Below are 60,682 nucleotides of genomic sequence, written 5' to 3'. Positions count from 1 at the left end.
AAATACGACCTGCCGTCCTCATGGCGGCCCCCGTGAGCCCCGGGGGCGCTCACCCAGCTGCCCTGGGTCAGAGGAAATGGCCAGTGCAGCCGGAAGGTGCAGCGACCTCCGACCAGGACGGCTTCCTTGGCTCAACTTCTGTGAGCCCCAAGGGCAGGTGGCCAGCGCCTCCGGAGGCGTGACCAGAGCTCAGGAAGGGGTGGGCTCCCCACCACGCCAGCTGGCACCAGGGACAGAACCCTGGGTTCGCCAGATGGCACGTGGAGAGGACCAGAGCATGTCCACAAGATGGCGGAGTCGGGATGAAGGAGAGGTCGGTGGTCAAGGGCAGGAGTTCGTGTGGCATCGGCCCTGACCGTCCTGCCCAGCCCTATGATGGCAGTGAGGTGAGGGGCGCACCAGAAACCCAGCGCGGGCCCAGGTGGGGCCGCAGGCGGGACCCCAGGCCTCTGCTCTCCAGAGGCCTGGCACAGGCTGGGGGTGGGTAGGAGACTCCCTGGTGAAGATACCTCGGAGGTGGGGCCGCCTGGCCAAAGCGACCTGTCACACATCCCCTCAGCCACCTGGGCCCCGTAGCCAGCACTTCTTAACACTGCCTTCTGCACCTGCAGGGAAATGCCTTCTGCACCTGCAGGGACATGCCTTCTGCACCTGCAGGGACATGCCTTCTACACCTGCAGGGACATGCCTTCTGCACCTGCAGGGAAATGCCTTCTACACCTGCAGGGACATGCCTTCTACACCTGCAGGGAACTGCCTTCTACACCTGCAGGGACATGCCTTCTACACCTGCAGGGACATGCCTTCTACACCAGCAGGGACATGCCTTCTACACCTGCAGGGAAATGCCTTCTACACCTGCAGGGAAATGCCTTCTACACCTGCAGGGAAATGCCTTCTACACCTGCAGGGACATGCCTTCTACACCTGCAGGGACATGCCTTCTACACCTGCAGGGAAATGCCTTCTACACCTGCAGGGAAATGCCTTCTACACCTGCAGGGACATGCCTTCTGCACCTGCAGGGACATGCCTTCTACACCTGCAGGGACATGCCTTCTACACCTGCAGGGACATGCCTTCTACACCTGCAGGGACATGCCTTCTACACCTGCAGGGACATGCCTTCTACACCTGCAGGGACATGCCTTCTACACCTGCAGGGACATGCCTTCTACACCTGCAGGGACATGCCTTCTGCACCTGCAGGGAAATGCCTTCTGCACCTGCAGGGACATGCCTTCTGCACCTGCAGGGACATGCCTTCTACACCAGCAGGGAAATGCCTTCTACACCTGCAGGGAAATGCCTTCTACACCTGCAGGGACATGCCTTCTACACCTGCAGGGACATGCCTTCTACACCTGCAGGGAAATGCCTTCTGCACCTGCAGGGACATGCCTTCTACACCTGCAGGGACATGCCTTCTACACCTGCAAGGACATGCCTTCTACACCAGCAGGGAAATGCCTTCTACACCTGCAGGGACATGCCTTCTACACCTGCAGGGACATGCCTTCTACACCTGCAGGGACATGCCTTCTACTCCTGCAGGGAAATGCCTTCTACACCTGCAGGGAAATGCCTTCTACACCTGCAGGGAAATGCCTTCTACACCTGCAGGGACATGCCTTCTACACCTGCAGGGACATGCCTTCTACACCTGCAGGGAAATGCCTTCTACACCTGCAGGGAACTGCCTTCTACACCTGCAGGGAAATGCCTTCTACACCTGCAGGGACATGCCTTCTACACCTGCAGGGAAATGCCTTCTACACCTGCAGGGAAATAATGCCTCGGACCAGGAGGCCCAGGGGCAGGAGCCGGGTGGGGCCTGGAGGAGCGTGTGTGTCACACACGTGCTGCGTCCGTGCGTGGGCACAGCTACTGAGAGGTGGGCTCTCCCAACAGTGCCCGCGTCTGTGCTGACGGCACCTGGACGACGACGGGTGAGCCGCTCAACCCTCTCTCCTTCCCTGCGGACGGAGGGGCCTATGGCATGAACACCAGGACGGGCACAGGACAGCACTCGGGCCGCACTGAGGGACCGCTCCTCCCAGTGGTGAGTGCTTCATCACAGTATTATTCTTGTGGAGTGATGATGGGCGCGGGGCTGGACACAGCCACCCTGGTCGGTGTCCCCGCGCCTGAGGGAGTCCAGGTCCCACCCTGCCCCTGTGTGAGTGTTTGGGGATGGGCCGCTGGCCACGCGTAGATTTGGGGTCACCAGGGGTCAACCATCCGTCACCTGGGCTAGCTGCCCCGGTTTCCGCGTTTTAAACCAGCCTCTAGCCTCAGTGACGGCACCTGTTCCGCTGACTCCTGCCCTCTAGATGGCGCTTCTGTGCGCTTCGGAGAGGGCGCCCCCTGCCAGGGGCACGCCTGCCTCCCCTGGTGGCCCGCGCCGCCCTCGGGTGCCCTGGGGTGCTCGGCCTGCACCGAGCTGAGCAAAGACAGCAGAGGTCCCGGTGGGGCTGGGGGTGCTGGCCCAGGAGGGGCGCGCAAAGGTGTGAGGATCCGTGTCAGCTGCGCTCCCAGCTGGAAGTGGACGGTACCGATGAGAAACTCAGTTTTGCAAAGTGAAATGTCACGGATTTTGAGGCCGAGCCCACCCCTGGCCTTTGGTATTTCCTCTCTTCAGCCTTGGCAGTGTGTGATCCCCATGTTTCAAAGACAGGGCTTTAAAGCTCCGAAGATTTCAAACAGCTCTTTTCAAAGCGCTTCGATGGTTTAAATGCAGACACATGAATTACATATCTCTTAAGTTACACAGGGTTTTAAATCTAAGGGACGATGTCTTTGGCAAGGAGGACTGGGGCTTTGTCTTGTGTGGGGAGTGTTTTAAAAAGCCCGTGTCACATATTCCGGTCGGTGGTGGGAAGAGAGAAAAAAGGGGGCCTTGGTGACTGACGGACTTCCTGGCCCGGCCCCAGGGCAGCTCTCGAGCAGAGAAGCCATCCTCCCAGGCCAGGCCAGGCCCCCCCACACGTCCATGTCCTGAGGGCCTCAGGCGAGCTCCTTCCGGGAGGCCCGCCTCCGCCTCTTCCTGCATCTCTCCCCAGATCAGCGGTAGGTGAGTGAATGAACGACACAGGACAAATGGATGTAGCTATGGCGGCACCACTCTTGCCGTCCCTGCAGCTCGCCCACCGCCCACAGCGATAGACACCTTCAGTTTCCCAGGTCAAGCCTTCCCGACCCCCAGGAGGGAAGGGAGCTCCGGATGTGAGAGCTCAGGCTCGGGGCGGGGCTCACAGGCTTGGCTTCCTGCGCTGTCGCTTATATTCTGGGTGACCTTTCCTTCCTTTACCTTCCAGTGCTCTCCCCTGTAGAACGGGGTCATGTGGCCACTCCGGCACTGGGTGGTGAGGGTTAAGCTCGATACATGTCAGAGAGTTAGCAAAGGCCCTGGCCCACAGGTGCCTTCAAAATGGTGATGGTGGTGATGATGGTAGTAGTGATGGAGGTGATGATGGTGCTGGTGATTGTGGTGATGGTGGTGATGATGGTAATGGTGATGGGGTGATGATGGTATGATAGTAGTGACGATGGTGATGGTAGTAGTGATGGAGGTGATGATGGTGCTGGTGATTGTGGTGATGGTGGTGATGATGGTAATAGTGATGGGGTGATGATGGTATGATAGAAGTGATGGAGGTGATGGAGGTGATGATGGTGCTGGTGCTGGTGGTGGTGATGATGGTGGTGATGATGGTAATAGTGATGGAGGTGGTGATAGTGCCGGTGATGGTGATGGAGCTGGTGGTGATGATGGTAATGGTAGTGATGGTGTTGATAGTGATGGTGATGGCAGTAGTGATGGAAGTGATGGTGGTGATAGTGATGGTGCTGGTGATTGTGGTGATGGTGGTGATGGTGGTGGTGGTGATGGTAATAGTGATGGGGGTGGTGATTGTGGTGATGGTGGTGGTGATGGTGGTGATGATGGTGGTGATGATGGTAATAGTGATGGTGCTGGTGATTGTGGTGCTGGTGGTGGTGATGGTGGTGATGATAGTAATAGTGATGGTAGTGACGATGGTGATGATAGTAGTGATGGAGGTGATGATGGTGCTGGTGCTGGTGGCGATGATGATGGTGGTGATGATGGTAATAGTGATGGAGGTGGTGATAGTGCCGGTGATGGTGATGGAGATGGTGGTGATGATGGTAATGGTAGTGATGATGTTGATAGTGATGGTGATGGCAGTAGTGATGGAAGTGATGGTGGTGATAGTGATGGTGCTGATGGTAGTGATAGCATATATTGGGCATGATGATGGTGCTGGTGATGGTGGTAATGATGGTGATGGTGATGATAATGGTCACCCCCTCAAGATCTTTCAGCAATTGGGTTTCAGTGTTATCACCCAACATTTGTGGTGATTGTGCCTACACCACAGTCTACAACCATGAGTTTTGGTGCACAGCACATCTCATCTCATAGTCCTAACGTTCGTGATCCCCAAGAGCAGGCATCCTGTCCCTCTCCCGGGGTCAGCTCTATGGCAGGAACCAGCCCTCATCCCCACAGCTATGGCCGCTGGGAGTCTTGCAGGACGGTGGGATCACGCCCCTCCCCAGCCCCCGAGCGCCTCCCCTCCCGGCTGAGTCCCTGTGGTGAGCGGGTGTGCAGGCCGCAGGCTCTCCTGGTCTGCTGGGCACAGGCAACTCGCAGGAGAGTTGCCACAGCCCCCAAGGAGGCTTTGGACCAGAGGTGGGCAAGCTTTTTGACTCGAGGGCCACAATGGGCTCTTAAACTGGACCGGAGGGCCGGAACAAAAGCATGGATGGAGTGTTTGTGTGAACTAATATAAATTCAAAGTAAACATCATTACATAAAAGGGTACGGTCTTTTTTTTCGGATCCGGCCCGCGGGCCGTAGTTTGCCCACGGCTGCTTTGGACAGTCTTGGCCGTGGGCGTGTGCAAAGCTAGAAGAAAGGATGAGGGTTATCTCAGCGGGTTCTTAGAACTAAAATCTAGGGGATGAGATTTCCCTAGTAGCGGGGCAGGGGGGGTTGGAAGACAGCTCTTAGGGGTACGGTTCTTCCAGAGGCAGAAAATACTGCTGAGCCGGCCCTGTGGCCGGGCCATGTCCACTCAGCCAACTTCCCAGCCCAGAGCTTCCCTGGCGCCCTTGGTGCAGACAGACAGTCCCCGAGCTCCCTCGCCCACTCCCGGAGTCCCGGGTCTCCTCCCACCGCCCCCGGGGTCCTGGGTCTCCCCACGCCGCCCCCACTCGGCAGGCGCCAGTGCTTGTTTGTTCACTGCGTGCACTCGCTCCATCTTCCCGTCCCTGGGTCCCTGGTGGCGGCCCGGCCCCTGAGACTGTGAGGCCCGCGTTGAGTTGTTTCCTCCGCTGCCACCCAAAGCCCTGAGGAGGCCGCAATGGGCACCCACGTCTGGTGTCTCCCACGTGCCCAGCGCCGTGCTGTGCCCTTGTTGGGTTTTGGCTGCTGCCCGCCGGACAGACAGATGGCCAGCAGCGAGGGGAGGGCCCCTGTCGTGTCCTCAAGGCAGACTCCGGCCTCGTCCTTCCTGGCTCCGGGGGCCCAGTGCCATGGGTGGGGGGGGGCAGCGCCCACGTGAGGAGTCTCTGAGGGGGGCCCCTGCTGCTCCATGCGCCTCGGGTGTTAAATCCATCCCAGGGCTCCTGGGGCACCTCCCCTCTCTCCCTAGAAACCGGGATTGTACGCAATCAATAGTGTTCGATTTTTTGAAACAAATTCCTCATCCAGTCAGGTTTCATTCCCAACCCTGAAATGCTTCAAACCTCCAAGCCCTCCGCATCGGGAGTCTGGCTGAAAGTGCTAACTCTGGCTTTCGCTGCGTGATTCATGGTGGGTTTGGGGGCCGCTGGAGGTGGGGTCAGGGCTGGAAAATCCCAGCACAGCGCCACCATCACCCTAATCTCGCTCTGTTTCGGAAATGGATGGCGAGGTGGGGATGGCCGTGCCATAAATCACCTGGTGTTCCGGGTAATCTAATGCATTTTTCAAGTGTTGTTCTCGCCGGTTGGCACGCACGGAACTGCTCGGCTGGCACAAAGTTTGCCATCAATCTTCCTTCCCCCGCCCGCCCCCCCCCCAGCCCCGGCCTCACCACCTCCTCCCAAACATCCTAATATTTTATACATAAACCAGTTTGGATTCACGGGGCATTGCAGCTAGTAAATGCTCTGAAGATTCATCTTTATGGACCAGCAGCCCAGCCCTGGCGCGTCCCAGCTCCTCCAGATGAAAAGGGCTTTTATTTGGTGTTGGGGCCGCGGGGAGCGGCGGCTGGCGGCTTGCTGGGGCCATTATCACCGCGTGTGCTCGTGTCCAGGGAGGAGAGACGGGGCGACAGGAGCCTCAAGGGGAGGGAGCTCAGAAAATGGCCCTCTCCACCCCCCTCTTGTTCCCAGGCCCTCCCAGCAGTGCGCCCCCACCCCCCAGACTTCCCCCGACATCCAGGGAGCGAGGGTGGGCCCCTGGCTGCACCCTGCACCAGGGCAAGAGGGATCCGGACCAAACAGGTTCCAACAACTGTCGGGGAGGGGCCTGGCCCCAGCAAAGGGGATGAAAACAGCGGCGGCAGCTCCATTTGCTGTAGCGCAGCCTGCAGCCTCCGAACAAATGCTCCCAGGAAATGTGCTGAGCAAACGCCTCGCGGTCATCCATATGCGGCTGTTTATTGCCTCGTAAACTTGGGAGCCAGTGATATTGTCTCCTAAATCAATGGCTGTGCGGACACCGGCGCTGCAGGAGAGAGGACGCCGGCCCAGGGGGACTGGGAGGTGCTTAGTCACTGTCGGGGGCAGAGGGCGCCCTTCCAGAGGCAGCTCCTCACAGTGTGTCCCGTCAGGGGGCTGGGCCTGCACTGGGATGCAGGGGGCACCGTCTGCCCAGGAAGGGGGGGTGGGGGGAGGCGGGGTCTGCTGTCACCCTCCGCCAGGGTGGTCCTGGCCCACCTCTCCAGGTCCCCGGCACCTTGCCTCGGGTCCTTGCGGGGTCACCGCTGGAGGGAGAGGGCGGAGGGGAGGCAGCCGACACCAGGTTTCTAAGGGGAACAAGGCCAGCTCTGGGCGGCACTGCTCCCGTGGGGGATGGACAGACGCCTGTCCGGGTTTATGAAGCCCCACGCCCACTGCGGGACCTTCCTGGGGACGGGAATGAAGGGCCGGCAGGAGGCACTTGCAGGAGCCAGGCTGCTCCCCAGCTCCCTGAGGCGCACTGAACAGGGGACCCCAAAAGATCTGGGCATGTGACCTTCTTTGGAAACAGGGCCTTTGCAGATGTCAGGGAGGACCTTGACATGAGGAGCTCGCCCTCAATGAGCTGGGTGGGCCCTGCATCCAGTGACAAGTGTCCTTGTCAGTGACAGGCAGAGCGAGATTGAGACCCAGACACAGCGGGGAGGCGGCAAGGGGCCCGCACGGAGGGCAGAGGCGGCGATGGGCCCGCACAGAGGGCAGAGGAGGAGAGGGGCCCACAGGGAGGGGTGCAGCAGCCACTGGAGATGGAGATCAGAGAGAGGCACAGGCAGATTGCTCGCCCTGACCCCCATCTCAGCTTTGGACCTCTGGCCTCCGAACCATGAGAACGTCCATTTCTGTTGTCGGGCCCCCAAGGTCCTGGTCGTTAGTGGCCCCAAACGTGGGCTCAGAAAGGGGTCTTCCAGCAGTCGCCCCAACATTCCTGGGGACAACCGTTCTGGCCAGAAGTGCCCAAACCAGGTGGACCGCCCAGCCTGGCAGAGGCTGCAAACTCCGGTCCTGCTTCCCTTCTCGGCCTCAGAAGGCGCAGGTGGCTCTGACACCTGAGTTTGTTAACCCGTTCGGGCGCCCCATGACTCCCTCCAGGGGCAGGGGAAAGTGTCCGTTCCAGCAGCAGTCGCCACTGGAGTTCACTGAGGTCACAGTCGGCTTGGGGACGAGTCACAGAACCCACGATGCCCCGTGTGCATGGTGTCTGGGCAGCATACGTGGCCCAGCCACTTCCTAGTTACATGCTTATTCTCAACTCCCTGCCCCCGCTGGCTGTCTTGACTTTTCCTCTCGTGCGCCTGCCCGGGACCCAATCCCTCCAGTTGGCGCGCCCGGGCCAGGCTGAGCCACAGTTCTGTCATTCTGAAAGTTGGAGGTAGGTTCCCTGATAAATGGAGGGAGATGCCGTGACAAACCCCTGGTGTTCTCGCCAAGCCTCGTGTGGCCTTGATCAGTTTGAGTGTGGGTTTAAGGTGAGACTCTCTGCCTTGAAGGGTCAGAAACCCCAAGTCCTTCACACCCCACACCCAGAGACCGCCTGTCCTCTCTCAGCGGGCTCCAGGGGCAGGTGTGGGCTCCAGGTTTGCTAACCTAGGCTCAACCGTGCGAAACTGCTTTTGACCCAGAATAGTGGCAGTTTCATACGGTTCAACGTGAACCTCACCGCGGGGACCTGGAATACGCAGATCCCTCTGCCCACAGCTGGCCCCGCAGCCCCGCGGGGGAAGCCAAGCTACCAGCAAAGGGCTTGGGGCTGGATGGTGAGAAACAGGAAGGCGGCCTGGCAGCTGGCAGCTGGCGCCGCCCGCACTCACAGCTGGGCCGGGCGGTGCTTTTGTTGAACAAACACCATCTCGCTGAGCACCAACATCAAACAAGGTCACTCTGTGACCAGATGGAGAGAGACAAAAACAAGGCCACTCGTAATCATGGCTGAACACAGACAAAAACACAAGCACTGCGTTTAAATCACAAAATGACCGAACGTCCCTCCCTCCTCCTCAGTATGAATGGCAGCCACTTCTTTCTGATGACAGCCTTGGCCTCGGCCACGTTCCTCCCACAGGGAAATTAGTGATGCCCAGACATATGCAGGTTCAGCGTTCTCACACCCAACATCAAGCCCCAGTCCTATAACCGGTCCCCCCGTCACACCCTCACAGAGATACCCCAACTTTCCCCATTATGTTCAGTCTTCCTTGTGATTACAAGTACCAAAAGCCCAACTCTGTTCAAATACCCACGTGTTCCTGGTATCTTTGGCTGGTGGGCATTGTTAATGGCATCAGGTTCTGCCAACCCAAACTGGCCATCAATGCATTGAGGATAGGACCACTGTTACTACCATCTCCACCACCACCATAATCACACCCACCATTTCCATGACAGCCACCACCACCATAATCACACCCACCATTTCCATGACAACCACCACCACCATAATCACACCCACCATTTCCATGACAACCACCACCATATAATCACTCCCACCATTTCCATGACAACCACCACCACCATAATCACTCCCACCATTTCCGTGACAACCACCACCACCATAATCACTCCCATTTCCATTACAGCCACCACCATATAATCACTCCCACCATTTCCATGACAACCACCACCACCATAATCACTCCCATTTCCATTACAGCCACCACCACCATAATCACTCCCACCATTTCCATGACAGCCACCACCACCATAATCACTCCCATTTCCATTACAGCCACCACCATATAATCACTCCCACCATTTCCATGACAACCACCACCACCATAATCACTCCCACCATTTCCATGACAACCACCACCACCATAATCACTCCCATTTCCATTACAGCCACCACCATATAATCACTCCCACCATTTCCATGACAGCCACCACCACCATAATCACTCCCATCATTTCCATGACAGCCACCACCATATAATCACATCCACCATTTCCATGACAGCCACCACCACCATAATCACTCCCATCATTTCCATGACAGCCACCACCATATAATCACATCCACCATTTCCATGACAGCCACCACCACCATATAATCACTCCCATTTCCATTACAGCCACCACCACCATATAATCACTCCCACCATTTCCATGACAGCCACCACCACCATATAATCACTCCCACCATTTCCATGACAGCCACCACCACCATAATCACTCCCACCATTTCCATGACAGCCACCACCACCATAATCACTCCCACCATTTCCATAACACCACCACCATAATCACTCCCACCATTTCCATGACAGCCACCACCATATAATCACACCCACCATTTCCATGACAGCCACCACCACCATAATCACTCCCACCATTTCCATGACAACCACCACCATAATCACACCCACCATTTCCATGACAACCACCACCATAATCACACCCACCATTTCCATGACAACCACCACCATATAATCACATCCACCATTAGTACCACAGTCACCATCACCCCAGTGCTCACTACCAACACCCTGCTGAATGATTTATATAAATCTTATTATTTTACCCTTTTGCACCTCTGTGGGGTAAGTACAGTCATCTCCACTTTCCCACATAAGGCCATATGACTCAGAGAGGTTAAGTAACTAGCTCCAGACCACTCAGCTAGGAAATGGCAGAGCAGGGGTTTGAAATCCCAGTCGACAGAGACACTCCACTGCTTCCCACAGGCAGAGTGCTCTGGAGCTTGGCCCAGACACCTCGCTGCCCCCTCTCCCATCCCCCTGGCCCTTCCCCTTTCCTGGGGGTTGGAGGTGAGCTTCCAGCAGCTGCCTCTGTGACTCTCCCCAGCAACCCTGCCTCACCCCCCCGCCCACCCCGACTTGCAAATTGCTGTGTTTCTTTCAAGTGGTTTTGCACATGTGTGCCCTGGTCTCTGATGTGTGGAGTTCATAATTTAGCTTCTACAGGAAGCTCTTATTTCATTCACATCCAAGTTCTTGAGTCTGCCTCCCGGCTGCCTCCATGTGCCAAATGCAGCACACACACATTCCTCCCAGAGCCAACCACAGAAGCTGGGATTTATGAGCCTCCATCTATTACTGCAACCAGCAGGTCGCTTACTCCCAGATCCTTTATTTCACGACCATATTTTTCTTCATAAATGGCACCTTTTTTAGATGCTACATAAAGAGGCCCAATTCCGAGCTTTAAATTGGCATTATTGGAGCTATCGGAGGACATACAAAGCGTCTGAACTATGGGTGGGAAATGCCCTTGTTACATGCTTGACTAAGTCCAAAACAGCTTAGCGGATTTTCTTCCGTTAAAAAAATTGCACTTCTGGACTGAGGAGGCAAATCTGATCCAGTCCGCAGGCGCCATGCCTGGGAGCGCGATTGCGGCTGGGAAGGCAGGGCTGCGTGGGAAGTGCAGCCCCCGGGGTCCTCCCGAGAACCCGGCCCGGGAGGGTTCCGGGGTGTCCGCACTCTGAGATTTCTTCTTCAGGGGTGTGTGCGTGTGCCTGTGTGTGTGTGCATGCGTGTGTGTGTTAAACACCCACCCAGGACTAAGGTCAGGACCTGTAATTAGGCTCATCACAAAGTTTTTTAAAATATATATTTTTATTGATTTCAGAGAAGAAGGGAGAGGGAGAGAGAAATGGAAACATCAATGACCTCCCTGACCTCCTGGTTCATAGAGCAACGCTCGCCACTGAGCCACGCGGCCGGGCTGATCGCAGTGTTCCGCAGGATTTTTGGTGGTGGTGAGTGTGAACGGCACCTTTCTGGGTTCGGGAATGTAGAGCTCGGCACAGCTCACAGGGATGGCGGCGGCCCCGGGCGCTGCAGACTACCCTACCCTGTCTTCCCGGTCAGGCGTACTGCGGTGCACACGGCTCCCGGAGACCCTCAGAACCATGTCACCACGGGGCGGCGGCTGGCCCGTGTGCCGAGCACGTCCCACCGCAGCGTGCACACCGGCCCCAGGCCTGCCTGCTGCTGCGCCAGCCCTGGACCCGCTCCCGAGAGGGGTCCCCTCCAGGCCCAGCCCCCGGACACCACGCCATTGTCTTTCTTGAGAAAAACCTCTAAACCCGGCTCAGGGCTCTCTAACAGTGTGAGCTCCCATGCTTGTCTCTTCCCTCAAAGCATGGTCTTGGATGAGAGAAAAGCTTTAAAGGCTCCACAGAGCAGCCGTCTAGTCGTCTTTGTTCACAGACAGTCTCCCTGCCCAGCAGCAAGGAAAACACAAAACAAATGAGAGCCAGCCAACAAGGCTGCCTCCCCACGGCCCTGGGCGCCAGCAGGGGCGGGGCTCCGTGCCCTCCAGGAGGCGCCTTCTGTTGCTTTGGTTTCCACGTCTCACAGGGGTGACTCCGCCAGACACACCACGTCACGAGAAGCCCCCCGTCTCGCCACCCCCGGCTCACCTTCTGCCTGGGATCCGTGTCGCCCCTGCTGTGGGTCTGGGCCCGCAGATTCTCAGCCGGGGTCTGCATGCCACTAACATCTCAGATCCCCCATGCACAGAGCCTCTGCCCTCTGCCATGCACCCGTGCCCACCTGCACCCCGCATGCCCGGCCCCAGCCCCACCCTCCCCCCAACACACACCGGAGCCCCCCGCCCCATCCCTTGCTGGCCCTGGTCTACAGAGGGACTTGTGGGGCCCAGGGCATCTGCTTCGCAGGCCCAACCATGGGAGTGTGGGGTTTGTGGGGGGTTGGGGTGTGAAGGGAAAGGCAGGGCCAAGACAGATCAGCGCTTCTGCAGCCCCATCGGAAATGCATTAATTTCTCTTACAGCCACAAGGCCCATCCAATTAAAAATCATCACCAATGCGTTCCAAGTCTTTATTCTTGCCAAGTGTGCTGACTGCCGCTTGTACAGAGCAATGCTGCTTGTCAAACGCGGCCTCGTCTTCACAGCTGACACACCCCAATACCCGGAGGTCTAAGGGCTTTGTAGGTGACATGAAGCCACAGTTGTGGGGGCTGAGGCCGGGGCCACTCTCCTTGTCTGGGGCTGGCGTTGTCACCGAGCCTGTTTCAGGTTCCTCCCTCGGGCTAGAGACAGGCCAAGCGGCTGACGAAGAGGAGGAGGGGGCTGACTCTGCGCGTAATCCCGGCCGGGAAAGTATTCATGAACCTTTCGCAAGACAGGCAGCCACTAGAAATCACCGAGCAAACCGTAAGCACATCTCTTACCATTGCGTAAACGTGAAGGGTGACAGGACACACACCTGCCCGAGGAGGACTGAGTGCGTGCACCTCCACGGGACCACGCCGATGGCGGCGGCGGGCAGGGGATGGGAAGGCAGGCAGGTAGGGGACACACCTGGGCTCGGGTCCTGACTCTGCTGCTTCCGAGCTGTGTGGCCGCAGGCGGATGCTTCACCTCTCTGTCCGCCCCGTTGAATCGTCTCTGAAATCTGGCTGGTAAGATCTTCCTTCAGCGAACGAACGGCATTATCCCATATAAAACCTCTGTAAAGACTTGGCAATACTAAGTGATCAATGAACAACGTGTTAATTATGCTTCAAGGTTTTCTGCAACTTTTGAGAATCTTCCTAGTGTCTATTTGCACAAGTCTGGAAGTATCCCTAGAGTCTGCATTTAACTTTTTCCTTTCTGGTTGAGGGTAGCAAAGAAAGCACGCTCACGGCCAAATCCCACTTTTCTTCCCAGAGAAACTTTTTCTAACATTGCCAACCTTCTCGAGGTTGTCTTTTAACCCAAAGGTCTGTACAGCCTCTGCTGATACAGCCGTGCACCCGGGAGTGGGAAGCAATCTTCTTCTCCATCCACCCGTGTTGTGGCGTGTCCTCTAGTGTGGTCTTTATGGCGCTGTGGCTAACTGACGTGAGGCAGTGTGGTGCAGTGGTTAGGCAGTGGGCCGGGACTTGGCCGACCTGCTGTGAGTCTTGAACACGAACTCATTTTGTGACCTGTTTTCTCCAGGTCTCAGGTACGTGTCTGTTAAGTGGGGATGCTAAGAATCGTACCTTCTTTTGGGATTGTTGGCCCAGGACACTGAGCGTTAGGATCCTGACATCAAATGAATCATTATTTGTAAGGCAGCACTCCTCCAAAATAACTTCTTCTACAAAGTAACCAGATTCCGTCTAACTCAGATCTGAGATCTCAATGCCCGTCCTCCACGCCAGGACTGGGTGGGGTCAGTCTCTTCACCTGTGGCTTTAGTGTGCGTGTCCCTAGTGGTGAACTGTTTGAGGACTTTTCATGGGATTATCTGCCATCCATATATCCTCTGTCATTATCTGACAATTAGACAAACTGTCTAATTTTTAATTGTATTTATTTTTTATTGAGTTTTGAGGTTTTAAAATAGATGTTCTGGGTAAAAAACCTTCACGTATAGGTATTTTACAAATATTTTCTCCCAGTCTATGGTGTTTAAGTCTCTTAACATCTTCTTTCAAAAAGCAGAAATTTTTAACCTTTTTTTAAAATCTTGATGAAGATCAATGTATCGCATTTTTGTTGTTGTATGAGTCATGTCTGGTGTTGTAGCTAAAAAACTCTGGCTAAACCAAGGTCACAAATTTTATGTGCTCTTCTAGAAGTTTTATAACTGTAGGCTCTCCAAAGAGGCCCATGGTGCATTGGGAGTTGATTTTTGTCTATGGTGTGAGGTGTGGATGGAGGTTCATTTTTCGGCACATGGCTGTCCGTTGTCCCGGCATCATTTATCGGAAAGGTTGTTCTCTCCCGCGTTGAATTGCCATTGCACCCTTTGCTGACAGTCAGGCCTCGCGAGTGTCTTGATTTTCACTGTATAATCCTGAACTGAAACTCTCTGCTCCCATTGCCGGGGTCCTGCCCCAGCGGGTCCAGGGGTTCCCCAAAGGTGTGGACGGAGTCGGCGAAGAAGGAATGACACGGAGACAGCGTTCAGTTGATCAGCAGCCTAGCCAGGATCTCCAGCCCGGATCTCCAGCCAAGTTCTGGTCTCGATCTCCAGAGAGGTTCTGCTTAGTCTCTCCAGAGAGGTTCTGTCCAGGTACTCCAGTCAGGTTCAGTGTCCAGGTTCCAGTCAGGTTCTCCTGCCAATCTCTGTAGTCAGGTTCAGTCCAGGATCCCTTGCCATGTTCTCCCGCTAGGCTCTGTCTCTAGGCTCCGAGGCCAGTCCCTGTCCAGGATCCTCCAGCATGCTCTCGCCAGCGAAGTTCTTCTGTCTCTAGAGAACGTTCTGTGTAGGTTCTGTGCCTAGGCTCTGTCTCTCTTGGTCCTGTCTTCCAAGCCCTGTGTCCTTAGTTCTGTGTTCTGAGTTCTGTCTTCTTGATTCTGTTCTAAGTTCTGAGTTCTGAGTTCTGTCTCTCTGTCTGGTTCTGTGTTCTGAGTTCTGTGTCTTTCTGTCTTGTTACAACTGTATTTATACCAGTTGATTCAATCCTATCAATCTCTATTACAAAGGTTAGGGCATTTCTTATCTCCATTCCAGGGAGAAAAGATTATGTAGTTTAAGCATGATTGTTTGTAGTTAAAGGGATTAATTACCCGCCTGGCACTTAGTTGAGGGGTTTTATTCCCTCCCTAACTTCAGGGGAAAATCCCTACCTGGGGATTCAACCTTTCTCGGAGAGGTGACCTTGGTTAAAACACAGCGCCAAGAAGGTGAGCAAACATATTAAGAACCGTATGCCATATATGCCAGGTCCCTTGAAACAGCAAGGATGGACCGGCTCCCGGCATCCCATGATTCCCAGAGAGGACAGGGCCCCTTCTCTGCCCCCAGCACTGCTCACTGTTGAATCCTCACCACAGCAGCCTGGCCTGCGAATCCCCCTCCCCTAGCGAAACTGGACTACAGATAAATGCAGTTCTCCCAGAGGTTGGGGGGTCCAGGGAGCCTATAACGTGGTCCCCCCTTATCCATGGGGGATACGTTCCAAGACCCCCAGTGGATGCCTGAAACCACACATTGTATTGAGCCCTGTATATATTGTTTATATATATATATATATATATATATATATATATGAATAAGGTTCAATTTATAAGTTAGGCACAGTAAGAGATTAGCAACAACAACTAAAAATAACACAGACAATTATGAGAATACACTGTAGTAAACGTTACGTGAATGTGAAGGTGACTGACGGGTGGGACTGTTTACAGTGTGAATACGTTGGACAAAGGGATGACTCATGTCCTGACCCAACGATGCGAAATCTCACATGCTACTCAGAACAGCGCCAACTTAAAACTGATGAATTGCTTATTTCTGGAACCTTCCGCGTAATATTTTCAGACTGCGCTTGACTGAGGGTAGCTGAAACCCTGGCTATGGGGCGACGGTGCAGCTCACTCCACGCTGGGCCACAGCCCTGGACGCCCAGGGGGCTCTGAAGCCCCGGCCACTGGGAGGACCCGGAGCCCCCGCCTCCCGCCGCCCACCTGGCACCTCACCTCTTCATTCCTGCCAGGCTGGCGAAGCCTCCCGAGAAAGACTGACTAAGATCCCATCGGCCTTCGGAAATGAAGGCGAACCTCCCACAGCCCGCCGGGGCGCCTCTCCGGCAGCTGCCTGGGGAGGAGCATGGGAGGAACCCGCTCATTTCCCAGCGGAGAGGAACCAGGTGGAGCCAGAACCAGCTCTCCACTCGGCAAAGCACCGGGCACACGGTCGGCTTGATGAGATGATTCGGTGGCTCATTTCAGTGATTTAACGTTCACTGACCTCTGATGGGCGCCTGCCAGACACCAGCAGAGCCAGGGAGGCGCAGCCAGGCGAGCCCACCAGCGCTGTCGGCTGGCTCCTGGCCCCTCCTGCCCCCAGGCCGCAGAGCTGGGCACCACTGTCTGGCTCTTTAAGCCACGTCCTCTTAGATAATGGGATGGGTACTGACCTGAAAAAGTAACACTAACAATCTTTCCATTTTTAAAGACAGCTGGTCTTGGCCGGGCAGAAACTCGGACCGCTCCTCAAGCTCCCCTCTCTTAAGGCCGAATGCCATGGGCTTTGTCCCAGGACAAAATATACTTGCAGATACTCCTTCCAGCGTGTTGCACCCACGAAGAAATATCATTTTAAAACGGGGGTGTCTAATGGGAAAACTTGGAGAAACGCGTCTGCGTTCCCTGTGAGGCCACACCGCGCCTTGCCCTGTGAAAGCCGGAGGATTCCCCGTTTACTCTCGGAGCGCTTTGTTGTTTTCGCCCCACACCTGTGAACACCGGGGAGCTCGGTTGGGAAACGATGTTCCAAGAACTTCCTTAAGATGCTCCGATAAAAGCAGTGTCTGCTGCTCTGTTCTAGTCGAGGAACGTCCTCGACCCGTGAAGGCTGAGAGGATGAGGAGTTGGGATTTTCCGGGCTCCCTGCCTGTCTCCCTGGCACCCAGTTTGGGTGTGGGAGGAAGCGATGACGCTTCCAGCCACCCGGGGGGCAGCCCCACAGACTTTACCGTTAACCAGTCGGGGAAGACGGCTTGGCCACCCCTGGACCGGAAAGGCCAGCCCCACATGCACATGTGCCGCCTATGGTGACGGCGCGCTCTAGCGCGGAGGTGCTGTCTGTCCCCTTACAGCTGTGTCCGGAGATGCGTTTTCCCCAAGTGTCACGGCTGAATTCAAAACGTGTTCCCCAACTCGCTCCCGCTGTCTGCAGCTCTGTCCTTCTCCAAACTCACGTTTGGGGCTAGGGGTCAGCCATGGACACTTCCGATCTGCCTCTTATGAGGTGTCAGCCGGGAAAACATGGGAGCGCTCCAAGGAAAGTGGCTTTCCGTGCCCAGCTCAGCGCCTCTGCTGCCAGGATGGGGGACACGGAACGCCCCCCATATCTCCCCAAGGACGCACGGCGTTGTCATCAGGGCACGCACTCATGCTAGTTCTTTATGGCGTGTTATTCTGCCAGTTGCTTCACCCATTCACGCTGACTTTATGTTTGGTGTGCCTGTTGTGACAGCAAACCCTGAGGCTGCTGTGGCTGTTTTCTGAAAATGGCCGTTACGGACCCAGAGTGCAGACCCAGGATAAAGTCACGTCCGCCCCGGGGGTTGTGGGCGCCCGCTGCTGGCTCAGAGGGCGAGAGCACGTGGTGTGGGACTTAGATGCGCGTCTCTGGGTCTCGCTGAAAACGCTCGCTTCTTCCCCTGTCTGGAGTATTGCTTTGAACATTAGTAAGTTCCCTCCCCGCTCCCTATCTATTGTTGGCAAACTATAATAAATGCAAATGATCCAGAAACCAAGTAATTTTAGAAGGCTGCAGCGGTTTTGCTGTAGATCACCAGACAGGGCGGGCACACTGGGGTGGGTGTCTGCACAGGCACCCGCGGGGAAGGCAGACGCAGACCATCAGACCTGCAGACACGAGCCGTCACTCAGCCGTGGAGGCAAACAGACCACTCACAGTGCGCTCTGCACCCGAACAGCCAGGGCGGCTGAGGGCCAGGAGGTGACAGCGGGATTGTGTCCGGGAACAGGAAACGCGTTGGCCTTGGCTTTGGCCTTCTTACGCAGGGAAAACTCCTTGGAGAGCCCGCCTACGTTACCCCTTCTGTAAGGTCACGCAGCACCTTAGCCTGTTAATCCTGAGGAACCACCGTCGCCTGCAGATTTCCCCAATTTACCCTAAGAGCGCTTTTCCCACCGACACCTGTTCACAGCGGGGATCCGGCCAGGCTCTGACGTCATAAACGGGGGGCTTCCGGCCGCCGGCCCCGCTGGCGGAACTGGGTCAGATTTGGAGCTCGAAACGGCCAGCGTCAGAGCCCTTCATTTCTGGTGACGCTCAAAATGTCCAACAGGACGCCGGCCAGAGACCCTGCCAGCCTTGCCCGGCTGCCGCTGCCCTCGCCCACACGGCTCCCGGCCCCCCACCCTGCGGCCAGAGCAGCCGGCCTCGGTTGAGGCAGAGGGAATGAGCTTCGTGTCACCCTCACCAGGCACACGGTGCCCGACCTAAGAGGCAAGTCCACGGTGACTGTTGTGACCAATGAGACACGGGCACCTCGGTCGGTGGGGCTTCTGGGAAACACGTTTTCCAGCTAAAAAGACAAAGCCAATTAAGGAAAAAGTCTTCCTACACCCTTGCTTTTCTCCTGCCTCGACTGCTTTTGTGGGCTGATGGCTGGTGGCCTGGCAGGGAGGTGACCCTGTGACCAGGAGGTGGCAGGCCTGGCTGGCAGCCACAGGCCGAGGATGGGGCAGGGGCGCTGCCGCTTCTCTCCGAGGGCTCCGTGCCGTGGGCTGTGCGCTGAGGGCTGTGTGCCGTGGGCTGTGCGCCGTGGGCTCCGTGCCGTGGGCTGTGCACTGAGGGCTCCGTGCCGTGGGCTGTGCACTGAGGGCTGTGTGCCGTGGGCTGTGCACTGAGGGCTGTGTGCCGTGGGCTGTGCACTGAGGGCTCCGTGCCGTGGGCTGTGCACTGAGGGCTGCGGGCTGTGGGCTGTGCACTGAGGGCTGCGGACCGTGGGCTGTGCACTGAGGGCTGTGTGCCGTGGGCTGTGCACTAAGGGCTGTGTGCCGTGGGCTGTGCACTGAGGGCTGTGTGCCGTGGGCTGTGCACTAAGGGCTGTGTGCCGTGGGCTGTGCACTAAGGGCTGTGTGCCGTGGGCTGTGCACTGAGGGCTGCGGGCCGTGGGCTGTGCACTGAGGGCTGCGGGCCGTGGGCTGTGCACTGAGGGCTGTGTGCCGTGGGCTGTGCACTGAGGGCTGTGTGCCGTGGGCTGTGCACTGAGGGCTCCGTGCCATGGGCTGTGCACTGAGGGCTGCGGGCTGTGGGCTGTGCACTGAGGGCTGCGGACCGTGGGCTGTGCACTGAGGGCTGTGTGCTGTGGGCTGTGCACTAAGGGCTGTGTGCCGTGGGCTGTGCACTGAGGGCTGTGTGCTGTGGGCTGTGCACTAAGGGCTGTGTGCCGTGGGCTGTGCACTAAGGGCTGTGTGCCGTGGGCTGTGCACTGAGGGCTGCGGGCCGTGGGCTGTGCACTGAGGGCTGCGGGCCGTGGGCTGTGCACTGAGGGCTGTGTGCCGTGGGCTGTGCGCTGAGGGCTGCGGGCCGTGGGCTGTGGGCCGTTTGTACACGTTGGTCTTGGACGGTGGCTGCCGCACACTTTGTCTTCAGGTTTCTTATTGGGCGGGGGGGGAGGGGGGCGTTGAGCCCCTGGCAGTGTGGCCGCCAGCTGGGAAGAGCCTCTAGCAAGCTTTGTGGCTGGTTGTGAGCTGGGATGGGGGTGAGGACAGAGCAAGGGCGGCTGCTTAGAAAGGCACGGCCTCCCCAGGAGAGGCCCGGCCTGCCTTCCATGGTCCCACAGGGTCCCTACTGGGCATCTCCAAGGCCTTTCTGCAAATGCCACCCGAGCTCCCTGCTCCCTCCCTGCCCACAGCCTGCCCCTCAGCTCTGTCTCTAAACCACACCCCACTCCCACCGCTTCCAGGGCCACCGTCCTGGCTCTCACCCACCCACCCCGTCCTCTCCCCTCCACAGCCCAGAGACCGGCATCCATGCCTCAGGCCCTTCCCACAGCACAGCCTCCCCTGCAGGTGGAATAAAATCTAGATCTTTCCCTCGGCCATGGAGGTGGATTCTCACAGCCTCCCTGCCAACCCAGCCACCAGACTCCAGGTACGTGCAGCCTGCAGCCATCATCACCCGGCCCAGCGGGACAGGGCGAGGTCGCAGGGGACAGAGCCGTCCTCCGAGGGGAGGCTGTCCTGAGGCTGCACAGCGTCCCTCCCCCAGGGACAGGCTGCAGGTGGGAGGGCTCCTGGCAGCCAGACCGTCCGAGGAGGGAGACAAGCCCCTCGTGTCTCGCTGGAAGCTCGGAATCCGTGGACAGAGTTCCTTCAGGAGCCAAGTGGGGCCAGAAGGTAGGCCTTGCCCACTGAAGGCCCAGAGGCCTGACATAGAAGTGCCAGGCGGCCCTGGCCTGTTTGGCTCAGAGGATAGAGCGTTGGCCTGCGGACTGAAGGGTCCCGTGTTCCATTCTGGTCAAAGGCACATGCCAGGGTCATGGGCTTAATCCCCAGCAGGGGCCGTGCAGGAGGGAGCTGATCAATGGTTCTCATCATTGATGTTTCTATCTCTTCTCCCTCTCCTTTCCTCTCTGAAATCAATAAATATATATATTTTTAAAAAGTTCCAGACCCCTTTGGCCACGACCCACACCTCAGGTCCGGAAGCAAAAAAGGCTCCACGTGGAGACTGTTCTAGCTCAGTCTGAACCACAGCCTGCCTGGGGCACGTGGACAGCAACAGTGGAAGCTCAGTGTCAAGTACATGGGCTCCTGTTCACTCATGCTCCGGCTTGCTTTTAGAAAAGAATTTGCAGTAGGATATAAGGAAGCAAGACATAAAAATTATATATATATATATATATATAATCTCCCAGGAGAGTGGTTTTAAAAATAATCAAGACAAGATCAAAATCAGAATGCAAATAGGCTTGGGGGGGGGGCGGGGGGGGTGGGGGGCTCCCTCAGGACCACAGCTGAGCTGCAGTGGGGTTTTCAGAGTCTTCCTTGCGGAGAAAAGGAGACAGGGCAGCAGCTCAGACCCGCAGGCGGCTCGCGGCCCCGCTCCTGCCGGGTCTTTCCAGGTCAGAGGTCCTGCTTTTTCCTGCTCTCGGGACCCGCCCGCGCTCCCTTCCTGGCCTCCTTTCCCTGGCCCGGCCCTGGGTTTATTTTCAGCTGCTTCTCTTTCCGAAGCTGCAGGGGCCACACAGAGCAGGCCAGGCTCCCCGCTCCTCCCGGCTCCTCCCCACCGGGAACAGGCCGTCCCAGCCCCGCCTGCCTGTCCACCTGCCCCCTCCCCCGTCCCCCCCAACACCCCGGTGGTGGGCAGGGGTGGGGGCGGGCTTGGCAGCCGGGCGCGGGGAGACCTGTGCCTGCGGCAGGTGGCGGTGGGGCGGAGCGCTGGCCTCCCCTCGGAGCTGGGGGACTGCGCTGCCTCCCTCGCCACTCCCGGCTCGTTTATTGTCAGCTTTTCCATTATCGCGCGGCGAAGCCCTCCCAGAATCACACTAATTGCCTAGAACTACAGCTGGAGGCTCATTTATTCTTTCTAATTTGGAAGATCCAAGTGGTTTAACCCCTATTTTATTTTAAAAGCTTTAGGGGTTTTGTAAACTTTGGAGGGGCTGAACTCAAAGTGGCCAGACACGTGCTCATACAGCCCAGGCACTCACGGTGGCACCCACGTGGCACCCACAGGGCGCACGCGGGGAACACGGGAGCACCATTGCGGTCAGGGGCGGGCAGCAAGGTCAGCTCTGGGTTAGGGGCGGCCTCCTCCGCTGCTGGCTGGGTGGCTTCAGGGACGTCACCCGCACCCGTGTGCCTCCGTGTCCGCACCTGTGACGTGGGCTGAGCGCCGCTGCCCCGGGGCTGCCCGGCCGCGCGGAGGCAGGAGGAGGAAAGAAGGGGGCGCTGGAGGCTCCTCCCCCGTGGCCACAGGACTCATTCCCGCCCACTTCGCGGACGAGCCGGCCACGTGGGGGCAGCACGAGCTGGGCTCGGCTGGGCGCCCGCCCCCAACTACACGGGCCTGCGCCGTGGTAGCCACGTCCTGGACCCGGGGGATGGGAGCCGAGCCCCACGCCCCACGCCCCACGCCCCACGCCGCACAGACACTGCGCTCGTCCCGCACAGACGGCCACCCGCAGCGGCCGCGGGGCCCGGGCTCGGCCGCCCTCTGCTGGGCGAAGCGTGAAGTGCAGCCTCCTGTCGGTCCTGCCATCCCCTCAGGCCTGGAGAACAGAAACGTGGGGAACCCGAGCGGGAAATGTGGGCGCATAGACGGATCCTGGAAGGGAAGGGCCTCGTGGCACATCCAGGAGAAAACGAATGACGTTATGCCATTGGCCTTTGAACAGCACGGATTTGAATTGCTCCCTGACCCCCACCCCGACCCCCACCAAAAAAATACTGTCCGCCCTTGGCTCTGCGGGTTTCACATCCGGGATTCAACCAACCTCAGAGAGAACCCAGTATTTTCAAATTCCCAACAGCAGATCCCCAACCTGGGATTCCCAACCTGGGGCTGAAAATGCCTATTTTTGATCTGTACCGGGTTGCATCCACAATGCTAAGAGGCTACTGTATAGTTCAGTTTTTGGCGAGTCAAAGCTTATACGTAGATTTTCTACAGTGCAGAGTTGGCAACCCCACTCCTGTGTGGCTCCAGGGTCAACTGTATGGAAATAAAAGATGCCCCCGGCGCCCCATGGCAACTGCAAGGGTTTCAGGAGTTCTGTGTCGGAGCCGGAGGCAGAGACCAAATGCATATCTCTTATTCTATCACGGCCATTATAATGTAAACACTGGGTATTGATTTAGCCAACTTCACAAGGAGATTGTGCTGGAAGTTGAAATGGAAAGGGTCTGCCATGGGGCTGGCGAAGGAAGGACGAAGTTTTCATATCCTGTTGTGAAAAGTGCCCGAGACTGAAAAATCAAAGGTGAAAATACAAGCATAAAATGTAGATACAAAGGTGTGAACACACACACACACACACACACACACACACACACACACACCAGCTAACAGAAGTAAAACTAGTTTGTCGGGAAAGAGGGGAAGAAAAGCAAGAACCAAAACAAACCAGGAGACATATCTGCTCTTTCATCTGGACGCATATATAACTGAAGAAATCCTAAGGAAAAAATGAGAAAAGGTTACAAGCAAAAATAGCCAAATTACTCTTCCTTGATTTTAATAAATGGCAGCACCTTCTAGAAAAAGACATTTTTTTAAAAAAAAAGAAAAGGAAAGACGCCTGACTCTTTTCTAAAGCGTAAGTTCCCTGGGCAGAAGCGACTACATTTCCCGGTGCCCCGCCTCAGCGGCTCCCAGCACCTCAGATAACCCCTAACTTTCAAACAGTACTCGTCAAGGCTTACGTGAGGCGTCGCCCACAGCCGCTGCTTGAAGTGACTGTGTCTACACCCTTTTCCCTTGAAAGTTTTCAGCTGTGAGTCCAGGACCACAGCATCAGGATCTTTTACAGAAACCAATTTTAAAACGTGTCGGTGCATAGAATGTTTTGCGCTGAATTGATCACAAACGCCAAGTCCGGGCTTGTGATTACTCCAGAAGTAAGAGAGCAACATGGGGAGATTTCCGCGGGATTTATTTCTATTTATAACATAGATCCTGTCAGCTTTTGAAGAGGTGAGAGGCAGCTTCCGATAAAAGTTGTGCACAACAAGGTTGCTGAGATGGGAAGAGAGAATTGGAAACCCACGCAGGAGGAGGAGGGAGCGGAGAAGGTGACAAAATCCCAGCGACTCAAAGCTACGCGCTGGGCCCAGCTTTCCGGTCGCTAAAGCAAGGGTGGAAACGGGACGCCTTGCCGGCCCGGCCCTGGAGCTGAAGGAAAGGAAGAGGCTGAGGCAAACTCACCGAGTCCGGCTCACTTGAGTCTCCTGAGGAGCCGGGCCTGGGCCTGGGTAGGACCCCCGCCACTGACCCCTGTCCTGCTGCCTGAAGGGGTTTCTGCAGGGCCTGGCGCAGAGCATCCAAACCTGGGGACACGAAACCCTCTGCCTCGACCTCCTGCCAGCCAAGAGGTCGGGGAGACGGCCCCCAGGTTGGGGTCACCGTCCCTTTGCTTATGAACAGGCTCCTGTCTGGCTTTTGCAGGTGCTTCTGTAGGAGGAGCGGGAGGACCTGGAAGATGAGGAGGCGGAGCAAGTCTAGGTGAGGCAGAAACAGAGGCCAGGAGGGAGGTGCGCATCCCCGTGGGGCACCCTCAGGATAAAGCAAAGAGGGAAACGGAGAGGAGAGGGGACAGCTGGGGTGGGGGAGCGGCCGTGCCCCGGGCCGCACTGGAGGTGCCTTCTATTTGGCCGGGTGCGCCGGAGTGGCCAGGGGGTTTTGGTATGATTTCTGGGGCAGATCAAACACATGCAGGTACTTAGAGATGCTGGCCCCTGGGGCCCCACTGAGCTCAGGAACTGACTGAGCCTGCCCTGTCCCCGTGTCACCGACCACCATCGGACAAGACCCCTGACCAGCGTGGTGGCCTCGCTCTCAGGCCCCCCAGCAGCTGCTAGGGCGGGTGATTTAGAAGTTTGGAGCCACAGAGAATAAAGTCACTGCACCCGATGAGCATGGCTCAGGGCCCACGCGACTCTCAGCCTGTTGTGTACTTGAAGAGAGCTGTTTCATTCTCGTTCCTAAAGCTCAGGCACGGAGTGTGGCTTCACACATGGGGCCGGAGGGGATGCTGTTGACCTCCTGCCGAACTTGCCTGAGATCTCCCGCCGTCACAGCCCAGGATGACGGAGGCCTTGCCGTGCTGAGTAATTAGCGGTGACGGCGCTCAGCTCAGGGTGACTCAGGGACTGTGCGATCGGAGGATGTCATGCTGCCGCTGACAGCATAGGCACAGCGGGTAGATCAGGTAGAAGGATTGGACTGCCTTTGAGGGCACAGCAGGTCCCCGGGGGTGCGGGTGGTGGGTTGATTTCTGTCTGGTTTCTTCAACCAACAGCCGGTGCCCAGGTGATCCCTGTGCCTTTCCCGCGCTTCCTCTCAGAGAAGAACTTCAACTCGGGTTCTCCCTACAAAATAGAACTCTCCGCCCCCGACATGAGGAAGGAGCCTCATTCCTGGGGGGCATCGCCCAACACAAGCCTTGAGTGTGGGGCTTCAGAGATAACGCGGGCCGTGGCGGGTTCCTCGGAGGCCCTGTGTTTAGCGATGCCCCCATCTGGGAGCCTGGCCTGGTCCCACACCGCCAGACTGCCACCTCCTCGGCGGGACTCCGGGTCGCCCTGAATAGCACGTGCTTCTGTGGATCTTCATTTTATCTGCTCCTTCCTGCCCCGGAGGTCAGCGCTGGTGCGTGCATTGCAATCTTGCTTGAATTTTTAATCTTTGGACTCTCTAGCTATAGGCCTGGGAGTTGGAAACCCCTGGGAATCCAGGACCCACCTGAGAGGCGAGGTGTTCATCATTCCGATGGGATTTTTATTTTCTGGAGTTTGGGTGGCTGAGGTCAATGTGGTCAGCATGGGCGAGCGGTAATTCCGTCTCACCAGGAGCAGGACGGCTGCGGACCTGGACCCCCCTCGGAGCCTGGCGGGTAGAAGCTGAGTTTGGGGAGTGTTTTCAGACAGGCAGGTAGCAGGGGTCCCATAAACGCACCGGCCGTGGTCCTGTTGGCCAGATTCCGCTTCTTAGGAGAGTCCATTAGAGTGGCTTCCCGGGTCTGGCATTAAGGACACCTACACCCTCTCCTGCCTCCTTCTGCCCTTGTTTTATTTTTCAGTAAGTGCTCGTGCCTCACCAAACTGTCTGACCCAGGGGTGGGCAAACTTTTTGACTCGAGGGCCACAATGGGTTCTTAAACTGGACCGGAGGCCGGAACAAAAGCATGGATGGAGTGTTTGTGTGAACTAATATAAATTCAAAGTAAACATCATTACATAAAAGGGTACGGTCTTTTTTTTCAATAGTTTTATTCATTTCAAACGGGCCGGATCTGGCCCACAGGCCGTAGTTTGCCCACAGCTGGACTCTGACCCAAACCGCTGGAGGATGCTGGGGCAGGAGAGCTGAAACTGTACTGTGTGCTGCTTGTCACTGCTGGCCCACTTTTCTCCAACACAGGCACCTACCATCAGACAAAATGTGCCCACAGCCTCCCTCGTGGCTACGGGTGAATGGCTCTGCTGGCAAGAGGCACTTGCTCTCCTCTCTAGACTCAGAATCACAGCCTCTGACAATCCTGGCAACACCAATAGAGACCCAACTACTGGACGTGTTCAGTGACTCCTGGCAGAAAGGAAAAAAAAAAAAATCTCACTTGAACATGATAAAATGCTATAAAAATGTGTATTCTGCTACTTTTCATGAGAAATTTATTTGGAGGAATTTTTTTCTAAATTTCACCTGGCTGATTTTCATCTGTATTTAACTATTTGTTTTACTTTTAGGGAAAATACATGAAAATGAGGTGAAATATACATTTTCCATGAACCAAACTTAGAACCAAGATTAAATCTTGCCCCAAGTGAAAGAGCTAAATAGTGGATTTTAATTACTTTTTCCCCATGGGCTTCCCCCCACCCTAATTCTTACATTTCCCCCTTAGGTTGCAATGATTAATTTGCAAGTTGAGTCCCTGACTAGCCATGGAATGAGGCAGAGGGTGACGGGCGAGATCAGGCACCACCTTTTAACTGAGCAGGTGAAGAACGGCTTTCCCGCAGGTGGGTGGCGTCAGCGAGAGGGAGTGCGGGTCACTCGGGGCCAGGTCTCCGCCCCGCTGGGCCTGGGCAGCCGCGCCTCCTCGTATTAGGCCCCGTGCTCTGGTGCAGACAGGCTGTTTGGCATCTTCCGAGGCAGCTCCCATGCCCTATTTGCCATTCCCAGGTTGTGCAGAAACCAGTTTTTTGACTCTGATAATAAGGCAGCCCACGGATCCATTCTTACGGGACAGCAGTCACTTACAAGGGTACATGGTGTTTTTTCTTGAATTAATCCCAAGGCCTCGGAAGTCCCCCCTTCTCTGCCCACTGTTTCCTCTCCCTCGCTTTCTCTAACAGCTCTTTGGGGGGCTGAGAGTCTAAATATAAAGCCTAACGCTCAACCGGTGTGGGCGGCATGCTCACCGAAAGCCGCCTTAGTGCTGGCTTAGCACGGAGTGGAAATGGCTCGTGTTATGCAGCCTGTAAAAAATTCCTAGTGCTCAGCCCCCATGAAATGGATTGCTTATGGGGAGATAATGTCTGTTCTATTCCTTTTTAAGTCTGTGAAAAATGTCATCCTGGTTAATAGGGTGATTAAAACTCTTTATGCTCCAGGAGATAAATGTGATTATGTTTGTCATACTCTACCCGAGATAAAGACAGCACAGGCAAACTTGAAATTCCATAACATTTCCTCTTCCACATCCAGGAACATTCAGAACTCCATACACAGATGGCACTTCACATAAAGAATAACATTATCTGTGAAACAGTTTTCCTTTCCATTAACCAATTTAACAATATGCCTCTGGTACAAAGGCGTAGACAAATGACTCCATCTTCTGATATCTGAGCCCTGAGTGCAGAAAAATACCACAGTCATCACACTGGTTGTTTTCCTTCCCATTTCACCTCTGTTACTTCATCTTGGCTTTTAAAATGCAACCCGAGCCTAAGCCTGGCGCCCATTCTAGGGACTCTGTCCCTGTCAAACTTCCCTCAGAGGTGACTCACGATCCCTGCCACCCCTCAGGGACCACGATACATGTGGAAGGGTTCTGTAAACGCAGGCATGCCACACGATGCATGTGGAAGGGTTCTGTAAACGTAGGCATGCCACACGATACATGTGGAAGGGTTCTGTAGACGCAGACATGCCACACGATACATGTGGAAGGGTTCTGTAGACGCAGGCATGCCACACGATACATGTGGAAGGGTTCTGTAGACGCAGACATGCCACACGATACATGTGGAAGGGTTCTGTAGACGCAGGCATGCCACACGATACATGTGGAAGGGTTCTGTAGACGCAGGCATGCCACACGATACATGTGGAAGGGTTCTGTAGACGCAGGCATGCCACACGATACATGTGGAAGGGTTCTGTAGACGCAGGCATGCCACACGATACATGTGGAAGGGTTCTGTAGACGCAGACATGCCACACGATACATGTGGAAGGGTTCTGTACACGCAGGCATGCCACACGATACATGTGGAAGGGTTCTGTAGACGCAGGCATGCCACACGATACATGTGGAAGGGTTCTGTACACGCAGGCATGCCACACGATACATGTGGAAGGGTTCTGTACACGCAGGCATGCCACACGATACATGTGGAAGGGTTCTGTAGACGCAGGCATGCCACACGATGCATGTGGAAGGGTTCTGTAGACGCAGACATGCCACACGATGCATGTGGAAGGGTTCTGTAGACGCAGACATGCCACACGATGCATGTGGAAGGGTTCTGTAGACGCAGGCATGCCACACGATGCATGTGGAAGGGTTCTGTAGACGCAGACATGCCACACGATACATGTGGAAGGGTTCTGTAAACGCAGACATGCCACACGATGCATGTGGAAGGGTTCTGTAAACGCAGACATGCCACACGATGCATGTGGAAGGGTTCTGTAAACGCAGGCATGCCACACGATGCATGTGGAAGGGTTCTGTAAACGCAGACATGCCACACGATACATGTGGAAGGGTTCTGTAAACGCAGGCATGCCACACGATACATGTGGAAGGGGTTCTGTAAACGCAAACATGCCACACGAGATGTATTCAGACATTCATCCCTCCAGGCCTCCCACGTGCCGGCCGTGGGGGCGGAGTGCACCCCTTGCCCCTGGCGCCCTCCCAGGGCTGGGCTGCCATGGGTGCCAGCAGTGGGCGCTGTCCCACGTTTCCAAGGCCCTGAGAGGAGTTGCTGCCCTAACGGAGCTTACAAGGCGGGAACCTATTAAATCAGCAGTTCTCAACCTTGGCTGCACATTAGAATCACCTGGGAATCTTTTTAAAATCCTGCTTTCTGGGCCTCATCCTCCGGAAATTCTGTTTCCTTGTTACTAATGTTGTGGCCCCACCCCATAACAAAGAAACAGAATTTCCAGAGGATGAGGCCCAGAAAGCAGGATTTTAAAAAGATTCCCAGGTGATTCTAATGTGCAGCCAAGGTTGAGAACCACTGTATTAAATAGAATCAAGATTGATAATGATTTTCCCTTTTATTATCCCAGACAAGCTAGAAATTCTCATTTTCTCCCACTCAGTGGAGGGCTTTTAAAAAATCAATAGCTGTTCTCCACCTAAGGAAAATAAAAATCTAGATTCTAGCTGTAAGTAGTTGTAAGTAGCTCCCATTCTATTAGGGGAACCTAGGCTCAGACTAATAATATGGACAAAAGCCCGTTCAATTAGGTTCCAGACTTTCTTCCCTTCATTCATTCAGAGGCTGGTGTTGAGGGAGGTCATCGAGAAGACGTGGCTGCTGGTTGGCCGGAGAGCTAGACCCGGGCAATGGAGGCTCCCCACCCCTCCTGTCCCTGGGATGTGCGCCCTGCTTGCCCTCCTGGCTCCCAGAAGCCTTGAGACAGAATGTGGCACTGAGACTATCTAGATCAGTAGTTCTCAACCTTCCTCATGCCGCGACCCTTTAATACAGGTCCTCATGTTGTGGTGACCCCCAACCATAAAATTATTTTCATTGCTACTTCATGACTGTAATTTTGCCACTGTTATGAATTGTAATGTAAATATCTGATATGCAGGGTGTATTTTCAGTTATATATTGAACATAATTAAAGCATAGTGATTAATCACAAAAACAATATGTAATTATATATGTGTTTTCCGATGGTCTTAGGTGACCCCTGTGAAAGGGTCGTTCAACCCCCAAAGGGGTCGCGACCCACAGGTTGAGAACCGCTGCTCTAGGTGGTGTATGTGACTGAGTCCACTTAGGGCCTCTACATAAACTGTTAAGATTTGGAGGACAAATTGTGGAAAACTACTGTCTTGAGGCCGCCCAAGACCGGCCTGGTAAGGAGGTTCCTGCGCTCATTAAGCCTGTCCCCTACCCTCGGGAGGCGTGCCTCTTTCTTTGGTCTCTGCCTGCCCCGAGAAAGGGGCTGGTTCCAGATTCCACTTGGGAAGCTCCCAGGAGGTTGTGAAGCAACAGCTAGAAATCTTTCCTTAGCTGAGATGTAGTTAAAAATGAAAGACGGGTGAAGAGTTTTTGCTGCTCCACGTACCCTGATCAACTTCACAAAGCTTTCTGGTTAGTCTGGGATTTTTAACAGGTTACAGATGGATCCCAGAATTAATTAATAATGCAGCACTTTCAACAGGGTAATGTGGTGCAGAGAAAAATGTAATGTTATATACTTGACATTTCATTTAAAAATTTTCCTTAGGACTAAAAGATTTCATTATAACAGATTAATTTCAAATACACTTTATTAAACCTGATTGCTAATTAGGGCCTAAACAATGATAAAGAAAGTGGACAATTGATATTCAACCAGAGGTTACTTTTCCGGACATATTGACATATCCTTTTTCTTTAACATTTTTAAATCTCCAGTAAAAAATAATTGCAATTAGACATTATTCTGTTTTCTGTAAGAGCTCGTGGAGGACAGAAAAGGGTTGGGTGTGTATATAAGAATTTGCCAGTTTCATCAGCAAGGCAGTACTAAATAATGAATACTGAGACTTAACACTCAGATAATTTTCTGGTTAAAAATACTTGTTTAGGTAGGCAATAATTGGGCAATTTTTACATTGACAACTGAGACAAAACTACAAACTGTCAGTTAACGTTTAGGGACCCGGGACCGACTTCTCAAAATACTATGTCTGATGCCCATGTGTCCCTGCCCTTATTTGAGCACCGCTGTCCCTTCCGAGTCATTGTAATCTGTCACTGGCTCTTGCCCAATGGGAGCATTTACAGGCTGCAGGTGGGGCTGTAGGTTCATAAGGAGCACGTGCGGGTCAGACTGGCTCCGAGGGCAGCGCCCAGCTGCCCAGGCTCGGTCCTCCCGGCCGTCGCTGCAGAGTCTGTGGCAGGAGCGAGTGTCCCAAGGCCCAACAGCCACGACTGACAGGCAAGACCTGCTGGAACTCTTTCACTTCGGCACATCGAGGTGCTGCTGCGGTTGGGACCTGCTATCAGCGTTTCCCATCAGAGGCTGTTAGAAACTTTTTTCAGGTACAGACCTTGGCTTCAGCTGTTACAGTCACACACAGAAGTACGCCCCGGGGATCTCCTCCACATAGAGAAGTTATCGTATTATCATTTTAAACGGTCTTCCTGACTTTGGGAAAAATTTATCCTCCACCCCCCCCTCCCCCGCCCCCAAAACGACACAGATGCGCAGGCGCGCCACGTGAAGTTTACAGCAAAGCGAGGGACAGTGTGAACACACCAGCCGTGGCCGTGTCCACCCGCGGGCAGACCACACTGGGCACGTCTTCCCGAGGAGAAATCCGTGAGTCCCGTGGCTGCCCGGCGTCTCCGAAGCCACTCTCTGTAACAGCCGTTGGGAATTCCCCGCCATGCTCATCTCATTTGGATTTCAATGCTTCCTCCCACTCGACAGCGGGTTGGGAGTTCTGGGAATTGCTGGAAATATTGATTGCATTTTACTTCGAAAGTCTTTCATCTAAAAGAAAGAAGAAGTTCACCATCAAATGTTAAAAGAAGGGAAAGAGCCACACAGTTAGAGAGGCCGCGGCTGAGGCCGATGAAGACCAACAACAGGTAAGAAACCATCCAGCTCCTCGGAAGACAATGAGGCACACCCCTTTCCTCCCAAGTATAACCCTTCTGGGCCTTTAATAGCATAAAACTCCACTTGGCTCGGGAAAGCAGCAGGCTCGCACGGTCCCCCTGCCTGACAGTGACCCCCCCCCCCCCCCGGAGGAAGGGGTGCACTGCTGGCTTTCACAGGTAAAGAGCAGCTGAGAGCGAGTTGTCCACCTGAATCCATGAAAACACTCAGGTCGGTCCAAGTGAGAAGAATTTTAGAGCCAGAGGGAGTGGAGAGAAGGAACTCAGTAGGGAGTTAATAAAAGAACGGGTCACTGAATGGCAGGTAATCTGGATGTTTCTATGTGCCGGACAGTGCTGGAAAATCCAGGCGGTTTCACCAGGGGAGGTTGATTTGGAATCCGGAAGCCAGAGCAGGGAAGTGGAAGATCTTAATTTCAGGGTCAACCTGGGGCACCTGGCTCCACCTACAGGGCCCGCCACCCTTGGGGGCGGGGGCGGGGCGGGGTGGGGAGGGAGACACTCATTTATGGGAGCTGGATAAGTTTCACATTACAGAGTACTAGCTACGTGCTCTTTGGTTCATTCTTTTGTATCTGCACGTCCCGCTATGGGGATATTTCAGAAGCACTGCTGCAACTCTGCCCTTTCTCATCAGCCACACCCCGTATAGCCCAAGGCTGCAGATCTCCCCATGGGTGTGTGAGGCGCCCTGGGCTCAGCAACTGCACTCATTTCGTTGTCATCCTGAGAGTCAGCTAATTTCTTTGTATGGTGATGCTTATTTATTTCCATTTGAACCGGATCCTTACTTGGCTTCCAAATTCAGGGGGTGTATCTTGTGTGGGACCTGTGGATGCCTGGGCACTGCTGTTAGCAGCACAGGCTCGGACAGGCCTCTCTGTGCAAACCCAGGCCCAACGCCTGGGAAAGCTGCTTCTGCTGCGCAGTCGTCTCCAGGTGTGTGGAATGGAGGTACTGCCTGCTCCAGGGTGGTGAGGAGTAAGATGATACAGGAAGCACAGCACTTGGTAAGTGCTCAATATAACTAGCTGCTGCCATTACAGCTTCATCAAAATACACGTGCTATGTTCCAAGAACAAAGCTCATGTGGATATAAATATTATGGTATGTTTATGAAGATATTATTTTATAGTTATATGTCATTTTGGTTTAAGCACTGACACTAGAAGATACAGAAGGCTATGCCCATTACAGTAGTCCATTACAGTATCTGTACAGTGTCCGTGTCGGTCCGAGACACCAATCTTGAAGACAAGTGTGCACGGATGCCACACCACCTCTTACAGGCAGCTCTCTCATCTGTTCTGTGATGAACCCTTAGGAGAGGTTGTTAGGGGCAGGACTGCATCCCTGGGGAGGGCCTGACAGTGTGGGGTGTTTCTGGTTGTCACATGGCAGGGGATCGCTACTTTCACCTTGGAGGGCATGGGTGCTCCATGTCCAGGGGCCCACAGAGAGAACTGCGCTGTCCAAGACACCACGTGCCCCACGGAGAAGCTGTGTGCGGCCTCCCGCAGGTGGAAGCGGGCAGCTCTCTGTCCGCCCTGTGCTGCCTGGCTCTTTCCCTTCACTTTCCGGGTTGCACATTGTTACCACTCGGCTTAATGTGAGGGTTTTCAAGTGGAGAGCCAGGCAGGAGCCCACGGACAGAGCCACCCGCCGCCCGCCCTCCCGGCTCACGGACAGACCCCCTACCGCTCCGCCTTCCCGGCGATCTGGGACAGAACCACCTGCCGCTCCGCCTTCCTGGCGATCTGGGACAGAACCACCTGCCGCTCCGCCTTCCCGGCGATCGGGGACATGGCGGTTGCTGAGAAGGGGGATGCTGGGCAATGCATCCGGGTCTGGGTCGGAGAGGAAGGGGTGGCTGCCCTACCTCAGCATGGTCTGTTCCCATTTTCTCCTTGTGGCCCAATTTTTTTCTTTCCTCTCATTTCTCCAGTATTGCATTATTCACGTGTACCCAGGGTCCTAAGTGAGTCACTGAGCCACTAGAAGGAACCATATCTCAGAAACAGCCCACTAGGGACAGACTTCAGAGCGAGATAAGGGAGGAGGCAAGTGGGATAAGAACATCATTCAGCTCTCTCCTTTAAGGTTGCAGCAGCGGAAATGGAAACCCAGAGTCCACATTTCATTACAAACAGGGCCTCAAGTTGCTTTAAACAATGGGACTTCATAGAAGGTTTTAAAGCTTATACTATTTATATTGCATGCACAGTAAATGGAAACCTCCAGTTTTTCCACCTAGATCCATTTCTGATATGTGCTTCAGAGGTGTAGGTCTTGCCAGTGATACTCTTATCACAGCCCAACGGAACACTCTGCTGTTTAAAGTGTGCTGGAAAGATTGAGGGCTTGGGTACATTTTGACAAACTTGGTTATTAATGTACTGAATTCCATGATCACAATCACAGCCATTGCCACAGAACCATCCCTACTCTATACCCCAAAAGCTTGGTGAAGATGGGGCATGCTGGGAACTAGTGTCTCCATCCAGCAACTCAGTTTCACTCCAAACTCTGGGATCTGCTCCCTCTGAGCAGGGAGTTTTGTGTGGCTCTGGCCCAGAGGGCTCCCCTTCTGAGCACGCAGCCGCGCACTGCACAATCCAGGCGCTCTCCACAGATGGCACTCCCTAGGCACTGAGCCTGCTGCTCCGAGAACTGCTCTCTTAGGTCCCAGTGTTTGTGCTGGGTTCTAACATTATCAGAAAGTACAGTGTCCAAGGCAGCAGTTCTCAAATGGAGTGTCATGGCAACGGGTAATTTGTCACTAATCCGGACGTTCTGAAGACTGGATCCAATAGACTTTTTAGACATTAGAACAGATTCAAGACTACATCTCTAATAATGTCGCTCCCCTTCACATTTCAGTAGCTTCTGGAAGGGCCAGGAGTGAACATGGGCTGTGCTGTATATTTACCATGCATGTCCTAGTGGGGAAAACCAATGTGAAAACTTTCAGTCTAATATGTGGTATGCTGAGAAATTACTTAAGAGCTTCAGGATACAAATAAGCCAGTCGGAGAAAGATAAATACCATATGATATTACTTATCTGTGGAATCTAATGAACAAATTAACTGATGAACAAAAGAGAAACAGAGCCATAGGAACATGGAACAGTCTGACGGAGGTCAGAGGGAGGGGGAACTGGATAAAAGAAACTAAAGGAGCCAAGGAACATATATGCAAGCCCATGGACACAGACAACAGAGTGGTGAAGGCCAGGGGAAGGCGGCGGGGCTGGGTGGAGGTGGGAAAAGTGGGGGAAATGGTGAACATCTGTAATAGTGTCAACAACAACAAAAAGCTTCAGGATAGGTCCCTGATATAGTTAATTTCATAAATCCTTACATCATTGATTCTAATAAATAGGTGGTTGCTGGGATTAAAAGCTCCAAGTTGTCAAGTGCCTTTGCCATTGACCAGCTTATCTGCAGGTCGGCCTCAGTGCTGGGGTTAGAATGATGAAAGCTTTCTAGGATCAAAGCCTTTGGACATGTCAATAATTACAGCACCAGTGGTAATTTTGAAGACCTTGGAAATTCAGCCTCTTCATAAACTAAAACAGAATAAGACTATAAATGTTACCTTAACAGGAATACTAATGTCTGCCATCTGGGATCACCTACGAGGCAGGCGCTGTACCAAGAATCAGGCGATTATGTAGCCTTCACAATTCTATGTGGCAGAAATGAGGGCTCAGTTTACACGGAGCAACCAGGGACCAGAGAGGTCACCCGGTCATGGTGACATGGTTTACAAGTACAACTGCCTGACTGATGTCACTCTGGCTCTGTGACCTGGGAAGACACAGTACCTCTATAGCCTCTACTATGAGCTTCACTAAAAACGACTATCCATGGCGACCGTTTTATGTAGGATGGCATGCAGATTATTACCCATGTTCACCAAGAGCCTCATTCACTCATGGATACAGAGCGGTCAGACTTCTCTACCCGTTTGTGAAGTTAGGTGACCATTTGACCAGTTCTGACAAATGAAATGCAATAGAAATGAAATGTCACTTGCGGGATGAAGCATTTAACTGCAGGTGTTTGATTCTCCAGGCCTCTCTTCCCTTTCCGTAGCAAGCATGGAAGTCAAGGCAATCTGAGATACTAAGCCAGCTTATGGAGGCCAGCTTCCCTAGAGCCGGGTAAACCAACAGTGGATTTTGTACGAGACAGAAATAAACTTTTAAGCTGCACACTTGGAGACTGTTTTTTAGTGCAGCATAACCCAACATATCCTGACATTAATGATGAAGAGAATTATAAAATAGATACGAGACATGCTCTGATGCTGTTCAATAGAACATTAACATTAGCTGAAACGTGGCTGAAACAAGGCCTGGACCAAGGAGGGGAGAAACTGTGCAGTTAAGCTTAAAGAAATTATCTGGAACAAATGAACCCACACCCTACCCACCTTCAGGGTGCTCAGTACATCAATCAGTCCCATTATATGATACTAGAGGCCTGGTGCGTGAATTCGTGCACCAGTGAGGTCCCTCAGTCTAGCCTGCATGATCGGGCCAAAACTGGCTCTTCAACATCCCCCAAGGGGTCCCAGATTGTGAGAGGGCGCAGGCCAGGCCGAGGGACCCCATCGGTGCACAATCGGAGCTGGGAAGGGATGCGGGAGGTTGGCCAGCTGGGGAGGGGCCTCGGGAGGGCTCTAGGGCGTGTCCGGCCCCATCTCACTCAGTCCCAATTGGCCAGACTCCAGCAGCAAGCTAACCTACCAGTCAGAGCGTCTGCCCCCTGGTGGTCAGTGCACATCATAGTGAGTGGTTGAGCAGCCTTACCACATCACTAGCATATTATGCTTTGATTGGTTGAATGGCCAACGGGACTCTTAGCATATTAGGCTTTTATTATATAGAACTGCTTCCTAGGGAATCAGAACACTTCTAGATGTTGTCAATGAAATAGTAAGGGAACTCGGATGGTAGAGTCATCTTGGGGGGCAGATCACTGTCCTATATCTACATGATTAAATTCAACTAAGGAGAACTGGTTTAGTTTAGAAAGCAGATGCTGGTACTCTTCACTTTTGATTAGGCCTGCTGATATCCATATGGGTCCTAAGATATACCATATTATTTATTTAATATCCAATTGTATTAGGAAAGCTAACATGAATACAAAAAATCTCAACTTCTTATTTTGTAAGTTACAGTACTATCATTTAGGTAAAGGTCAGACAAGCCCCTTTACTTTCTCCTAAATGCTCATGTATCACATGCATAAAGTCTAAAATCTGTAGTAAAGTCTATTGATTTAGGAATAAAAATGAAAAGTGTAACTTTTTGAAAAATACAACCCCTGAAGTACTCACTGAAATGGCCAATTTTTATGACAGTGATTGACAACAGGGCACAATTCAAAAGCAAAAGCTTTCCGTTAATGTGAGGACACTGAGCAACAGGGACGACCCTGCAGAGTGTTAGGGCCAGGGCCACGCTGCTGCGAAGACTCAGCCCAATAAGAACAATTTATAACATGCTCCTTGATTTAAGGTGCTAACAGGTCAGGTTCTCAGAGGCAATTCTGAAATGATTTGTCAGGCTTTATTTTTAGTAGCTGCAAAATTTTAGAATGTTTCTCTGCCAAATAAATGACTAATTGTACCACCTCTGACTGTCAAGCCTCTTCTTAAAAGCTTTATATTTTACTGCATTAAACACTTCATAACAGCTACCAACCCCATCACTATTATTTTCATAGTTTAACCTCATGATCCTACTTCACTGGCATGAGAGTGCACAGCACTTGCGCGCATGCGTGCAGACACAGACACACACACACACACACACACACACACACACACACACACACACGCCGCGCGAATATGCAGGACCATTTCATGACGCCCTTTGAAAGGCCCTGCGGATAGGCTGTCACAGGAGAATGAGGGCAGCAGTTGGCTCCATTACAAAAAGTACTTCTGTACATTTATTTTTCACTGCAGAGAAAGCTGTAACTTTAAAAATAGTTTGTGAAAATAGTACATAAGCTAGTGAGAATGAAAGAATTAACATGTGCTTAATGAAAAGAATAAATTTCTACAACACAATAAACACCTACACCCCACATTCTTTTGGACCAAATGGCAACTACATATAAATTCAAGGTAAGTATTGGTGTATTAGTGGCAGAAAAAACAAACAAAAACCTTTGATGCATTCACTTAGGGACTGTTAAAAAACTCAAAACCGGACGTTAAACGACAGAGCTGGGGGCTAAATAAACAGGGCAGTCAGTCGCTCTTCCGCGGGCCTCTAAGTGACGGCCGTGGGGACGTCTCTTCCTGGGCACCCTCAGCAGGTGTTTCCCGGAGGCTCACACCTCGAGGGCCCGCAGGATCCCCCACAGCGTCTCCGCGCTCTTCTTCAGGCGGGCCTCCTCCTCGGGGGTCAGCTTCACCTGGACCAGGCCTGCGATCCCGTCCGCGCCCAGGACGCAGGGGACACTGAGGGCCACCTCCTCGCGGATGCCGTAGAGACCCTTCACTATGGTGGACACCGGATGCACTCTCCGAAGGTCCCGCAGAAGACTTTCCGCCAGGTCAGCCACGGAAAGGCCGATGGCCCAGGAGGTGTAGCCTTTCATTTTGATGATCTCATAGGCGCTGGAGACCACCTCCTTGTGGACATCTTTCCAGCGCTCGGGGTCCTGGTCGGTCCCTAGCTGCGCGTTCAGGTCCCTCAGCGGGACGCCCGCGACGCTGACGCTACTCCACACCGGGACGCACGAGTCCCCGTGCTCGCCCAGCACCCACCCCTGGCAGCTTCCGGCGTGGATGCCGAGCTTCTGGCCGATCAGATACCGGAAACGGGCGGTGTCCAAATTGCAGCCGCTTCCGATCACGCGGGTCTGGGGAATTCCGCTCAGCTTCCAGGTGACGTAAGTTAAGATATCCACCGGGTTGGAAACGATGATCACCTTGCAGTTTGGACTGTGCGTCATGATGTCAGAAATCATCAGCTTGAAGATGGCCAGGTTGCGCTGGACGAGGTCAAGGCGCGTCTCTCCCTTTTTCTGGCGCACACCCGCCGTGATGATCACCAGGCTGGAGTTGGCCGTGACTTGGTAATCTTTGCTGGAAACGATTTTGGGCATTTTCACGAAAAGACTGCCGTGTTGGAGGTCCATCGTCTCGCCCTTCAGCCTGCCTTCGTTCACATCCACCAGGGCGAGCTCGTCACTCAGGCCTCGCATCAGGACGCTGATGGCGCAGGCCATGCCAACCGACCCAGATCCTACGATGGAGATCTTATTATGAGGAACGCTCTCCTTTGAAGTTAAATTCTTTATAAGCTCACCCTGGACAGTCGCCATCCTAGACACGGGGGTAACGGAGCAAGGACCCCCGAGTGGGACGCCAGCAGGCTGGCGGGGACCCGGCGCCATCCGCACACTCAGGAAACGCGCTCTCGCTGCGCCCACTCTCCGGCTGGCCCAGCAGACGCCCACAGCCCAGCCCATGGCCATTCACTCACAAGGTGAGGGGAGAGGATGGAGGAATGCGGCAGGCAAGGTTTGAGGCCTGAAGGAAGGGCGCTTGTGATCCTGGCCACCCCCTCCGCCTGCTACTGCGCCTGGGGAGGCTATGGCCGTTAGACACCCCCTGGGCGTGCTACTGCGCCTGTGCGAGGCTGTGGCCGTTAGACACCCCCTGGGCGTGCTACTGCGCCTGCGCAAGGCTGTGGCCGTTAGACACCCCCTGGGCTTAGACACCCCCTGGGCGTGCTATTGCGCCTGCGTGAGGCCTTGGCCGTTAGACACCCCCTCGAGACGGTACTGCGTCTGCGCGAGGCTGTGGCCATTAGACACCCCCTCGAGACGGTACTGCGTCTGCGCGAGGCTATGGGCCGTTGGCCACCCCGTCAGGACTTGGCCACCCCGTCAGGACTGTACTGCGCCTGCGGAGGCTGTGCCCGTTAGACACCCCTCGGCGTGGTCCTGTGTCTGCGCGAGGCTGTGGATAGTTGACGCCTCCTCAAGCTGGCTACTGCGGCTACACAAGGCAGGCCCTAGCTTGTAAGACCTCACAATGATTTCTATAAAATACTTCTCCTTGAATTCAAGTTTTACAAACGCCAGTTCTCTTCAATATTTAATGTGTCTAATTGGCCAACTCAGATTTTGTATTTTCAGTATGCATGCCAAGTAAAAATGCTTTCCTGAAGTACAGATGAAAACAAGGTTGGATTTTCTGGACTGTAAGTGCCGGAAGAGGAAGGGCCTGTGCAATGTCTGTCCCCCGCACCATTTCCTTGCACACGCACAAGTGGGGATCCTTTTCCAAGTCACATCAGTTTGAGAACCTTCTGGAAAGGTTTCCATCGTCTTCGTGCCAGTCACGACCGTGATCCCCAGCCGTGGGGAAGTCACAGGGCAGCCGGGGCAAGGGGACCACCATGAGCTGGTCCAAAACCAAAACTCACAGGGAGAGGCTCTTACACCTTTTCATGCCACAGGACAGTTTGTGATGGAGGGTCCTGATTTACAGCTACTTCTCAGGTACAAAGGTATAGCCTCTACCAGAATGAAAATATACCTTAACTGTCCTTAAAGTGGCAAATTTTAACCCATGCACAAAGATCATTGATTAAAGGAGTAAAATAAAATGTGGCTGACCCTCGAACAACGGTTTGAACTGTGCCCACTATGTGGGTTTTCCTCAGTTGACCCCCTAGTTCACACCTGCGTTGTTCAAGGGTCCACTCTATCCGCTAGGACAACAGGACGTCAGCCTGTCTTACCTCCCACTGCATTCCTCTGGTTATTCTCATGAACTTCCTTTTAAGTTTCTCAGGCCATAAAAACTTTACATCTGATGAAATATAAATCCTAATAAACCCAATAAACGACTAAAGTCCAAATAAAAATGGTACTTTCTCCCCAGTTAGTAACAGAATTATGACCACGTAAAGCTCTCCTCCGGAGAGAGCAAGGTGCTCTTGGTACATGAGCTAGCTCCCTCTCGGTCAGAAAAAATTTTTTGTTTTAGAATACCAAATCTTGGCAAAATGAGTATTTTATATTCATTCTTCCTGCCACTGAAATGTAGTCCAAGAAGAGAGGAAAAATAAGCAAAAAAGCTGGTGAGGGGTGGGAACAGCTTGGCAATTAGCAGAGTTCCTGCAAACCTCTTCTAGTGTGACCTCCTGGCACCTGAGCAGGGACCAGAGAGCCTGTTCTAATGGCACCGTCACAATAAGCTGTGGCATAAGAAATGGGAAGAGCACCACATATATGCTTTCTCTCCACACTGTGGTTAGATTTATAGCAACCATTTCTCAAGTTAAAAACTGGAAAATTTTCAACTGATCTTTCCTTAATGGTGGCCAGTATTTTAGAGTGATCCTTTTAAAAGACCAACTTTTGATAGCTATTGTTTCTTTTATTCCAGTTATAACTTGAAATGTTTTAACCTAATGCCTGTTCCCACCTTCCTCCTATAATGATGCCTTTGACCAGTCAAGTCTTTTCTAAGATAAGTGTTCTTGAGGATGAAATTCAAGGACATAAAGACTCTTAGCTAGATGGCTTTTTTCTATAGTAATTTTCTTTGTCGAATGTGAACCTCTTTGGAAATACAATCTCTATGAGAGCTGCCTCTTCAGTTTTCCCCCTTAACCATAACTAAATCAATGTTGAGAAAAAAGTAACACTCTCCAAGATAAAATCCCTCGAACAAAGCAGTTCTTTATGTACAGTGAGTCTTGATAAGAAGGAAAGAACTGCGGAAGATGAAGAAATGGACATGACCTCCACAGCAAATTTAAGTCTACTCAAAGTCAGGGGAAGCCAAACATAACCAGGCAAGCTCCCTACCCTAATGACCTTCCGCCTGAGGTGGCTCATTATTCCTTTTGAATGGAAAACCTAACTCAAAGGATCTATTCAAAATGCAGCACAATATTCCAGCTGATGGGAGGACTAAGCCACAGTACTTTTGGTGACACCAGTTAGGAGGAATGAAGCAGGAAATAAAGATGACTACCAAGTCTCTGGACCAAGAATGACTACAACTAAGTCATTCTATTCCTTCCACCCTGACACCCCCATCTCCCCTGCTCTTTTTCTATCGAGGAGTCCTGTTCAAATACAGATACTCCTCGACTTACGATGGGGTTATGTCCTGATAAATTTATTATATGTTGAAAATATAAGTGGACAATAGCCCACCAAAAACGTGCTGGAACACACACATTAGTTCCAGCTGGGCAAAGTCATCTCACTGCCACTGTTCAGCATCACAAGAGAGTATTGTACTGTATAGCCATAGCCCGGGAAAAGGATCAAAATTCAAAATTTGAAGTACCATTTCTACTGAATGCATTATCACTTTAGCACCACCATAAAGTCGAACTATCCTAATTTGCAGATTATCTATACTCCATCTTCTCCTAGCTCTTCTACAATGCCCAAGCAGAATTGACTCTTTAAAATCCTGTACCAAATAAATAAATAGAATTCTGTACCGCCAAAGCACTTTGTACCTCTCTCCATGATAGGATTTATCAAACACAATTAAGTGTAATCCAAAAGGGATCATCTTTTATGTACCAGCATATCCCTGTCCTCTAGAACAGAGCTTGGTCCATGCAGAGGCGCGCAGTAACGATGTGGTAGGGAAGAATAAGTGAATAACTACAAAACTGAGTGACGTGAGGCTAGAGACTAAAGGTGAGAGATGGAAAGGCACTGAAGAAAGGAGCAGGTTAAACATGCAGGTGTCTGGGGTTTCTTGGCAAGGTTGAGGCGTAAATTTCAAATGAAGCTATTGATGAGCTAAAGATTTCTTAACTATTTTCAAAGCTGACACCTACCTTTACCAAGTTTGAACATACAAAAAATTAGGAGATTAAGAGAAAAAAAATGCCTACAGTGCTGGGAACAAGTAAGTGCAATGACAGAGAGAATATTTTTAACCTTTAAAGTTATTTAAAATGTTTTGTTCTTTGGAAAACTTAAAAAAAAAAATGTATGCACAAAACTCCCAATTTGCAAAAAAAAAAAAAAAAAAAAAAAGGTACTGAGAGCAGTGTTAATTAATATTACAAGCTGATCTAAAATAGCCTATAAACTCACCGGCATGTAAGTAGGGCATTATATAAACAATTATTGTAAAATTCTTTGTGATTTGAAAGTCATAAAATGTAAATTGTAGTTTTCAAACAAATTAAGGGCTGTAATCCTATTGCTCATAGATACTATGTAGGGATCTTTACTAATCCCAGCACCTGAAACTATTTTCCTTGGTAGCCGTACTGAGAATGCTGGGAAAGGACAAAAGCAGGGCTACAAACAGAATAAAAGTAAACTGTCAAATCAAAAAGCACCACTGGGGTCGATGTCCTGTTTATGGTATTCAAATAGTATAACATGAATAGGCAAGCTCTAATAATTTCCCAAATCTCGTTTTTGTTCTTTAAAGGTATCATCGCACACATAAATTTTTGATGCAGTGCAAAAGAGCCCCTTGTATTAATCATAAAAAAGGAGGAAAGGGAAGTATTTTAATGTGTCATAAAACATGAAAAATTAAAATTCATCAGTATGTGTGTAAACATCCCAAATCATAACTAAAAAGTGAGAAACTTTACCTATAGGGTTTAGCTGCATAGGTATTCTATTACCCCATTTACTTTCTGCCAGTGGATTGAGTAATAGAAGTAGTGCTGTAGTCCTCGGTAACAACAGCTTTATTCATCTAGAACAGAGGTCCTCAAACTTTTTAAACGGGGGGCCAGTTCACTGTCCCTCAGACATTCCACACATGCGCACTGCGGGCCCGGGACGAGTCGGCTGCTAAGCAGGACAGGCAGCGGCGGCAAAAACACCCGGCGGGCCGGATACATGTTTTCGGCAGGCCGCATGTGGCCCGCGGGCCGCAGTTTGAGGACCCCTGATCTAGAACAACTGACATGAAGAATATCTTTGTTACTTTCAATTTGAGGTAGAAACTGAAGTTACCTTTATGAAGTCCCAAATGCCAAACCGGATTAACTCCATGTTGTAAAGGTTAAAAATTAACGTGCCGCGAGACTGTCTCGGGAGGCAAAGAACAGAGCCGGCAGCAGGGGAGGAAGGGGTGCTCCGGGTGGGGATGAGCAATACAAGGCTGAGGCTGGGAAGAGCGTGGCCCTTCGGCACGGCGAGGACTGCGTGTGACAGGCTTACGAGAGGCTCGGCCAGGCTCCCGACCGAACTGCTGACATCTGGACAGGTGATTCGTGGGGACCTGTCCTGTAGGATGTTTAGCCTCTATCCACTAGATGCCAGTAGCTTCCCTGCCGTTATGACAGCCAGAAACATGTCCAGACAGTGCCAAATGTCCTTCTCTTGGGGGCAGGGGGAGGCAGCCCCGTGGACATGTGACCCGTGGGGACATGAAGGACAGCAGTGAGTGGTGCAGATGCAGGTGGTAGTCGGGGGAAGGGGAAGCCCAGGACATTCCGCAGCCGTGTGGAGAGGGGCTTGCAGGGGCGAGGCAGAGGCAGAGGCAGGGAGCACAGAGATTAGGTGTGATAACCAGGGGCAGGAAGCTGCTCCCAGCCATGGCTGTGGGTAGGGGAGAAGCAAGACGTGGTGACCGGTCAGACAGGACTGAGAAAGAGTGTGGTCACGAGTAGAATCCGCTTGTCTCTGTAGGCAGCCTGTAGATGACACCGCTGTGCACTGTGTGACCCAGGAGTAGGCTGGGAGGAAGTGACAGTCGGTGGGACACACGTGACGCTGGGAGGACACCCAAGCATCAGTGTCCACTTAAGCAGGCCCCCGAGCCAGGAGCTCAGGAGTCTGGGCAGGAGGCTGGCAGTTGTCTGCACGTGGACAAAGCCACCAGAGTGGACGGGACCCACGAAGAAGAAGACAGAAGAGTAAAGGCAGGAATCCCAGCATATTGTGCGCAAAGGAAAGCAGCAGCGTTTCAGAAGTTAAGTGCGATACTGTGAAGTGGAAAACAAGAGCCAAACTAGAGTCATGAAAAATGACCAAAAGAATAAAGAACTGTAAACACTCAGAGTCTGTTAGCACCAGGAGCGAACAATAACTGATATAACAGTCAGCAAGACACAGCGCAATTTACACTGTGGAAAGATACACAGCACATTTTAAAACCTTCTTCTTAAATTTAGAAATATTTCAGCCAGTAAAATTCAACCTGAGAGAACACTCCATTTTCTGATACAGGGCAAATGAATAAAAATATGGGAGTATGTCAACATACATGAAACTTTTTCATAGTTTTCGATACTCGAAAGTGACGAACCAGTAACAGGTACCGTTTGAGTAATGCTCCAGGGGAAAGCAGAGGCTGCGGGCATTCAGGATGCCTTAGTTAGAGACCTGTATCCCATTTTCCATGCTCAGTGAGAATAGGGACAAAGAGAGAGAAAACGCAAGTGAGGAGGGGGCTAGCTCTCCTCAGGTGGAACAGGCTGTGAACATTCTTGGAGTGAGTGAACGGGAAGGCTTTCTTAGCAAAGCTTCTCTCTCTGAGTAATTGTTGCACATTCTCACTCTATCAAATGCCTGGGGCCCTATTTTACTTAAAAGGAAACTGGTGGGTTTTTAAAGAGCTATCTTGGCAACAGGCCAAAACAGCTGGTGTCTCCGCCGTGCCCCAGGAAAAAAATGTACATTGGTCATTATGTCCCTTTTTAAACTGAGCAAAGTCCCTGTGATGCGGTCTGTGTCACCATATTGCCCCTGGGAGTGCTCTCACCCCCGGACGCCAAGCCCATTAGAGCGGCAGGGGAACAGGAAGCAGGGCCGCAGAGCCGTTCTTGTCACCGGCCCTGAGTTTAACTGAGGCGCAGTGCCACTCCCATTAATGGAAAGCGGCTGCAGGGAAATTCTCCTGGTGCTTACGCTGTTTGAAGGCCGAGAGCCTGACAGCTGGAACTATCTCTGCGAGATCATGATGACTGTGTCTGGGCCTTCCAGTAAGTTCCATTAGGAGGAGGAAGCTAGGCTGGTCTGCTGACGTCGGTAATCGGAATAAGAAATTGGAGCTTGCTTCCTGGGGGCAGGGGCTGGTCGGATCTTTGGAAGCACTGAAATGAGATTAGGCAGGGACGTGGAGGGAAATGTTCCGCTGCCTTTCAGATTCTGCAGATGACTCAGGAGTGGCTGCCACTAAACAATCTGCAGGAGACTCAGATTAGCTTTTGGTCTTTGACCTAAACTGATGGAAAGTATACAGCATGAAGTCCGTTTCCTTCTTAGATATTAGAAGCTCAACACTTTTAAGCTTCTCCATAGTTTCATTTTACATGTGGCGTTCTAGTATTCACTCTACAATGCTGCTTCATTTAAAATAATGTAAGAATAAATGTATCTAGCAGGAGATACATCAGAATGTTGGGAAAACTGAAATTAGCCAAGTCACAAGAAAGAGATTTGACTGTAATTACCAAAATCCTCACGTTAGTCATAAAGTAATTAGTAAGTGAGCCTAAATATTGACATAAAAAGTATGCGTAGGAGCAGCTCTAAAGAGCGCTGGAGAAAGTAAATGTTATTAGCCTGCAGCTACTCCTGTCCTAGAGGAAAGGTCTTGTGTTCCTTGTCTTAAAGGATCTTCTTAGAATAGGAAAGTTAAATGACAGTTTTTTAGAGAAATATTTAAACTATGTATGTTTTACTTTTTGTTTTTTAAAGAACAAGGGACCTGGGCTTTTAGAAAGAAGCAACCTACCTCAGCAGATAAGGGGGCAAGTCTGGGGCTGAAGGGTGGGCAGGCCCAGTCACAGACCATTTCCATAAAAGCCTTTACAGCGGCAGGGCCTTCGGAGGGATGCAGTCAAGGAAGAAAGATGATTATCAGGTTGGCAAACATTTCAGAGTCATGGATGCCACCAGTGGCAAGGGTGCCAGGAAACTTGTATGCCCTGTTGAAATCTTCTAAATTGTATCAAAAGCATGCACTCTGATTCAACAATAACAACTTCTGTCTTTAGGACAAATTTCTTGACCAAGAAAAATACAAAAGAGATATATGCCTATAGAGGTTCACTATGGTGTTTAATTGTGAAAAATTACAATCTAACTGCTGTTGGCAACAGGCTGATTAAGTAAATTATAATACATAATATGGTACCATGTAGCCATTAAAAGTGATGGAGATTATATAAGTTTACTGTGCAGAGAATTCCTATGACTAATCAGTGAAAAAAGGTTCCAGAGTAGTACAGTAAAACAACATTTATGTACGATTATGTGAATGTGCCTATAGAAGAAGGTCTGAAATAATGTTTCTATTATAACGGGTGATTACAACTCAGTGAGATTTCTGGTAATTATTTCCTTTCTTGTACTTTTCTACATTAATTCTTTTTTAAAAATATTGAATACATGTTTTTAACATAAAAGAAAGCCATTTTTGTTTTAAGAAAGATAGGTCCAAAATATATTTTTCAGTGGGGTGGAGGGAGGGTGCCATCTTAAATCTGGGTGCACTTATCTGCTTCAGTCTGCTGACAAAGTAGCTTCTACTAGCCCTCCTTTTCTGAAACCTCTGGTGAAATGATATATCACTGTGTAAAATACAAATTTATATAAATATTTCATATATTATACATATTCTATATGAAGTGACGAATAAACAGAAAAGGTTTCTAAGATGCTGAAGGGCTTCACTTTAAGCACTGTCATGTTCCCTTTCAGGCCAGCAGATGTAGCTGTGACTTAAAATAGGGAATGTAAGCTGCTCTGGGCCAGCCATTAGATGGCACCCCTTTTATAAAAACTGGGTTTACAGTGGAGATTTAATACAACTGAAGCAGCAACCAACAAGTATTTGACACTGGAACTGACTCTGATCTAGAGCATTCGTCTCAGTTATTTACTGAGTGCAGAGACTGTTTTCCTTAGTCATAGAAAGATGGTATTTCCCAATAAGAGACAGTAAATAGTGAGAAAAGTTCATCAACGGACTTTTTTTTGTGAGCAGCCTCACAGTTCTCATCAAAACTCTCTTAATGCAGACCTGAAAGGCAGCCCTTTGCTCTCCACAAGCCTCAGGGCAGAGCCATCTGGTAAGAATTTGTGTAGAAAGTTTTAAAGCCTAAGCTGTCCATAATAAGTCTGTTGGGGAGCCCTGTCTTAGCACAGAGCCTGGCTCAGGGTAGGCCCACAAATGTCTTCCGAAAGAACACATCAGTATACACTACTGCTCTCAAAAGATGTATCCTTGACAAAGTACCAGTGGTTCACTTTTCTGTGAGACTTTTCAGTAGTAAAAATCAAACAATATGCCCAATGACCAGCATGGAGGGAGGGTGTGTCCTTGCAGCCTCTTTTTAGTTAAAGACATTAAGATGCACTTTAAAAGGATTCCAAGTACCCTTAGATTCAATGTGCCCATCAGAAACGAGTATTTCTCCCCAAAATATTTAATTTAGGCAATAATCCTCTTATCAGGACAAAGAAGTTCACATTCTATCTAGACACTAAAATAGCACAGTCTAGCCCAGTGATGGCGAACCTATGACACGTGTGTCAGAGATGACACGCGAACTCATTTTTTTGGTTGATTTTTCTTTGTTAAATGGCATTTAAATATATAAAATAAATATCAAAAATATAAGTCTTTGTTTTACTATGGTTGCAAATATCAAAAAATCTCTATATGTGACACGGCACCAGTGTTAAGTTAGGGTTTTTCAAAATGCTGTCACGCCGAGCTCAAAAGGTTCGCCATCACTGGTCTAGCCCATAAAGCCCAAGTTCTCAAGCACATAATCTAATTTAAATAACCTAATTTTGTTGGTCTATGAAAATTTGCCAGCACAGTTACCTTAAAAATAAAGGTTAGTCAGACAAGGAGAAAAGCAACATCTGTTTGTCTACTGGTATATTTTGAGTGAAAAATACAATAATGTCCATGTTTAGTTATTATTAAGCCAAATGGGAAAAACTCAATAATGCCAGCACTACTACTACAAATCTATTACTCCAGCAATTCTCCCCTCCCGTCCCCCACTAACGGAATCACTCCCATCGGTGTGCAGACATGCTGTTGATTCTCCCAACTTAAAGATAAACACAAACTCTCTTGACCCCAACTCTCCCTTCTATGACCCCACTTTCTTTCCCTTTACAGCAAAACTCAAGACTTGCTTATACGTACTGCCTCCAATCTCTCTCCTCCATGCTCTTTTGGATCCACCCCCCTCCGGCTTTACCCATCAATGACTGCCATCTGCTAACTGAGTGAACGACCACATGACTTATCCCCAGCATACACGCCCCTGAAAGGTTTTCTTCACCTGGCATCCAAGCCACCATTCTCCTGGTTTTCTTACCTCTTCACTAGGGAAATCTCATTTGCTACTTTCCTCATTCCCCAACCTCTAAAACTTGGGCCTGCCCAGGAGTTCCTTCCGTGGACCTCTCTACATGCACTGCCGTAGTGAGGTCACCTGGTCTTGTAGCTTTAAATACCATCTATTTAAGATACCTATTTGAGATTGATGAGTCTCAAATTTCTGTCTTCACCTTTACATCTCCCCTGAATTCTAGCCTTTTTATCTAACTGCTTACTTGACTTTCTTCTTGGCTATCGCATCTCACATTGACGAGTCCCAGGCTGAGCTCCTCACTTAACCCCAACAACATCCGCTCCTGTCACACTGATCCCCATCCGTTTTCCAGCTGCTCAGGCCACAGACCGTGGAGGCATCCTTGACCTCACTTTTTCTCTCACCTTTCTCACTCAATCCGTAACAAATCCTTGTTGGCTCTCCCTTTGAAATGTATCCAGAACCTACCTGCATCAACTCCACTGCGGCCACCTGCTCCACACCACCCTCATTCCCGCCTGTCACAGACAGCGTGGTCCACAGAACTTCCTACTGGTAGTTTAGTAAGACAACCTTCTGAATGTATAGCTTCACAGCTTGGAGTCTAAATCACACACACACACACACACACACACACACACACACACACACACACACACAGGTTTTTCAGATTTTCTCCCATGATATGTAAGTGCATTAATAATTTAAATAATAATTTTACAATGCTTTAACTATTTTAGAAGAATATTTATATATAAGGATGTCAAACAGCATAGAAAGTTGTTTCAAGTTAAATAATTCACTGAACAAATAGTACCAATTTACATGGAATGAACTTTTGCTATGAATTAGTCATTACTTAATTACATTTGAAGTTTCACCACCCTCAAATATTGAAATTACTTATGTCATTACTAGTAATGAGAAGTTGCCTAGTCATTATAAGAATGTAGTCACCGTCTCTGTCATCACTTCCTAAGACAGTGAACAAACTATACAACTTGGAGAATCAGGAAGATCTGGACCACAGGAAGTAGATAAACATTCCAGATACCAGTGAAGGACTGTGGCTACTCACACTGTGAACTCCTAACGCTTTCCAGACCGCGAAGCTGATCACGCCAACCCCGCACCATGCACACAGCGAGCCCCAGCCCAGGGCTCGCAAGGCCAGGGAAGACCCGCTCTCCGGCAGCGCAGCGGTGGCCGTGCTTCCCTGCAATGAAGACAGGAAAGTTGGGGTGAAAATCTCAGTTCAGAAAGAATAAATATTTGGGCCGAACCGGTTTGGCTCAGTGGATAGAGCATTGGACTGCGGACTGAGGGGTCCCGGGTTCGATTCCGGTCAGGGGCATGTATCTTGGTTGCGGGCACATCCCCACTGGGAAGCGTGCAGGAGGCAACTGATCGATCTTTCTCATCGATGTTTCTAACTCTCTATCCCTCTCCCTTCTTCTCTGTAAAAAATCAATAAAATATATATATATTTTTAAAAAGAATATTTGGGGAGTGTTCGAAATTAATGTAAAAAAAAGAAAAGAAAAGCAAACACACACAAAAATACCCCCAAAGAAATTTTAAAAATTTATATAAAACTATAACTTACTTTCCAATGTCCATGAGAATGAACATTTCCCCAAGTTGTGAACCACCTGTTTATGCCTTTTAAATTGTATACTCATGTTATTTGCCCAGTTTTCTTATTTGTAGCTTCTCTTTATATATTAACTAGGGGCCCGGTGCACGAAATTCGTGCACTGGGTGTGTGTGTGGGGGGAGTGTCCCTCAGCCCAGCCTGCCCCCTCTCACATACTGGGCGCCCTCAGGCGTTGACCCCCATCACCCTCCAATCACAGGATCGGCCCCTTGCCCAGGCCTGACGCCTCTGACCTAGGCGTCCGGTCCGGGCAGCGGGGACCCGCAGCTGCAGTGGCCCCACGATCGTGGGCTCCGCTTTAGGCCCAGGCAAGGGACCCCTAGCTCCTGGGACTGCCAGCTTCGACCGTGCCCAGCTCCCATCGCTGGCTCCACCCCTACTTCCTGCTATCACTGGCCAGGGCGGCAAAGGCGCCTGATTCTCCGATCATGGCTGGGGGGCAGGGCAAAGGGCCCCAGGGCCGCCTTTGCCCTGCCCCCCAGCTCTTAGCTCCCCCCTGGGTTTCCGATCACTGTCAGTGGCAGGGGGCTTCTTCCTGCTTTCCCTTTCGCCTCCCTGTATTGTGCCTACATATGCAAATTAACCGCCATCTTGTTGGCAGTTAACTGTCAATCTTAGTTGGCAGTTAATTTGCATATAGCCCCGATTAGCCAATGAAAAGGGTAGCTCGTACGCCAATTACCATTTTTCTCTTTTATTAGTGTTGATGTTCTTCAGCCCTTATACCTGTCATATGTGCTATTATATTTTCCCAGTTTGGTTTACTTTTCATTTCTTGTATTTTGCTTTTTAGTTTTTGTTTTTGGTCAAAGATGCATTCTGATGCTTTGAAGCTCACTAAAACTTCCCCTATCCTACCATTACAGTCATTTCTCTTTTCAGTTAGCTTTAATTTTTTTATATATATTTTTTATTGATTTTTTACAGAGAGGAAGGGAGAGAGATAGAGAGTCAGAAACATCGATGAGAGAGAAACATCGATCAGCCGCCTCCTGCACATCCCCCACTGGGGATGTGCCCACAACCCAGGTACATGCCCTCGACTGGAATCGAACCTGGACCCCTCAGTCCACAGGCCGACGCTCTATCCACTGAGCCAAACTGGTTTCGACGTGTTAGCTTTATTTTTAAATTATCTCTTCTTTTCACCACTAACTTTTAAGTTCATCTGGTATTTATTTTGGTTTTGATGGGAGCTGATGATTCAAGGGAGTTTACTTCCCCAAACCTTAGCAACTGCCCCACTCTGTTGATTAATCCTTTTTCTCCCAATTTACTTGAGAATCTTTTATAGAGACAGGTTTATTTCTAAGCTATTTTTGTACCACTAATTTATCATCTATTTTTATGCCAGAATCACACAGATTTAATTATAGAAAAAAAATCTTAATATCCAGAAAGTACATCATACTCATTACTTTTTTTCAAAAATTCCATTGCTGTTTTTGCCTATTGATTCTTCCAGAAAAATCCTAGAACATTGTGTCAAGATTTCTCCTATCCCCAAACAAGTAGAGAAAATGCCCATTCATTGGCATTTTCATCAGCTAATTTTCAAGCTAATTAGCTAATCTGATAAACAATAGCAAATTTGTAACATCTCATCTTCCACCTGGAAATGTATTCTCTTTAATTTGTCTTTTTCTTTTTAAAAATGATTTTCTTGATCTTGCTCAACACCATTTCTTAATACAGGCTTTTCTACACATGTATTTTGTGACTGTGTTACTGACAACACACAGGAATTATGCTTAGGCTAGGCATGTGTACCTGGCACGTGCCTAGACTCTGCAGATACTCAGTATTTGCTTACTTACACTTTTTGTGGATATGCCTTAGCCATTCTCTACGATAAAACAATCTGCTCTCATCTCCCTCCTTTCTCATGTTGCTGTAATCTGTGTGGTTCCCCGGAGCCCACATAAATGCACAGGTTCTAACTGGCCTGAATTTGCATCCAGAAGCAGTGCCACTGACCAAATATTATTAAACTGGAGTCTGTTTAAGTGCTTTAGCCTAAATTTTATTTCAGAAACTTGAATTTAAAATTCCTTATGCTTATGCTAGGCATGTGTACCTGGCACGTGCCTAGACTCTGCAGATACTCAGTATTTACTGACTTACACTTTTTGTGGATATGCCTTAGCCATTCTCTATGATAAAGCAATCTGCCCTCATCTCCACGTGAAAGGGCCCGAGTTGCATGTGTTGAAGCAAAAAAGTACTAGTTAACAGGGGAGGGCAGACACAGAGCAACACATAAGAACAAGTAACTACAAGCAAATGTGAAGAAAATTTCTCATCAACTAGGTCAATGAGCTATACATGACCACGACAGTGATTGCTCAATCTTGCTCTTGGAGTAAGGATTTTCTTCCTTTAGCACGTTATAGTCATTCAACCAAAACTTCCTGAGCACCTACTGTGTGCCAGGCGCTTTTCTAGAGAGGAGGGCTGCAGCAGTGCACAAGCACATGTGATCTCTCAGTTCAAGGAGATGACATGTTTTTCATCAATGCTAAGATGCACTTTATTTCAACATCTTAACATCTCTGGGATAGAAATGCCTCTTGCAATCAGTATGATGTCAAGAGTTTAACTGACATCACTTTTTCTTTCTTAGTGATACATGAAACATTGGGGCCTCTCAATTGACAGTGAATTACCTAGATTTAGGCTAAAGTCATGTTGTGAACAGAAAATGTACTGGATGAGTTTTCAAAATCTTGTTCTGCTAAAAGTGAAGGAAGCACACGTTTAAGTACCTCCTTTATATGAAAATAAAGACTGTTGATTAATTTGTGCACTTCTTGAAACTATGAAGTGTACATAGGTTTACTTGTAAAGGCATTATTTTATTTTATTTTTTATTTTTCCTATGCAATAGGGCTGCCATTTACTTGTAAACAATAACAATGCTATGAATGGATTTCAGTGTCACAAACCTTATTGAACCACTCAGGGCTTCTCTTTTTAGCCAAAGATAACGTTGTGACGAATCCAGCTAGCATTCCCGCAGCAGCAACGGTACCTAGGAAAAGTCCACCTGCCAAGAGTTTGGGGGAAGGCGTGGAGGATGGGGAGAGAGATTAAAGACAGGAGGGAAGAAACCAGAGGTTAAAAGGATGTACACAGGTAAATTTCAGCTGCTAATGACATTACATTCAAAGTCACTTTTGAAATTCCAGAAACAATGGTTAAGCAGCTCTTGCCAAAGGTAAAGGGCAGGGGCTGTGAAAGCTGCCTGACTTCATGACCTCCGAGGTCACTGACATGTCCTTTCCAAGTGCAGGGAATGGGCGCAGGGACCCTTTAGGGGACAAACCCAACTTGAGAACCTCGTGCTAAGCGCAGTAAGTCAGGCAGAAAAGTCAAGGACCATATGATTTCATCCATATGGGGGACATAAAACTGAAAGCACAAATGAACAAACAAGACACACCAGCAAAAACTCAGAGACAGACAACAGAATGGTGGTTGCCAAGAGACGCAGGAAGGGGGAGCACATAATGCAATATACGGATCATGTATTATTAGAAATGTAAACTGAAATATATAATTTTAGTATCCAAAGTCACCCCAATAATTGTTATGAAAAGGAGAAAATGTTAGTTCTACAGAATTAAAAAAGAAAAAGGAGGGCACAGAGAAACTGCAAGGGGGGATGCAGGAACAACTCCTGTTCCCCCCGCCCCCGCCACCTCCCCGTGGTCACTGCACCCCATAACCTCAGGGACAAACCCAGGCGGAGGTCCCCCAGGGCGGGTGGCAGTGGGAGTGCCCGCTGCAGCGCGGGCAGAGCCGGGGTGAGCTCGCCCCGACGCCCGCAGCTCACCACACCCCACCTTTAACCAGGAAGAGCCGGTCTTCGGCGAGTCCCGGAGCCTCCAGCCCGGAGGACCGCTCCCCAGGTTCAGGGCCCGCAGGAGCCATGTTTGTAATGAAGCCTCCACTCCCGGTCCGGCGACACCTGGGCCCGGGGGAAGCGACAGCAGGCGGGGGAGAAAGGTTCCGCCCCGCCGCCCTGTACAACCGGAATATCGGTCCCCAAACCCCCGCGGCCGCCGCCGCCGGAAGGGGAAGCAGTGGGGTGGCCCGCGGGGTCCCAGCTCGGCCCGGGACACAGTCCGCCAAGACCGGCTCCCGGGGAGGACGGCGGGCCTCCCCGATGGGGCGATCGCTGCACTTTAACGCGGTGCACCGGCAGCAGCCACCAGCCCTGGCTGCAGGCGGCGGCGGGGGCCCGCTTCCGGCCGGGTTCGAGCCCGGCACGGGGGTGTGGCCAGCGCTAACGTGGCAGATGCGAAGGAGCAGGCCTCAGCCTCTTCTCTGTCACTTTCCCGGGAAATTCCCTAACTGTCGGCACGTTAGGTGTAAGTGACTAGTTCCGTCCTGGGGGAGTCAGCCCACCAGCCCTCGGGTGGTGCGCCTCCGTCCCTAAGGCGTGGACGGCTGGTCCCGCGGAGGGACGGGGGGAGGGGTGGTGACCGGAGCTGATGGGGTGCAGGTCCCACCTCGCGGGGAGAGGGGACGCACCGCGCCGGCGGCCGCAGACTGGCCTGCTCTGCAGGCGGGGAGCGGAACCGCTGACGCTGGCGGGTTCTGTAAACGGCCATGGAAGGGAGGAGTCGCGGAAAATCTTTTCTGCCTCCAACGCAGACACCGAGCATCATCTTTTAAAATGAGGCCATCTGTCACTTCATTCTGAACCAAAAGAGAAAAGTCGTGAACTTCTTGGGGAGGGGAATGAAGGATTTTTTTTTAATTGTTTTATTGCTTAAAGTATTACGGGAATGGAGATCTTTATTCATTTTCCTATTCCTCGCCTCTCAGTGTATCATCTGGTCGTGCATATTAAGTAAATATTGGATGAATGAGTAAGTGAGCGCATTTTTTTTTTTGCATCAATTAAATGAAATTAATAGCTCAACCCCGGGCTCAGGTCCTAAACCACTTCTCAGCTATGTGAATTGGGTTGGGTTATTTGGGCTCTGTGTGCCTCAGTTCCCTCATCTGTAAAATACACTGATAGTACCTACCTCACAGGGTTCCTGAGATTAACTTGCTCAACTCACTTAACTGTACAGCGGCAGAGCCAGGATTCAAGAGCAGCTCTGTTAGAGCCCTTGCCCCTGCCCAGTGGGCCTCAAGCTGGATCTTGATCATTGGAATCGCCTGGAAGGGCTGGTTGACCATAGAGGGTGGGGCCTCACTCCCAGTGATGCCCAGGCTGCTGGGTCCAGCTGGATGACTTCTCCCGGCGGCATTCTCACAGGGTAACCTCTTAGAATCCACTGTGGCACTCGGAGAGGAAATGTGCAGCCCCCTCCACTCGCCCTGTCTATGCTGTCTCCCCAGAAAGCACGGAAACTTGTCATTTTAAGGATTTTATTGCTATTTACTGAAAGGAACAGAAGAGCGATGATAACATCTTTAAATCTCGGGAGAGTGCAGCATCCTGTACTCGACAGCCTGTCTCTATTTTGAGACAGTAACTACCAACCCTGCTTTTATTCTCGGGGATGCAGCCCACAAATTTCTACCTTCCTTCTAACTCCCCAAAGTAAAGGACAGTTTTACTCCTTCCCACTTTCCCAGAATACAGAGGGTGGAGGGGGCAATTAGAGCAAACCTATGGGTCATCTCTGCCTTAGGTAAGCAGTTTGCATTTTGAAGATCCTCCTCAGATGCACACCCTGAGCAGGAGGGGCTGAGAGCTCCTTGGACAGGGCGTGCTAGTGGGAAATTATAGCCCCACACCTCACTTGCCCCAGACTCCTCACATCTGCTGTGTCCCAGGTTCTGGGGGATGGTGATTCCGGGGCCTGGAGAACCTGCGAGGCACAAGGACGGGGAGTGCCTGGCCCTGAGATCAGAACCACATTCCAGACATCCCACATTAGGATGCTTAAAGAAAACGTATTTTAAAGACGTTCCCCCAGGTCTCATATTTCTACAGTGCACACAGTAGGTACATCAGGTGCCATGTGATGATCTGGCCTGCTTTAGGAGCCCCCAAATCCCACGGGGACTGGTTTCTATAGAAATGTACGCTACAAGCTCCAAACAGGTGACTTGGGAACATGTGGAGTGCAGCCTCTTCAAGTCAGGGCCGCTGGTTCTGAAACAGTAGCACAAGCATTTCCAAGCTTGGAAACCAGTGCTCAGAAAGTTGTGGAATTTCGGTGCTCCATGCAATTTGAGCAGGACTGTCGTTCCAGTGGAAGCATGACCCCCTGTTAGGAAAATGTAATAGAAATTTCTTGCAAGCCAAAGGGGCTGCTGGGAAAGCAAGTTTCTCTGAGACAGACCGTGGGGCTATTTTGGAGTTTAGTCAGCTGAAGTTCACACCAGCGATGCATCTGACTACATTCTTATTTGCAACAGTAGAGGCCTGGTGCACAAAATTCGTGCACGGGTGTGGGGGGTCCCTCAGCCCAGCCTTCACCCTCTACAATCTGGGACCCCTCGGGGGATGTCCGACTGCCGGTTTAGGCCCAATCCTGCTGGCTCTTAACCACTCACCTGCCTGCCTGCCTGATCACCCCTAACCGCTCTCCCTGCCGGCTGATCGCCCCTAACCACCTCTACCTCAGCCCCCGCCACCGTGGCTTTGTCTGGAAGGATGTCTGGTCTATCTGGTCTAATTAGCATATTATCCTTTTACTAGAGGCCTGATGCACAAAATTTGTGCAAGGGCCTTGGCCCCCACTGCTGCAGTGGCCACCTCTGCCTCAGCCCCCGCCCACCATGGCTTTGTCCAGAAGGAAGGATGTCCAGAAGGACGCCCAGTCTAATTAGCATATTATGCTTTTATTATTATAGATTAGTATAGATTTTGGCCCCTGCAGATTTGATTTCAATTTTGACAGCTAGAAACCTGCTAGTTCAAGTTCCTATAATTTTTAAAAAATATTTTTGTTGATTTCAGAGAGGAAGGGAGAGGCAGAGAGAGATAGAAGCATCAATGATGAGAATCATTGATGAACTGTCTCCTACACGGCCCTCTGTGACCTGTTCACAGGTCAATGCTCAACCAATGCTCATACCAGCTGGGCAGAATTTGAGTAGTCCTCAGTCTAGCTAATTCCAAACACTGATGGACTTTTCTTCCACCTATTTTTAAAACATTTTTTGAAGCTTCAGTTTCTCTCTGCTTAAATTATGAGGCTGAATTATTTTTAAAATCTGACAAGAGTCACACACATACTGGTCATTCTTCTCCCTGTTGCTTGATACAAAATAGTTATCAAAAATAAAGTGCAGAGACCTTTCCAAGTTATTGACTAATTGTGTGCATAGAAGAAAAGACCTACCAGACTTTACATTGAATTATGAACAAAAAAATAGGTATAATTTTGATTGGTTGTAAGAAAGGACACTGGGCCGACCGAGAACCCACGTGGAATTTGCATCCCCAGTTTGCCTCTTGAATTCTTCCCAATAGTTTCTCTGGGTTCCCAGAGTTAGAGCTGCTTCGATGGGCGCTACAATCAATACAGTGCAGCATAAATGGAAAGCATGTAATAATTCCTCCTCAGTGAGTCTCATTACTCACTTCAGCATCGCATTACTTATCTCTTAGAACTGCATTGTAGAACTGTCCCAGGTGGAATAATAGAAGTCTGCCTTCATCACAGTAAATGGGAGTTGCCATGATAGCCTCCTTCCGTTCCATTTTTCTTTATTGTAGAGCGTACCTTTCCTACCTCGTCCTCTGCTATCATTGAATCATTACTGTTAATGATAAAGCAGAAACCTCTTTGAAAGCTGTTGTATTTCATAAGCCACTAGATATTTTCTTATAAGAGAGGGATGCGTATAATTTTCTTTAACTATATTCCTCTGTCTTCTTTTGAACAACAAATATGATTTCATATGTTGGAGCATTTTGTAAATTGTCAAGTATTTTGACAATATAAAGCATTATTATGTTTAGTCCCATGTGTATCCCAGTCATAGAAAGACCCTCTCTCATTGCCAAAAGTAAAATATATTTCTACTTATGCATTACCATCTTGCCAGGGTTTCATATGCAGGCACATATGTTTCACTCACATTTCCTAGTGAGATCCACAATATTGGCCTCTGTGTCCTTCATGTTTATTATGTTTATTGTGTGTTTATTTTTATTATCTTCTATTCTGATGTATTAAAATTATAAACTTCAAAATGACTAAAAAACAGCACCTGACTCATAATATGTCTGATGAATGAGTGACAACATAAACTAATGAAACCTTTCATGATCAAATATTGTGTTTAGACTGACTTAAGTTTTCATTCATTCAGCAGGTGTTAACCGAGCACCTGTGACGGTCTTGGGCATTTTAAATTTAGTGTGGTTGAAGTAAAGAGGCACAGCCCTCAGCTTCTTGTGCTTATCATGCTTTTCTAAGTGAGAATTTTATCAAAGCATCGTATTTCAGCCTTTGTGGTTGATATTCTTTCTAACGGTGTTCCTTCTACTTTCTGCACTAATAAGTAAAATATGAACTAAAACAACATTTTTATTTCTTTCTAAGGAAATCTGCAGTGCTTCAGGTCACCCCTCTGAATATCAGTTGTTACTGTCCATGAAGGTAAAGAGGGCCCAGGAGATAGGTCTGAGTCTGTGCGGAACCGGGACTGATGGGTCCCAGAATTCAGAGGGGCAGGTGGGCAGGGGTTAGTTCCCAGAAGTAGCTCAGCAACTGTGTCTCCAGCAAATGACTCTGTAGCAAGTAGGCTTGGTAGCAAGTAGGCTTGTCCTGGGAGACAAGCACATGCCTAGGGTTCATGGCAAAAGAGGTCTGCAGCCCAGGTGGTCTAGTTGTGAGATGAATATAAGGGTTTCTAAGCAGGTTCCTTAGCATCACGGGATCCAGGGCAGGGGCGGAGTTCCTTCAGGCAGGAGGGCTGGCATCAGCAAGAGATTCATCCATGGATAACAGCACCCCAACCCTGCGTAGAGTGGAAGATTCAGAGATGGTAACTGGTCATCGCAGGGCACAAACCCGGTTAAAATAGCGAGGGAGCTAACATGAGACCACAGTCAGGAGCCCAGTTCTCAGACCCAGAACACTGTGGTGCTGAGTCAGGCAGGCGGGTTGGGAGGCCCAAGGTCTGTAGACAGAACCTGATTTGGGTCAGGATGAAGGCCGGCTCTGCAGGTGGGAATCGGTTCAGCCCTCCAGGGGCTGGGCGCTGGGGGCTGGATGAGAGGGAGGGAAGCAGGCGGGACCCTGCCTTTGGTTGTATAACTGCCGGGGTCCAACCGCAGCGGGTCCAGGGGTCCCCAAAGGTGTGGACGGAGTCGGCAAAGAAGGAAGGACACGGAGACAGCATTCAGTTAATCAGCAGCCTAGCCAGGATCTCCAGCCCGGATCTCCAGAGAGGTTCTGCTCAGGTTCTCCAGGCAGGTTCAGTCACCAGGTTCTAGTCAGGTTCTCTTGCCATGTTCTATAGTCAGGTTCAGTCCAGGATCTATTGCCATGTTCTCTCCAGCGAAGTTCTTCTGTCTCCAGGCTCCGTGTAGGTTCTGTCTTCTGAATTCTGTCTCTCTTGGTCCTGTCTTCTAAGTCCTGTCTCCTAAGTTCTGTCTTTTTCTGTCTTGTTACATCTGTATTTATACCAGTTGATTCAATCCTATCAATCTCTATTACAAAGGTTAGGGCGTTTCTTATCTCCATTCCAGGGAGTAAAGATTATGTAGCTTAAGCATGATTGTTCATAGTTAAAGTGATTAATTACCCGCCT

General features: G+C 51.0%; 2 protein-coding genes across 2 annotated transcripts; both read right to left on the bottom strand.

The window, feature by feature from the left end:
• Window positions 1-30,596: 30,596 nt before the first annotated feature.
• Window positions 30,597-55,204, bottom strand: TMEM242 (transmembrane protein 242). Its single transcript, XM_059699956.1, is given in 5 exon segments — window positions 30,597-31,777; window positions 31,780-31,825; window positions 50,366-50,503; window positions 53,890-53,990; window positions 54,790-55,204. Coding segments are annotated over 5 exon segments (423 nt in total). The 5' UTR covers window positions 54,878-55,204; the 3' UTR covers window positions 30,597-31,727.
• LOC132236752 (L-lactate dehydrogenase A-like 6B) lies at window positions 37,905-50,503 on the bottom strand. Its single transcript, XM_059699955.1, has 2 exons — window positions 50,366-50,503; window positions 37,905-39,228 (listed from the first exon to the last, which is right to left on the bottom strand). Exon 2 carries the CDS (start codon window positions 39,209-39,211, stop codon window positions 38,309-38,311), a length of 903 nt encoding a protein of 300 aa, XP_059555938.1. The 5' UTR covers window positions 39,212-39,228; window positions 50,366-50,503; the 3' UTR covers window positions 37,905-38,308.
• Window positions 55,205-60,682: the final 5,478 nt, after the last annotated feature.

Source organism: Myotis daubentonii, chromosome 6, assembly GCF_963259705.1.
Source record: "Myotis daubentonii chromosome 6, mMyoDau2.1, whole genome shotgun sequence".
In the NCBI taxonomy this organism is placed as follows: domain Eukaryota; kingdom Metazoa; phylum Chordata; class Mammalia; order Chiroptera; family Vespertilionidae; genus Myotis; species Myotis daubentonii.
This window is presented reverse-complemented; position numbering and strand designations above follow the sequence as displayed.

What these genes read in the sequence shown, in the direction of transcription:
- LOC132236752 (XM_059699955.1), bottom strand. Translation starts at nt 39,211, where the DNA reads ATGGCCTGCGCCATCAGCGTCCTGATGCGAGGCCTGAGTGACGAGCTC.